Source organism: Nematostella vectensis, chromosome 10, assembly GCF_932526225.1.
Source record: "Nematostella vectensis chromosome 10, jaNemVect1.1, whole genome shotgun sequence".
Lineage (NCBI taxonomy): Eukaryota > Metazoa > Cnidaria > Anthozoa > Actiniaria > Edwardsiidae > Nematostella > Nematostella vectensis.
In genome coordinates, this window is record NC_064043.1 from 1,152,322 (window position 1) to 1,224,410 (window position 72,089).

At 35.5% G+C, this 72,089-nt stretch overlaps 1 protein-coding gene and 1 long non-coding RNA gene across 2 annotated transcripts; both read left to right on the plus strand.

Moving 5' to 3' along the window:
* Positions 1-28,194: 28,194 nt before the first annotated feature.
* On the plus strand, positions 28,195-30,271 carry LOC125573283. Its single transcript, XR_007314047.1, has 2 exons — positions 28,195-28,849; positions 29,422-30,271. It is a non-coding gene; the product is annotated as an uncharacterized LOC125573283 (long non-coding RNA).
* A 24,906-nt stretch (positions 30,272-55,177) lies between these two features.
* LOC116619982 (E3 ubiquitin-protein ligase BRE1) lies at positions 55,178-59,756 on the plus strand. The gene is made up of 2 exons (XM_048733756.1): positions 55,178-56,556; positions 56,807-59,756. Exons 1-2 carry the CDS (start codon positions 55,279-55,281, stop codon positions 56,852-56,854), a joined length of 1,326 nt encoding a protein of 441 aa, XP_048589713.1. The 5' UTR covers positions 55,178-55,278; the 3' UTR covers positions 56,855-59,756.
* The last annotated feature ends 12,333 nt before the right edge of the window (positions 59,757-72,089 follow it).

A 72,089-nucleotide genomic window follows, 5' to 3' on the forward strand; every position in this document is an offset into this window, starting at 1 on the left:
AAAAGCTTCAGGGTTACATTCGGGAATTTGTTTTACGAGTGTAACCTCCAAAAGGTTACAATCGATAATTTTTTTTCCGAATGTAAATTCCAAAAAGTAACATTAGGAAAACTAAAACAGTATACTCGGAAAAATAGGTATATCAATCTATCGAGCGCTATGCTCTATGTTAGAATCTACTTAATCAAGTTATCCAAGGAATCTAGTTAGTTCTTGTGTGCATAAAATATGTACAGGATCCTGAACAAAGCATCACATCAAAGATGCTGAGAGTACATAAAAATGTCCCTATACCTTCTTTTTATGTCATGACACACCAAAAACAGTATAATTAAGTATCGATATTTAAAAAAAAAAATAAAGAAAAAAAAATAGGCTATCAGCGGGAATCGAACCCGGGTCGCTGCGTTAGTAGTCAAGTGCCTGCAACGAAAGACTAACGTGGCATTGCTGAAGGGAATTGTAATGAAAATTACGTTTAATACTATTGGTATCGTAAACTATCCCAAGAAAAGTCACCATCGGACAGGAGGTTACATTCGGGAAAAGCTTCAGGGTTACATTCGGGAATTTGTTTTACGATTGTAACCTCCAAAAGGTTACAATCGATAGTTTTTTTTTTTTTCGAATGTAAATTCCAAAAAGTAACATTAGGAAAAATAAAACAGTATACTCGGAAAAAAAGGTATATCAATCTATCGAGCGCTATGCTCTATGTTAGAATCTACTTTATCAAGTTATCCAAGGAATCTAGTTTGGTTCTTGTGTGCATAAAATTGTACAGGATCCTGAACAAAGCATGAGCACATCAAAGATGCTGAGAGTACATAAAAATGTCCCTATACCTTCTTTTTATGTCATGACAAACCAAGAACAGTATAATTAAGTATCGATATTTAAAAAAAAAAAATAAAAAAAAAAATAGGCTATAAGCGGGAATCGAACCCGGGTAGCTGCGTTAGGAGTCAAGTGCCCGCAACGAAAGACTAACGTGGCATTGCTGAAGGGAATTGTAATGAAAATTACTTTTAATACTATTGGTATCGTAAACTATCCAAAGCAAAGTCACCATCGGACTGGAGGTTACATTCGGGAAAAGCTTCAGGGTTACATTCGGGAATTTGTTTTACGAGTGTAACCTCCAAAAGGTTACAATCGATAATTTTTTTCCGAATGTAAATTCCAAAAAGTAACATTAGGAAAAATAAAACAGTATACTCGGAAAAAAAGGTATATCAATCTATCGAGCGCTATGCTCTATGTTAGAATCTACTTAATCAAGTTATCCAAGGAATCTAGTTAGTTCTTGTGTGCGTAAAATATGTACAGGATCCTGAACAAAGCATGAGCACATCAAAGATGCTGAGAGTACATAAAAATGTCCCTATACCTTCTTTTTATGTCATGACACACCAAGAACAGTATAATTAAGTATCGATATTTAAAAAAAAAAATAAAGAAAAAAAAACATAGGCTATCAGCGTGAATCGAACCCGGGTCGCTGCGTTAGTAGTCAAGTGCCCGCAACGAAAGACTAACGTGGCATTGCTGAAGGGAATTGTAATGAAAATTACTTTTAATACTATTGGTATCGTAAACTATCCCAAGCAAAGTCACCATCGGACTGGAGGTTACATTCGGGAAAAGCTTCAGGGTTACATTCGGGAATTCGTTTTACGATTGTAACCTCCAAAAGGTTACAATCGATAATTTTTTTTCCGAATGTAAATTCCAAAATGTAACATTAGGAAAAATAAAACAGTATACTCGGAAAAATAGGTATATCAATCTATCGAGCGCTATGCTCTATGTTAGAATCTACTTAATCAAGTTTTCCAAGGAATCTAGTTAGTTCTTGTGTGCATAAAACTGTACAGGATCCTGAACAAAGCATGAGCACATCAAAGATGCTGAGAGTACATAAAAATGTCCCTATACCTTCTTTTTATGTCATGACAAACCAAGAACAGTATTATTAAGTATCGATATTTAAAAAAAAAAATAAAGAAAAAAAAATAGGCTATCAGCGGGAATCGAACCCGGGTCGCTGCGTTAGTAGTCAAGTGCCTGCAACAAAAGACTAACGTGGCATTGCTGAAGGGAATTGTAATGAAAATTACGTTCAATACTATTGGTATCGTAAACTATCCCAAGAAAAGTCACCATCGGACAGGAGGTTACATTCGGGAAAAGCTTCAGGGTTACATTCGGGAATGTGTTTTACGATTGTAACCTCCAAAAGGTTACAATCGATAGTTTTTTTTCCGAATGTAAATTCCAAAAAGTAACATTAGGAAAAATAAAACAGTATACTCGGAAAAAAAAGGTATATCAATCTATCGAGCGCTATGCTCTATGTTAGAATCTACTTAATCAAGTTATCCAAGGAATCTAGTTAGTTCTTGTGTGCATAAAATATGTACAGGATCCTGAACAAGGCATGAGCACATCAAAGATGCTGAGAGTACATAAAAATGTCCCTATACCTTCTTTTTATGTCATGACACACCAAGAACAGTATAATTAAGTATCGATATTAAAAAAAAATAAAGAAAAAAAACATAGTCTATCCGCGGGAATAGAACCCGGGTCGCTGCGTTAGTAGTCAAGTGCCCGCAACGAAAGACTAACGTGGCATTGCTGAAGGGAATTGTAATGAAAATTACTTTTAATACTATTGGTATCGTAAACTATCCCAAGCAAAGTCACCATCGGACTGGAGGTTAAATTTGGGAAAAGCTTCAGGGTTACATTCGGGAATTCGTTTTACGATTGTAACCTCCAAAAGGTTACAATCGATAATTTTTTTTCCGAATGTAAATTCCAAAATGTAACATTAGGAAAAATAAAACAGTATACTCGGAAAAATAGGTATATCAATCTATCGAGCGCTATGCTCTATGTTAGAATCTACTTAATCAAGTTTTCCAAGGAATCTAGTTAGTTCTTGTGTGCATAAAACCGTACAGGATCCTGAACAAAGCATGAGCACATCAAAGATGCTGAGAGTACATAAAAATGTCCCTATACCTTCTTTTTATGTCATGACAAACCAAGAACAGTATTATTAAGTATCGATATTTAAAAAAAAAAATAAAGAAAAAAAAATAGGCTATCAGCGGGAATCGAACCCGGGTCGCTGCGTTAGTAGTCAAGTGCCTGCAACAAAAGACTAACGTGGCATTGCTGAAGGGAATTGTAATGAAAATTACGTTCAATACTATTGGTATCGTAAACTATCCCAAGAAAAGTCACCATCGGACAGGAGGTTACATTCGGGAAAAGCTTCAGGGTTACATTCGGGAATGTGTTTTACGATTGTAACCTCCAAAAGGTTACAATCGATAGTTTTTTTTCCGAATGTAAATTCCAAAAAGTAACATTAGGAAAAATAAAACAGTATACTCGGAAAAAAAAGGTATATCAATCTATCGAGCGCTATGCTCTATGTTAGAATCTACTTAATCAAGTTATCCAAGGAATCTAGTTAGTTCTTGTGTGCATAAAATATGTACAGGATCCTGAACAAGGCATGAGCACATCAAAGATGCTGAGAGTACATAAAAATGTCCCTATACCTTCTTTTTATGTCATGACACACCAAGAACAGTATAATTAAGTATCGATTTTAAAAAAAAATAAAGAAAAAAAACATAGTCTATCAGCGGGAATAGAACCCGGGTCGCTGCGTTAGTAGTCAAGTGCCCGCAACGAAAGACTAACGTGGCATTGCTGAAGGGAATTGTAATGAAAATTACTTTTAATACTATTGGTATCGTAAACTATCCCAAGCAAAGTCACCATCGGACTGGAGGTTAAATTCGGGAAAAGCTTCAGGGTTACATTCGGGAATTTGTTTTACGAGTGTAACCTCCAAAAGGTTACAATCGATAATTTTTTTTCCGAATGTAAATTCCAAAAAGTAACATTAGGAAAAATAAAACAGTATACTCGGAAAAATAGGTATATCAATCTATCGAGCGCTATGCTCTATGTTAGAATCTACTTAATCAAGTTATCCAAGGAATCTAGTTAGTTCTTGTGTGCATAAAATTGTACAGGATCCTGAACAAAGCATGAGCACATCAAAGATGCTGAGAGTACATAAAAATGTCCCTATACCTTCTTTTTATGTCATGACAAACCAAGAACAGTATAATTAAGTATCGATATTTAAAAAAAAAAAATAAAAAAAAAAATAGGCTATCAGCGGGAATCGAACCCGGGTCGCTGCGTTAGTAGTCAAGTGCCCGCAACGAAAGACTAACGTGGCATTGCTGAAGGGAATTGTAATGAAAATTACTTTTAATACTATTGGTATCGTAAACTATCCCAAGCAAAGTCACCATCGGACTGGAGGTTACATTCGGGAAAAGCTTCAGGGTTACATTCGGGAATTTGTTTTACGAGTGTAACCTCCAAAAGGTTACAATCGATAATTTTTTTTCCGAATGTAAATTCCAAAAAGTAACATTAGGAAAAATAAAACAGTATACTCGGAAAAATAGGTATATCAATCTATCGAGCGCTATGCTCTATGTTAGAATCTACTTAATCAAGTTATCCAAGGAATCTAGTTAGTTCTTGTGTGCATAAAATTGTACAGGATCCTGAACAAAGCATGAGCACATCAAAGATGCTGAGAGTACATAAAAATGTCCCTATACCTTCTTTTTATGTCATGACAAACCAAGAACAGTATAATTAAGTATCGATATTTAAAAAAAAAAAAAAAAAAAAAATAGGCTATCAGCGGGAATCGAACCCGGGTCGCTGCGTTAGTAGTCAAGTGCCCGCAACGAAAGACTAACGTGGCATTGCTGAAGGGTATTGTAATGCAAATTACGTTTAATACTATTGGTATCGTAAACTATCCCAAGAAAAGTCACCATCGGACTGGAGGTTACATTCGGGAAAAGCTTCAGGGTTACATTCGGGAATTTGTTTTACGAGTGTAACCTCCAAAAGGTTACAATCGATAATTTTTTTTTCCGAATGTAAATTCCAAAAAGTAACATTAGGAAAACTAAAACAGTATACTCGGAAAAATAGGTATATCAATCTATCGAGCGCTATGCTCTATGTTAGAATCTACTTAATCAAGTTATCCAAGGAATCTAGTTAGTTCTTGTGTGCATAAAATATGTACAGGATCCTGAACAAAGCATCACATCAAAGATGCTGAGAGTACATAAAAATGTCCCTATACCTTCTTTTTATGTCATGACACACCAAGAACAGTATAATTAAGTATCGATATTTAAAAAAAAAATAAAGAAAAAAAATAGGCTATCAGCGGGAATCGAACCCGGGTCGCTGCGTTAGTAGTCAAGTGCCTGCAACAAAAGACTAACGTGGCATTGCTGAAGGGAATTGTGATGAAAATTACGTTTAATACTATTGGTATCGTAAACTATCCCAAGCAAAGTCACCATCGGACTGGAGGTTACATTCGGGAAAAGCTTCAGGGTTACATTCGGGAATTTGTTTTACGAGTGTAACCTCCAAAAGGTTACAATCGATAGTTTTTTTTCCGAATGTAAATTCCAAAAAGTAACATTAGGAAAAATAAAACAGTATACTCGGAAAAAAAAGGTATATCAATCTATCGAGCGCTATGCTCTATGTTAGAATCTACTTAATCAAGTTATCCAAGGAATCTAGTTAGTTCTTGTGCGCATAAAATATGTACAGGATCCTGAACAAGGCATGAGCACATCAAAGATGCTGAGAGTACATAAAAATGTCCCTATACCTTCTTTTTATGTCATGACACACCAAGAACAGTATAATTAAGTATCGATATTAAAAAAAAATAAAGAAAAAAAACATAGTCTATCAGCGGGAATAGAACCCGGGTCGCTGCGTTAGTAGTCAAGTGCCCGCAACGAAAGACTAACGTGGCATTGCTGAAGGGAATTGTAATGAAAATTACTTTTAATACTATTGGTATCGTAAACTATCCCAAGCAAAGTCACCATCGGACTGGAGGTTAAATTCGGGAAAAGCTTCAGGGTTACATTCGGGAATTTGTTTTACGAGTGTAACCTCCAAAAGGTTACAATCGATAATTTTTTTTCCGAATGTAAATTCCAAAAAGTAACATTAGGAAAAATAAAACAGTATACTCGGAAAAATAGGTATATCAATCTATCGAGCGCTATGCTCTATGTTAGAATCTACTTAATCAAGTTATCCAAGGAATATAGTTAGTTCTTGTGTGCATAAAATTGTACAGGATCCTGAACAAAGCATGAGCACATCAAAGATGCTGAGAGTACATAAAAATGTCCCTATACCTTCTTTTTATGTCATGACAAACCAAGAACAGTATAATTAAGTATCGATATTTAAAAAAAAAAAATAAAAAAAAAAAATAGGCTATCAGCGGGAATCGAACCCGGGTCGCTGCGTTAGTAGTCAAGTGCCCGCAACGAAAGACTAACGTGGCATTGCTGAAGGGAATTGTAATGAAAATTACTTTTAATACTATTGGTATCGTAAACTATCCCAAGCAAAGTCACCATCGGACTGGAGGTTACATTCGGGAAAAGCTTCAGGGTTACATTCGGGAATTTGTTTTACGAGTGTAACCTCCAAAAGGTTACAATCGATAATTTTTTTTTCCGAATGTAAATTCCAAAAAGTAACATTAGGAAAAATAAAACAGTATACTCGGAAAAATAGGTATATCAATCTATCGAGCGCTATGCTCTATGTTAGAATCTACTTAATCAAGTTATCCAAGGAATCTAGTTAGTTCTTGTGTGCATAAAATTGTACAGGATCCTGAACAAAGCATGAGCACATCAAAGATGCTGAGAGTACATAAAAATGTCCCTATACCTTCTTTTTATGTCATGACAAACCAAGAACAGTATAATTAAGTATCGATATTTAAAAAAAAAAAAAAAAAAAAATAAGCTATCAGCGGGAATCGAACCCGGGTCGCTGCGTTAGTAGTCAAGTGCCCGCAACGAAAGACTAACGTGGCATTGCTGAAGGGAATTGTAATGAAAATTACGTTTAATACTATTGGTATCGTAAACTATCCCAAGAAAAGTCACCATCGGACTGGAGGTTACATTCGGGAAAAGCTTCAGGGTTACATTCGGGAATTTGTTTTACGAGTGTAACCTCCAAAAGGTTACAATCGATAATTTTTTTTTCCGAATGTAAATTCCAAAAAGTAACATTAGGAAAACTAAAACAGTATACTCGGAAAAATAGGTATATCAATCTATCGAGCGCTATGCTCTATGTTAGAATCTACTTAATCAAGTTATCCAAGGAATCTAGTTAGTTCTTGTGTGCATAAAATATGTACAGGATCCTGAACAAAGCATCACATCAAAGATGCTGAGAGTACATAAAAATGTCCCTATACCTTCTTTTTATGTCATGACACACCAAGAACAGTATAATTAAGTATCGATATTTAAAAAAAAAATAAAGAAAAAAAATAGGCTATCAGCGGGAATCGAACCCGGGTCGCTGCGTTAGTAGTCAAGTGCCTGCAACAAAAGACTAACGTGGCATTGCTGAAGGGAATTGTAATGCAAATTACGTTTAATACTATTGGTATCGTAAACTATCCCAAGCAAAGTCACCATCGGACTGGAGGTTACATTCGGGAAAAGCTTCAGGGTTACATTCGGGAATTTGTTTTACGAGTGTAACCTCCAAAAGGTTACAATCGATAGTTTTTTTTCCGAATGTAAATTCCAAAAAGTAACATTAGGAAAAATAAAACAGTATACTCGGAAAAAAAAGGTATATCAATCTATCGAGCGCTATGCTCTATGTTAAAATCTACTTAATCAAGTTATCCAAGGAATCTAGTTAGTTCTTGTGTGCATAAAATATGTACAGGATCCTGAACAAGGCATGAGCACATCAAAGATGCTGAGAGTACATAAAAATGTCCCTATACCTTCTTTTTATGTCATGACACACCAAGAACAGTATAATTAAGTATCGATATTAAAAAAAAATAAAGAAAAAAAACATAGTCTATCAGCGGGAATAGAACCCGGGTCGCTGCGTTAGTAGTCAAGTGCCCGCAACGAAAGACTAACGTGGCATTGCTGAAGGGAATTGTAATGAAAATTACGTTTAATACTATTGGTATCGTAAACTATCCCAAGCAAAGTCACCATCGGACTGGAGGTTACATTCGGGAAAAGCTTCAGGGTTACATTCGGGAATTTGTTTTACGAGTGTAACCTCCAAAAGGTTACAATCGATAGTTTTTTTTTCCGAATGTAAATTCCAAAAAGTAACATTAGGAAAAATAAAACAGTATACTCGGAAAAAAAAGGTATATCAATCTATCGAGCGCTATGCTCTATGTTAGAATCTACTTAATCAAGTTATCCAAGAAATCTAGTTAGTTCTTGTGTGCATAAAATATGTACAGGATCCTGAACAAGGCATGAGCACATCAAAGATGCTGAGAGTACATAAAAATGTCCCTATACCTTCTTTTTATGTCATGACACACCAAGAACAGTATAATTAAGTATCGATATTAAAAAAAAATAAAGAAAAAAAACATAGTCTATCAGCGGGAATAGAACCCGGGTCGCTGCGTTAGTAGTCAAGTGCCCGCAACGAAAGACTAACGTGGCATTGCTGAAGGGAATTGTAATGAAAATTACTTTTAATACTATTGGTATCGTAAACTATCCCAAGCAAAGTCACCATCGGACTGGAGGTTAAATTCGGGAAAAGCTTCAGGGTTACATTCGGGAATTTGTTTTACGAGTGTAACCTCCAAAAGGTTACAATCGATAATTTTTTTTCCGAATGTAAATTCCAAAAAGTAACATTAGGAAAAATAAAACAGTATACTCGGAAAAATAGGTATATCAATCTATCGAGCGCTATGCTCTATGTTAGAATCTACTTAATCAAGTTATCCAAGGAATCTAGTTAGTTCTTGTGTGCATAAAATTGTACAGGATCCTGAACAAAGCATGAGCACATCAAAGATGCTGAGAGTACATAAAAATGTCCCTATACCTTCTTTTTATGTCATGACAAACCAAGAACAGTATAATTAAGTATCGATATTTAAAAAAAAAAAATAAAAAAAAAAAATAGGCTATCAGCGGGAATCGAACCCGGGTCGCTGCGTTAGTAGTCAAGTGCCCGCAACGAAAGACTAACGTGGCATTGCTGAAGGGAATTGTAATGAAAATTACTTTTAATACTATTGGTATCGTAAACTATCCCAAGCAAAGTCACCATCGGACTGGAGGTTACATTCGGGAAAAGCTTCAGGGTTACATTCGGGAATTTGTTTTACGAGTGTAACCTCCAAAAGGTTACAATCGATAATTTTTTTTTCCGAATGTAAATTCCAAAAAGTAACATTAGGAAAAATAAAACAGTATACTCGGAAAAATAGGTATATCAATCTATCGAGCGCTATGCTCTATGTTAGAATCTACTTAATCAAGTTATCCAAGGAATCTAGTTAGTTCTTGTGTGCATAAAATTGTACAGGATCCTGAACAAAGCATGAGCACATCAAAGATGCTGAGAGTACATAAAAATGTCCCTATACCTTCTTTTTATGTCATGACAAACCAAGAACAGTATAATTAAGTATCGATATTTAAAAAAAAAAAAAAAAAAAAATAGGCTATCAGCGGGAATCGAACCCGGGTCGCTGCGTTAGTAGTCAAGTGCCCGCAACGAAAGACTAACGTGGCATTGCTGAAGGGAATTGTGATGAAAATTACGTTTAATACTATTGGTATCGTAAACTATCTCAAGCAAAGTCACCATCGGACTGGAGGTTACATTCGGGAAAAGCTTCAGGGTTACATTCGGGAATTTGTTTTACGAGTGTAACCTCCAAAAGGTTACAATCGATAGTTTTTTTTCCGAATGTAAATTCCAAAAAGTAACATTAGGAAAAATAAAACAGTATACTCGGAAAAAAAAGGTATATCAATCTATCGAGCGCTATGCTCTATGTTAGAATCTACTTAATCAAGTTATCCAAGGAATCTAGTTAGTTCTTGTGTGCATAAAATATGTACAGGATCCTGAACAAGGCATGAGCACATCAAAGATGCTGAGAGTACATAAAAATGTCCCTATACCTTCTTTTTATGTCATGACACACCAAGAACAGTATAATTAAGTATCGATATTAAAAAAAAATAAAGAAAAAAAACATAGTCTATCAGCGGGAATAGAACCCGGGTCACTGCGTTAGTAGTCAAGTGCCCGCAACGAAAGACTAACGTGGCATTGCTGAAGGGAATTGTAATGAAAATTACTTTTAATACTATTGGTATCGTAAACTATCCCAAGCAAAGTCACCATCGGACTGGAGGTTAAATTCGGGAAAAGCTTCAGGGTTACATTCGGGAATTTGTTTTACGAGTGTAACCTCCAAAAGGTTACAATCGATAATTTTTTTTCCGAATGTAAATTCCAAAAAGTAACATTAGGGAAAATAAAACAGTATACTCGGAAAAATAGGTATATCAATCTATCGAGCGCTATGCTCTATGTTAGAATCTACTTAATCAAGTTATCCAAGGAATCTAGTTAGTTCTTGTGTGCATAAAATTGTACAGGATCCTGAACAAAGCATGAGCACATCAAAGATGCTGAGAGTACATAAAAATGTCCCTATACCTTCTTTTTATGTCATGACAAACCAAGAACAGTATAATTAAGTATCGATATTTAAAAAAAAAAATAAAAAATAAAAATAGGCTATCAGCGGGAATCGAACCCGGGTCGCTGCGTTAGTAGTCAAGTGCCCGCAACGAAAGACTAACGTGGCATTGCTGAAGGGAATTGTAATGAAAATTACTTTTAATACTATTGGTATCGTAAACTATCCCAAGCAAAGTCACCATCGGACTGGAGGTTACATTCGGGAAAAGCTTCAGGGTTACATTCGGGAATTTGTTTTACGAGTGTAACCTCCAAAAGGTTACAATCGATAATTTTTTTTTCCGAATGTAAATTCCAAAAAGTAACATTAGGAAAAATAAAACAGTATACTCGGAAAAATAGGTATATCAATCTATCGAGCGCTATGCTCTATGTTAGAATCTACTTAATCAAGTTATCCAAGGAATCTAGTTAGTTCTTGTGTGCATAAAATTGTACAGGATCCTGAACAAAGCATGAGCACATCAAAGATGCTGAGAGTACATAAAAATGTCCCTATACCTTCTTTTTATGTCATGACAAACCAAGAACAGTATAATTAAGTATCGATATTTAAAAAAAAAAAAAAAAAAAAATAGGCTATCAGCGGGAATCGAACCCGGGTCGCTGCGTTAGTAGTCAAGTGCCCGCAACGAAAGACTAACGTGGCATTGCTGAAGGGAATTGTAATGAAAATTACGTTTAATACTATTGGTATCGTAAACTATCCCAAGAAAAGTAACCATCGGACTGGAGGTTACATTCGGGAAAAGCTTCAGGGTTACATTCGGGAATTTGTTTTACGAGTGTAACCTCCAAAAGGTTACAATCGATAATTTTTTTTTCCGAATGTAAATTCCAAAAAGTAACATTAGGAAAACTAAAACAGTATACTCGGAAAAATAGGTATATCAATCTATCGAGCGCTATGCTCTATGTTAGAATCTACTTAATCAAGTTATCCAAGGAATCTAGTTAGTTCTTGTGTGCCTAAAATATGTACAGGATCCTGAACAAAGCATCACATCAAAGATGCTGAGAGTACATAAAAATGTCCCTATACCTTCTTTTTATGTCATGACACACCAAGAACAGTATAATTAAGTATCGATATTTAAAAAAAAAATAAAGAAAAAAAATAGGCTATCAGCGGGAATCGAACCCGGGTCGCTGCGTTAGTAGTCAAGTGCCTGCAACAAAAGACTAACGTGGCATTGCTGAAGGGAATTGTAATGCAAATTACGTTTAATACTATTGGTATCGTAAACTATCCCAAGCAAAGTCACCATCGGACTGGAGGTTACATTCGGGAAAAGCTTCAGGGTTACATTCGGGAATTTGTTTTACGAGTGTAACCTCCAAAAGGTTACAATCGATAGTTTTTTTTCCGAATGTAAATTCCAAAAAGTAACATTAGGAAAAATAAAACAGTATACTCGGAAAAAAAAGGTATATCAATCTATCGAGCGCTATGCTCTATGTTAGAATCTACTTAATCAAGTTATCCAAGGAATCTAGTTAGTTCTTGTGTGCATAAAATATGTACAGGATCCTGAACAAGGCATGAGCACATCAAAGATGCTGAGAGTACATAAAAATGTCCCTATACCTTCTTTTTATGTCATGACACACCAAGAACAGTATAATTAAGTATCGATATTAAAAAAAAATAAAGAAAAAAAACATAGTCTATCAGCGGGAATAGAACCCGGGTCGCTGCGTTAGTAGTCAAGTGCCCGCAACGAAAGACTAACGTGGCATTGCTGAAGGGAATTGTAATGAAAATTACGTTTAATACTATTGGTATCGTAAACTATCCCAAGCAAAGTCACCATCGGACTGGAGGTTACATTCGGGAAAAGCTTCAGGGTTACATTCGGGAATTTGTTTTACGAGTGTAACCTCCAAAAGGTTACAATCGATAGTTTTTTTTCCGAATGTAAATTCCAAAAAGTAACATTAGGAAAAATAAAACAGTATACTCGGAAAAAAAAGGTATATCAATCTATCGAGCGCTATGCTCTATGTTAGAATCTACTTAATCAAGTTATCCAAGAAATCTAGTTAGTTATTGTGTGCATAAAATATGTACAGGATCCTGAACAAGGCATGAGCACATCAAAGATGCTGAGAGTACATAAAAATGTCCCTATACCTTCTTTTTATGTCATGACACACCAAGAACAGTATAATTAAGTATCGATATTAAAAAAAAATAAAGAAAAAAAACATAGTCTATCAGCGGGAATAGAACCCGGGTCGCTGCGTTAGTAGTCAAGTGCCCGCAACGAAAGACTAACGTGGCATTGCTGAAGGGAATTGTAATGAAAATTACTTTTAATACTATTGGTATCGTAAACTATCCCAAGCAAAGTCACCATCGGACTGGAGGTTAAATTCGGGAAAAGCTTCAGGGTTACATTCGGGAATTTGTTTTACGAGTGTAACCTCCAAAAGGTTACAATCGATAATTTTTTTTCCGAATGTAAATTCCAAAAAGTAACATTAGGAAAAATAAAACAGTATACTCGGAAAAATAGGTATATCAATCTATCGAGCGCTATGCTCTATGTTAGAATCTACTTAATCAAGTTATCCAAGGAATCTAGTTAGTTCTTGTGTGCATAAAATTGTACAGGATCCTGAACAAAGCATGAGCACATCAAAGATGCTGAGAGTACATAAAAATGTCCCTATACCTTCTTTTTATGTCATGACAAACCAAGAACAGTATAATTAAGTATCGATATTTAAAAAAAAAAAAAAAAAAAATAGGCTATCAGCGGGAATCGAACCCGGGTCGCTGCGTTAGTAGTCAAGTGCCCGCAACGAAAGACTAACGTGGCATTGCTGAAGGGAATTGTAATGAAAATTACGTTTAATACTATTGGTATCGTAAACTATCCCAAGAAAAGTCACCATCGGACTGGAGGTTACATTTGGGAAAAGCTTCAGGGTTACATTCGGGAATTTGTTTTACGAGTGTAACCTCCAAAAGGTTACAATCGATAATTTTTTTTTCCGAATGTAAATTCCAAAAAGTAACATTAGGAAAACTAAAACAGTATACTCGGAAAAATAGGTATATCAATCTATCGAGCGCTATGCTCTATGTTAGAATCTACTTAATCAAGTTATCCAAGGAATCTAGTTAGTTCTTGTGTGCATAAAATATGTACAGGATCCTGAACAAAGCATCACATCAAAGATGCTGAGAGTACATAAAAATGTCCCTATACCTTCTTTTTATGTCATGACACACCAAGAACAGTATAATTAAGTATCAATATTTAAAAAAAAAATAAAGAAAAAAAATAGGCTATCAGCGGGAATCGAACCCGGGTCGCTGCGTTAGTAGTCAAGTGCCTGCAACAAAAGACTAACGTGGCATTGCTGAAGGGAATTGTAATGAAAATTACGTTTAATACTATTGGTATCGTAAACTATCCCAAGAAAAGTCACCATCGGACAGGAGGTTACATTCGGGAAAAGCTTCAGGGTTACATTCGGGAATGTGTTTTACGATTGTAACCTCCAAAAGGTTACAATCGATAGTTTTTTTTTTCCGAATGTAAATTCCAAAAAGTAACATTAGGAAAAATAAAACAGTATACTCGGAAAAAAAAGGTATATCAATCTATCGAGCGCTATGCTCTATGTTAGAATCTACTTAATCAAGTTATCCAAGGAATCTAGTTAGTTCTTGTGTGCATAAAATATGTACAGGATCCTGAACAAGGCATGAGCACAATAAAGATGCTGAGAGTACATAAAAATGTCCCTATACCTTCTTTTTATGTCATGACACACCAAGAACAGTATAATTAAGTATCGATATTAAAAAAAAATAAAGAAAAAAAACATAGTCTATCAGCGGGAATAGAACCCGGGTCGCTGCGTTAGTAGTCAAGTGCCCGCAACGAAAGACTAACGTGGCATTGCTGAAGGGAATTGTAATGAAAATTACTTTTAATACTATTGGTATCGTAAACTATCCCAAGCAAAGTCACCATCGGACTGGAGGTTAAATTCGGGAAAAGCTTCAGGGTTACATTCGGGAATTTGTTTTACGAGTGTAACCTCCAAAAGGTTACAATCGATAATTTTTTTTCCGAATGTAAATTCCAAAAAGTAACATTAGGAAAAATAAAACAGTATACTCGGAAAAATAGGTATATCAATCTATCGAGCGCTATGCTCTATGTTAGAATCTACTTAATCAAGTTATCCAAGGAATCTAGTTAGTTCTTGTGTGCATAAAATTGTACAGGATCCTGAACAAAGCATGAGCACATCAAAGATGCTGAGAGTACATAAAAATGTCCCTATACCTTCTTTTTATGTCATGACAAACCAAGAACAGTATAATTAAGTATCGATATTTAAAAAAAAAAATAAAAAAAAAAATAGGCTATCAGCGGGAATCGAACCCGGGTCGCTGCGTTAGTAGTCAAGTGCCCGCAACGAAAGACTAACGTGGCATTGCTGAAGGGAATTGTAATGAAAATTACGTTTAATACTATTGGTATCGTAAACTATCCCAAGAAAAGTCACCATCGGACTGGAGGTTACATTCGGGAAAAGCTTCAGGGTTACATTCGGGAATTTGTTTTACGAGTGTAACCTCCAAAAGGTTACAATCGATAATTTTTTTTTCCGAATGTAAATTCCAAAAAGTAACATTAGGAAAACTAAAACAGTATACTCGGAAAAATAGGTATATCAATCTATCGAGCGCTATGCTCTATGTTAGAATCTACTTAATCAAGTTATCCAAGGAATCTAGTTAGTTCTTGTGTGCATAAAATATGTACAGGATCCTGAACAAAGCATCACATCAAAGATGCTGAGAGTACATAAAAATGTCCCTATACCTTCTTTTTATGTCATGACACACCAAAAACAGTATAATTAAGTATCGATATTTAAAAAAAAAATAAAGAAAAAAAAATAGGCTATCAGCGGGAATCGAACCCGGGTCGCTGCGTTAGTAGTCAAGTGCCTGCAACGAAAGACTAACGTGGCATTGCTGAAGGGAATTGTAATGAAAATTACGTTTAATACTATTGGTATCGTAAACTATCCCAAGAAAAGTCACCATCGGACAGGAGGTTACATTCGGGAAAAGCTTCAGGGTTACATTCGGGAATGTGTTTTACGATTGTAACCTCCAAAAGGTTACAATCGATAGTTTTTTTTTTTTTCGAATGTAAATTCCAAAAAGTAACATTAGGAAAAATAAAACAGTATACTCGGAAAAAAAGGTATATCAATCTATCGAGCGCTATGCTCTATGTTAGAATCTACTTAATCAAGTTATCCAAGGAATCTAGTTTGGTTCTTGTGTGCATAAAATTGTACAGGATCCTGAACAAAGCATGAGCACATCAAAGATGCTGAGAGTACATAAAAATGTCCCTATACCTTCTTTTTATGTCATGACAAACCAAGAACAGTATAATTAAGTATCGATATTTAAAAAAAAAAATAAAAAAAAAAATAGGCTTTCAGCGGGAATCGAACCCGGGTAGCTGCGTTAGTAGTCAAGTGCCCGCAACGAAAGACTAACGTGGCATTGCTGAAGGGAATTGTAATGAAAATTACGTCTAATACTATTGGTATCGTAAACTATCCCAAGAAAAGTCACCATCGGACTGGAGGTTACATTCGGGAAAAGCTTCAGGGTTACATTCGGGAATTTGTTTTACGAGTGTAACCTCCAAAAGGTTACAATCGATAATTTTTTTCCGAATGTAAATTCCAAAAAGTAACATTAGGAAAAATAAAACAGTATACTCGGAAAAAAAGGTATATCAATCTATCGAGCGCTATGCTCTATGTTAGAATCTACTTAATCAAGTTATCCAAGGAATCTAGTTAGTTCTTGTGTGCATAAAATATGTACAGGATCCTGAACAAAGCATGAGCACATCAAAGATGCTGAGAGTACATAAAAATGTCCCTATACCTTCTTTTTATGTCATGACACACCAAGAACAGTATAATTAAGTATCGATATTTAAAAAAAAAAATAAAGAAAAAAAAACATAGGCTATCAGCGGGAATCGAACCCGGGTCGCTGCGTTAGTAGTCAAGTGCCCGCAACGAAAGACTAACGTGGCATTGCTGAAGGGAATTGTAATGAAAATTACTTTTAATACTATTGGTATCGTAAACTATCCCAAGCAAAGTCACCATCGGACTGGAGGTTACATTCGGGAAAAGCTTCAGGGTTACATTCGGGAATTCGTTTTACGATTGTAACCTCCAAAAGGTTACAATCGATAATTTTTTTTCCGAATGTAAATTCCAAAATGTAACATTAGGAAAAATAAAACAGTATACTCGGAAAAATAGGTATATCAATCTATCGAGCGCTATGCTCTATGTTAGAATCTACTTAATCAAGTTTTCCAAGGAATCTAGTTAGTTCTTGTGTGCATAAAACTGTACAGGATCCTGAACAAAGCATGAGCACATCAAAGATGCTGAGAGTACATAAAAATGTCCCTATACCTTCTTTTTATGTCATGACAAACCAAGAACAGTATAATTAAGTATCGATATTTAAAAAAAAAAATAAAGAAAAAAAAACATAGGCTATCAGCGGGAATCGAACCCGGGTCGCTGCGTTAGTAGTCAAGTGCCCGCAACGAAAGACTAACGTGGCATTGCTGAAGGGAATTGTAATGAAAATTACTTTTAATACTATTGGTATCGTAAACTATCCCAAGCAAAGTCACCATCGGACTGGAGGTTACATTCGGGAAAAGCTTCAGGGTTACATTCGGGAATTCGTTTTACGATTGTAACCTCCAAAAGGTTACAATCGATAATTTTTTTTCCGAATGTAAATTCCAAAATGTAACATTAGGAAAAATAAAACAGTATACTCGGAAAAATAGGTATATCAATCTATCGAGCGCTATGCTCTATGTTAGAATCTACTTAATCAAGTTTTCCAAGGAATCTAGTTAGTTCTTGTGTGCATAAAACTGTACAGGATCCTGAACAAAGCATGAGCACATCAAAGATGCTGAGAGTACATAAAAATGTCCCTATACCTTCTTTTTATGTCATGACAAACCAAGAACAGTATTATTAAGTATCGATATTTAAAAAAAAAAATAAAGAAAAAAAAATAGGCTATCAGCGGGAATCGAACCCGGGTCGCTGCGTTAGTAGTCAAGTGCCCGCAACGAAAGACTAACGTGGCATTGCTGAAGGGAGTTGTAATGAAAATTACGTTTAATACTATTGGTATCGTAAACTATCCCAAGAAAAGTCACCATCGGACTGGAGGTTACATTCGGGAAAAGCTTCAGGGTTACATTCGGGGAATTTGTTTTACGAGTGTAACCTCCAAAAGGTTACAATCGATAATTTTTTTTCCGAATGTAAATTCCAAAAAGTAACATTAGGAAAAATAAAACAGTATACTCGGAAAAATAGGTATATCAATCTATCGAGCGCTATGCTCTATGTTAGAATCTACTTAATCAAGTTATCCAAGGAATCTAGTTAGTTCTTGTGTGCATAAAATTGTACAGGATCCTGAACAAAGCATGAGCACATCAAAGATGCTGAGAGTACATAAAAATGTCCCTATACCTTCTTTTTATGTCATGACAAACCAAGAACAGTATAATTAAGTATCGATATTTAAAAAAAAAAAAAAAAAAAAATAGGCTATCAGCGGGAATCGAACCCGGGTCGCTGCGTTAGTAGTCAAGTGCCCGCAACGAAAGACTAACGTTTCATTGCTGAAGGGAATTGTAATGAAAATTACGTTTAATACTATTGGTATCGTAAACTATCCCAAGAAAAGTCACCATCGGACTGGAGGTTACATTCGGGAAAAGCTTCAGGGTTACATTCGGGAATTTGTTTTACGAGTGTAACCTCCAAAAGGTTACAATCGATAATTTTTTTTTCCGAATGTAAATTCCAAAAAGTAACATTAGGAAAACTAAAACAGTATACTCGGAAAAATAGGTATATCAATCTATCGAGCGCTATGCTCTATGTTAGAATCTACTTAATCAAGTTATCCAAGGAATCTAGTTAGTTCTTGTGTGCATAAAATATGTACAGGATCCTGAAAAAAGCATCACATCAAAGATGCTGAGAGTACATAAAAATGTCCCTATACCTTCTTTTTATGTCATGACACACCAAGAACAGTATAATTAAGTATCGATATTTAAAAAAAAAATAAAGAAAAAAAAATAGGCTATCAGCGGGAATCGAACCCGGGTCGCTGCGTTAGTAGTCAAGTGCCTGCAACGAAAGACTAACGTGGCATTGCTGAAGGGAATTGTAATGAAAATTACGTTTAATACTATTGGTATCGTAAACTATCCCAAGAAAAGTCACCATCGGACAGGAGGTTACATTCGGGAAAAGCTTCAGGGTTACATTCGGGAATGTGTTTTACGATTGTAACCTCCAAAAGGTTACAATCGATAGTTTTTTTTTTTTTCGAATGTAAATTCCAAAAAGTAACATTAGGAAAAATAAAACAGTATACTCGGAAAAAAAAGGTATATCAATCTATCGAGCGCTATGCTCTATGTTAGAATCTACTTAATCAAGTTATCCAAGGAATCTAGTTAGTTCTTGTGTGCATAAAATTGTACAGGATCCTGAACAAAGCATGAGCACATCAAAGATGCTGAGAGTACATAAAAATGTCCCTATACCTTCTTTTTATGTCATGACAAACCAAGAACAGTATAATTAAGTATCGATATTTAAAAAAAAAATAAAAAAAAAAATAGGCTATCAGCGGGAATCGAACCCGGGTAGCTGCGTTAGGAGTCAAGTGCCCGCAACGAAAGACTAACGTGGCATTGCTGAAGGGAATTGTAATGAAAATTACTTTTAATACTATTGGTATCGTAAACTATCCAAAGCAAAGTCACCATCGGACTGGAGGTTACATTCGGGAAAAGCTTCAGGGTTACATTCGGGAATTTGTTTTACGAGTGTAACCTCCAAAAGGTTACAATCGATAATTTTTTTCCGAATGTAAATTCCAAAAAGTAACATTAGGAAAAATAAAACAGTATACTCGGAAAAAAAGGTATATCAATCTATCGAGCGCTATGCTCTATGTTAGAATCTACTTAATCAAGTTATCCAAGGAATCTAGTTAGTTCTTGTGTGCATAAAATATGTACAGGATCCTGAACAAAGCATGAGCACATCAAAGATGCTGAGAGTACTTAAAAATGTCCCTATACCTTCTTTTTATGTCATGACACACCAAGAACAGTATAATTAAGTATCGATATTTAAAAAAAAAATAAAGAAAAAAAAAACATAGGCTATCAGCGGGTATCGAACCCGGGTCGCTGCGTTAGTAGTCAAGTGCCCGCAACGAAAGACTAACGTGGCATTGCTGAAGAGAATTGTAATGAAAATTACTTTTAATACTATTGGTATCGTAAACTATCCCAAGCAAAGTCACCATCGGACTGGAGGTTACATTCGGGAAAAGCTTCAGGGTTACATTCGGGAATTCGTTTTACGATTGTAACCTCCAAAAGGTTACAATCGATAATTTTTTTTCCGAATGTAAATTCCAAAATGTAACATTAGGAAAAATAAAACAGTATACTCGGAAAAATAGGTATATCAATCTATCGAGCGCTATGCTCTATGTTAGAATCTACTTAATCAAGTTTTCCAAGGAATCTAGTTAGTTCTTGTGTGCATAAAACTGTACAGGATCCTGAACAAAGCATGAGCACATCAAAGATGCTGAGAGTACATAAAAATATCCCTATACCTTCTTTTTATGTCATGACAAACCAAGAACAGTATTATTAAGTATCGATATTTAAAAAAAAAAATAAAAAAAAAAAATAGGCTATCAGCGGGATTCGAACCCGGGTCGCTGCGTTAGTAGTCAAGTGCCCGCAACGAAAGACTAACGTGGCATTGCTGAAGGGAGTTGTAATGAAAATTACGTTTAATATTATTGGTATCGTAAACTATCCCAAGAAAAGTCCCCATCGGACTGGAGGTTACATTCGGGAAAAGCTTCAGGGTTACATTCGGGGAATTTGTTTTACGAGTGTAACCTCCAAAAGGTTACAATCGATAATTTTTTTTCCGAATGTAAATTCCAAAAAGTAACATTAGGAAAAATAAAACAGTATACTCGGAAAAATAGGTATATCAATCTATCGAGCGCTATGCTCTATGTTAGAATCTACTTAATCAAGTTATCCAAGGAATCTAGTTAGTTCTTGTGTGCATAAAATATGTACAGGACCCTGAACAAGGCATGAGCACATCAAAGATGCTGAGAGTACATAAAAATGTCCCTATACCTTCTTTTTATGTCATGACACACCAAGAACAGTATAATTAAGTATCGATATTTAAAAAAAAAAATAAAGAAAAAAAAATAGGCTATCAGCGGGAATCGAACCCGGGTAGCTGCGTTAGTAGTCAAGTGCCCGCAACGAAAGACTAACGTGGCATTGCTGAAGGGAATTGTAATGAAAATTACTTTTAATACTATTGGTATCGTAAACTATCCCAAGCAAAGTCACCATCGGACTGGAGGTTAAATTCGGGAAAAGCTTCAGGGTTACATTCGGGAATTTGGTTTACGAGTGTAACCTCCAAAAGGTTACAATCGATAATTTTTTTCCGAATGTAAATTCCAAAAAGTAACATTAGGAAAAATAAAACAGTATACTCGGAAAAAAAGGTATATCAATCTATCGAGCGCTATGCTCTATGTTAGAATCTACTTAATCAAGTTATCCAAGGAATCTAGTTAGTTCTTGTGTGCATAAAATATGTACAGGATCCTGAACAAAGCATGAGCACATCAAAGATGCTGAGAGTACTTAAAAATGTCCCTATACCTTCTTTTTATGTCATGACACACCAAGAACAGTATAATTAAGTATCGATATTTAAAAAAAAAAAAAAAAAAAAAAAATAGGCTATCAGCGGGATTCGAACCCGGGTCGCTGCGTTAGTAGTCAAGTGCCCGCAACGAAAGACTAACGTGGCATTGCTGAAGGGAGTTGTAATGAAAATTACGTTTAATACTATTGGTATCGTAAACTATCCCAAGAAAAGTCACCATCGGACTGGAGGTTACATTCGGGAAAAGCTTCAGGGTTACATTCGGGGAATTTGTTTTACGAGTGTAACCTCCAAAAGGTTACAATCGATAATTTTTTTTCCGAATGTAAATTCCAAAAAGTAACATTAGGAAAAATAAAACAGTATACTCGGAAAAATAGGTATATCAATCTATCGAGCGCTATGCTCTATGTTAGAATCTACTTAATCAAGTTATCCAAGGAATCTAGTTAGTTCTTGTGTGCATAAAATATGTACAGGACCCTGAACAAGGCATGAGCACATCAAAGATGCTGAGAGTACATAAAAATGTCCCTATACCTTCTTTTTATGTCATGACACACCAAGAACAGTATAATTAAGTATCGATATTTAAAAAAAAATAAAGAAAAAAAAATAGGCTATCAGCGGGAATCGAACCCGGGTAGCTGCGTTAGTAGTCAAGTGCCCGCAACGAAAGACTAACGTGGCATTGCTGAAGGGAATTGTAATGAAAATTACTTTTAATACTATTGGTATCGTAAACTATCCCAAGCAAAGTCACCATCGGACTGGAGGTTAAATTCGGGAAAAGCTTCAGGGTTACATTCGGGAATTTGTTTTACGAGTGTAACCTCCAAAAGGTTACAATCGATAATTTTTTTTCCGAATGTAAATTCCAAAAAGTAACATTAGGAAAAATAGAACAGTATAGTCGGAAAAAAAGGTATATCAATCTATCGAGCGCTATGCTCTATGTTAGAATCTACTTAATCAAGTTATCCAAGGAATCTAGTTAGTTCTTGTGTGCATAAAATTGTACAGGATCCTGAACAAAGCATGAGCACATCAAAGATGCTGAGAGTACATAAAAATGTCCCTATACCTTCTTTTTATGTCATGACAAACCAAGAACAGTATAATTAAGTATCGATATTTAAAAAAAAAATAAAGAAAAAAAAACATAGGCTATCAGCGGGAATCGAACCCGGGTCGCTGCGTTAGTAGTCAAGTGCCCGCAACGAAAGACTAACGTGGCATTGCTGAAGGGAATTGTAATGAAAATTACTTTTAATACTATTGGTATCGTAAACTATCCCAAACAAAGTCACCATCGGACTGGAGGTTACATTCGGGAAAAGCTTCAGGGTTACATTCGGGAATTCGTTTTACGATTGTAACCTCCAAAAGGTTACAATCGATAATTTTTTTTCCGAATGTAAATTCCAAAATGTAACATTAGGAAAAATAAAACAGTATACTCGGAAAAATAGGTATATCAATCTATCGAGCGCTATGCTCTATGTTAGAATCTACTTAATCAAGTTTTCCAAGGAATCTAGTTAGTTCTTGTGTGCATAAAACTGTACAGGATCCTGAACAAAGCATGAGCACATCAAAGATGCTGAGAGTACAAAAAAATGTCCCTATACCTTCTTTTTATGTCATGACAAACCAAGAACAGTATTATTAAGTATCGATATTTAAAAAAAAAAAAAAAAAAAAAAATAGGCTATCAGCGGGATTCGAACCCGGGTCGCTGCGTTAGTAGTCAAGTGCCCGCAACGAAAGACTAACGTGGCATTGCTGAAGGGAGTTGTAATGAAAATTACGTTTAATATTATTGGTATCGTAAACTATCCCAAGAAAAGTCACCATCGGACTGGAGGTTACATTCGGGAAAAGCTTCAGGGTTACATTCGGGGAATTTGTTTTACGAGTGTAACCTCCAAAAGGTTACAATCGATAATTTTTTTTTCCGAATGTAAATTCCAAAAAGTAACATTAGGAAAACTAAAACAGTATACTCGGAAAAATAGGTATATCAATCTATCGAGCGCTATGCTCTATGTTAGAATCTACTTAATCAAGTTATCCAAGGAATCTAGTTAGTTCTTGTGTGCATAAAATATGTACAGGATCCTGAACAAAGCATCACATCAAAGATGCTGAGAGTACATAAAAATGTCCCTATACCTTCTTTTTATGTCATGACAAACCAAGAACAGTATAATACAGTAACGATATTTAAAAAAAAAATAAAGAAAAAAAATAGGCTATCAGCGGGAATCGAACCCGGGTCGCTGCGTTAGTAGTCAAGTGCCTGCAACAAAAGACTAACGTGGCATTGCTGAAGGGAATTGTAATGAAAATTACGTTTAATACTATTGGTATCGTAAACTATCCCAAGAAAAGTCACCATCAGACAGGAGGTTACATTCGGGAAAAGCTTCAGGGTTACATTCGGGAATGTGTTTTACGATTGTAACCTCCAAAAGGTTACAATCGATAGTTTTTTTTTTCCGAATGTAAATTCCAAAAAGTAACATTAGGAAAAATAAAACAGTATACTCGGAAAAAAAAGGTATATCAATCTATCGAGCGCTATGCTCTATGTTAGAATCTACTTAATCAAGTTATCCAAGGAATCTAGTTAGTTCTTGTGTGCATAAAATATGTACAGGATCCTGAACAAAGCATGAGCACATCAAAGATGCTGAGAGTACATAAAAATGTCCCTATACCTTCTTTTTATGTCATGACACACCAAGAACAGTATAATAATGTATCGATATTAAAAAAAAATAAAGAAAAAAAACATAGTCTATCAGCGGGAATAGAACCCGGGTCGCTGCGTTAGTAGTCAAGTGCCCGCAACGAAAGACTAACGTGGCATTGCTGAAGGGAATTGTAATGAAAATTACTTTTAATACTATTGGTATCGTAAACTATCCCAAGCAAAGTCACCATCGGACTGGAGGTTAAATTCGGGAAAAGCTTCAGGGTTACATTCGGGAATTTGTTTTACGAGTGTAACCTCCAAAAGGTTACAATCGATAATTTTTTTTCCGAATGTAAATTCCAAAAAGTAACATTAGGAAAAATAAAACAGTATACTCGGAAAAATAGGTATATCAATCTATCGAGCGCTATGCTCTATGTTAGAATCTACTTAATCAAGTTATCCAAGGAATCTAGTTAGTTCTTGTGTGCATAAAATTGTACAGGATACTGAACAAAGCATGAGCACATCAAAGATGCTGAGAGTACATAAAAATGTCCCTATACCTTCTTTTTATGTCATGACAAACCAAGAACAGTATAATTAAGTATCGATATTTAAAAAAATAAATAAAAAAATAAATAGGCTATCAGCGGGAATCGAACCCGGGTCGCTGCGTTAGTAGTCAAGTGCCCGCAACGAAAGACTAACGTGGCATTGCTGAAGGGAATTGTAATGAAAATTACGTTTAATACTATTGGTATCGTAAACTATCCCAAGAAAAGTCACCATCGGACTGGAGGTTACATTCGGGAAAAGCTTCAGGGTTACATTCGGGAATTTGTTTTACGAGTGTAACCTCCAAAAGGTTACAATCGATAATTTTTTTTTCCGAATGTAAATTCCAAAAAGTAACATTAGGAAAACTAAAACAGTATACTCGGAAAAATAGGTATATCAATCTATCGAGCGCTATGCTCTATGTTAGAATCTACTTAATCAAGTTATCCAAGGAATCTAGTTAGTTCTTGTGTGCATAAAATATGTACAGGATCCTGAACAAAGCATGAGCACATCAAAGATGCTGAGAGTACATAAAAATGTCCCTATACCTTCTTTTTATGTCATGACACACCAAGAACAGTATAATTAAGTATCGATATTTAAAAAAAAAATAAAGAAAAAAAAATAGGCTATCAGCGGGAATCGAACCTGGGTCGCTGCGTTAGTAGTCAAGTGCCTGCAACGAAAGACTAACGTGGCATTGCTGAAGGGAATTGTAATGAAAATTACGTTTAATACTATTGGTATCGTAAACTATCCCAAGAAAAGTCACCATCGGATAGGAGGTTACATTCGGGAAAAGCTTCAGGGTTACATTCGGGAATGTGTTTTACGATTGTAACCTCCAAAAGGTTACAATCGATAGTTTTTTTTTTTTTCGAATGTAAATTCCAAAAAGTAACATTAGGAAAAATAAAACAGTATACTCGGAAAAAAAAGGTATATCAATCTATCGAGCGCTATGCTCTATGTTAGAATCTACTTAATCAAGTTATCCAAGGAATCTAGTTAGTTCTTGTGTGCATAAAATTGTACAGGATCCTGAACAAAGCATGAGCACATCAAAGATGCTGAGAGTACATAAAAATGTCCCTATACCTTCTTTTTATGTCATGACAAACCAAGAACAGTATAATTAAGTATCGATATTTAAAAAAAAAATAAAAAAAAAAATAGGCTATCAGCGGGAATCGAACCCGGGTAGCTGCGTTAGGAGTCAAGTGCCCGCAACGAAAGACTAACGTGGCATTGCTGAAGGGAATTGTAATGAAAATTACTTTTAATACTATTGGTATCGTAAACTATCCAAAGCAAAGTCACCATCGGACTGGAGGTTACATTCGGGAAAAGCTTCAGGGTTACATTCGGGAATTTGTTTCACGAGTGTAACCTCCAAAAGGTTACAATCGATAATTTGTTTCCGAATGTAAATTCCAAAAAGTAACATTAGGAAAAATAGAACAGTATACTCGGAAAAAAAGGTATATCAATCTATCGAGCGCTATGCTCTATGTTAGAATCTACTTAATCAAGTTATCCAAGGAATCTAGTTAGTTCTTGTGTGCATAAAATATGTACAGGATCCTGAACAAAGCATGAGCACATCAAAGATGCTGAGAGTACATAAAAATGACCATATACCTTCTTTTCATGTCATGACACACCAAGAACAGTATAATTTAAGATCGATATTTTAAAAAAAAAATAAAGAAAAAAAAATAGGATATCAGCGGGAATCGAACCCGGGTCGCTGCGTTAGGAGTCAAGTGCCCGCAACGAAAGACTAACGTGGCATTGCTGAAGGGAATTGTAATGAAAATTACTTTTAATACTATTGGTATCGTAAACTATCCCAAGCAAAGTCACCATCGGACTGGAGGTTACATTCGGGAAAAGCTTCAGGGTTACATTCGGGAATTTGTTTTACGAGTGTAACCTCCAAAAGGTTACAATCGATAATTTTTTTCCGAATGTAAATTCCAAAAAGTAACATTAGGAAAAATAAAACAGTATACTCGGAAAAAAAGGTATATCAATCTATCGAGCGCTATGCTCTATGTTAGAATCTACTTAATCAAGTTATCCAAGGAATCTAGTTAGTTCTTGTGTGCATAAAATATGTACAGGATCCTGAACAAAGCATGAGCACATCAAAGATGCTGAGAGTACATAAAAATGTCCCTATACCTTCTTTTTATGTCATGACACACCAAGAACAGTATAATTAAGTATCGATATTTAAAAAAAAAAAAAAGAAAGAAAGAAAAAAAAAAGGCTATCAGCGGGAATCGAACCCGGGTCGCTGCGTTAGTAGTCAAGTGCCCGCAACGAAAGACTAACGTGGCATTGCTGAAGGGGATTGTAATGAAAATTACTTTTAATACTATTGGTATCATAAACTATCCCAAGCAAAGTCACCATTGGACTGGAGGTTACATTCGGGAAAAGCTTCAGGGTTACATTCGGGAATTTGTTTTACGAGTGTAACCTCCAAAAGGTTACAATCGATAATTTTTTTCCGAATGTAAATTCCAAAAAGTAACATTAGGAAAAATAGAACAGTATACTCGGAAAAAAAGGTATATCAATCTATCGAGCGCTATGCTCTATGTTAGAATCTACTTAATCAAGTTATCCAAGGAATCTAGTTAGTTCTTGTGTGCATAAAATATGTACAGGATCCTGAACAAGTCATGAGCACATCAAAGATGCTGAGAGTACATAAAAATGTCCCTATACCTTCTTTTTATGTCATGACACACCAAGAACAGTATAACTAAGTATCGATATTTAAAAAAAAAAATAAAGAAAAAAAAATAGGCTCTCAGCGGGAATCGAACCCGGGTCGCTGCGTTAGTAGTCAAGTGCCCGCAACGAAAGACTAACGTGGCATTGCTGAAGGGAATTGTAATGAAAATTACTTTTAATACTATTGGTATCGTAAACTATCCCAAGCAAAGTCAATATCGGACTGGAGGTTAAATTCGGGAAAAGCTTCAGGGTTACATTCGGGAATTTGTTTTACGAGTGTAACCTCCAAAAGGTTACAATCGATAATTTTTTTTCCGAATGTAAATTCCAAAATGTAACATTAGGAAAAATAAAACAGTATACTCGGAAAAATAGGTATATCAATCTATCGAGCGCTATGCTCTATGTTAGAATCTACTTAATCAAATTATCCAAGGAATCTAGTTAGTTCTTGTGTGCATAAAATTGTACAGGATCCTGAACAAAGCATGAGCACATCAAAGATGCTGAGAGTACACAAAAATGTCCCTATACCTTCTTTTTATGTCATGACAAACCAAGAACAGTATAATTAAGTATCGATATTTTAAAAAAAAATACACGCCGGGCACAAAACACTCCAAAAGCGGCAGGGTTTTCCGTGTCAAATCGCCATCTTGGACGGGGCACGTTTTCAGAGGACTGGTGCCGAATTTACGAATCTGCTCGGGCCCTATGTTCTAAAGCTCGTAGGATTTTCGCTAGCTTCGGAAAATAAGATCGGATGGCGGTAAGGCACAGACGGAAGAACAAGGTTTGATTTGGTATCAAACACGGCCAGAATTTCGCGTGTTTCCTGCGCCTATTCTTCAAAGGGATACGGTCTTTCCGCGACTTTTCCCAAAATGTCTTGAATGCAGTTATTTTGAGTCCCGATTTTATTTTTACGTCGAAAGAATTTATTGAAAATCAGCAGGGTAGTCCGATTCTTGAATCCCTGAATGTCTTCGCTATGATTTTTGTTTTGTATATTTCTCCTCTGTTCTCGCGCGATTATTTTTGAAACCTCACTCTAATTTTCAAGTTTAATTGTAAATATGCCAAAGAGGTTTAGTCTCGGAGAGTAAATGCGAGAGGCTAAATTAAAGTGACAGAATGTGATGGACTCTTCGTGAGAACTGCAGGACCTGGAGGATGAGTTTTCTTCCTTTTAGCAAAGCATCGCTGAGAAGAAACTTGAAAGCGAAGCGAGAAAAGCTGAGAAGGCTTAGCAGAAAGGTATTTATAAAGAACCAAATAGAATGTGTTTACATATAATGCTCATTTTGTAGAAATGCAGTGCTTATAGAAAAGGAATCGAAAGGAAAGGACATATTTGTTTTAGCCAGACTTGCGCATTATTTTACGCTATCGTGTTATTTGAGAGGGGTGATTTATTGAGTTATAAATTATAGTCAAATTGTTGGTTCTTTTAGATCGAAAGATCGTTTCGTCAAAGAAATAACACATGGAATAGAACTAAAAAAACCCGGCGCGCGCGTTGCTATGGTAGCTTATAAACAATAATTATTCTTTGTTGTGAAAGTATTTTCAGTTTCAACAGCGCTTCAGTTTATTGTATTCTTGGATAAACTTGTTCTTAACGAAACTCAAGTGAAACCAAATATGATAATCATTTAAGTTACATCAGAAAACTTAGTCAAATCAAAATAGTTAAGTAAGACTTAGTACTTAATTGGATTCTAAATTCTGAGTTCTTCCAAACAGATGACTTGTAGTTTCATGTTGGTCTAATTATTATCTTTGTTTGTTTGTTTCATATTTGATGGCTACATGGATATTCTCTTCAGATAAGTGATATCCTCAATAGAAAATAGATAGCAGTAATTAGGTTATTATATTATCAGGCTATATTTAAATGTAATCAATAACCTTACTCTGCATAGCAGTTAAAAATAGGTAGGTAGATTCAGACAGTCGTATGGAAGGTAACAGTCAGGAAGGAGGCAGTCAGAAGGGGTTTTTAAATGGAAATGCAGTGTCTATGAGGAGGAAGAATCCGACATGCTTCACTGAGGGAGGGAACATGCTACCTGCTATAGTGATGCTATAGTGGTGTGCAAGCTTTAAAATATCTTAGGGGTAAGAATTACTGTTGACTACACCCAAAGTGCTGTCACTTAGGGTTACGCTACTAACGTTTACATGTTTCCATTATTTCTCTGTTGTTTTTTATCTTGCCTTGACATACATCCAGAACATGTTTGATGTACACACACTTTGTGTACAAGATATAAATGTTGCATCCAAACATTTCTTGGTGGCTGATTGCCATGGCTCTAAGAGTCAAATAATAAAGGTATGTAATCCTGTAAAAAATAGCATGTTTGATGTACTCTGAGGTGGATTGTCTCCTTAAAAAGGTTTGTTAAAAGATGTAAGAGGCTAATTTGATAGAAAAAAAAGAATCTATTTGTAAGCATCCAATGGTTAAATGCTTTTTTTATGAATGATAGACTTTGATAGGTGATGAAATATTTTTTTAAAATAAAATGTTTGATTTTCTATTATCTTTATTGAACTTTTTTTGTAAATTATCTTATGGCAGCCTAAGACAGAGTTGGTATACTTTCTACTTATCCCATTATCTTTACAAATGCTAAATGCAGATCTCTTATGTTATACAATTACAAATTACAGCAAATAAAAAAAAATACATATTTGTATGTTAATTTTGGAATACATTTGATCAATATATTATTTCAAATCATCAGCAACTCTTTTTTTATGAATAAGAACATTGTTATTGTGATGCAGTGAGGTTTATGATAAACTTGAACACAGTATTTCAATGATGCAAAATCTGGGTTTAGAAAAGTTGTTTGGAAGTAAAGCTGTTTACTCACAAGAGTGCATGTTGGCAGAGCATTTACTGTATTGTGTTCTTACATAAAAAGTGTGATTGATCTGCTTTCAGCATAAAATAAAGTGGCTACCTAATGCAGGTTCATAAGAAATGTAAGGAAACTGGAATTGTATATCCCTTAGTAAATATGTTATGTATATACTAGAATCAGGGAAGAAATAAACAACATTCGTCTATGGTACTAAAATTAAAATACTTTAACACATTGACCCCTGAACCGGCCTGTACCGGCTTTGGGAAGTACCCACAACCCAAAAAATTCATAAATTCAAAATAAACACAACAAGATGAAGATACTCAGGCATCAGTCTAAGGGATAAATGGTCTTGCAGATATGCATCCAACCAAGGTGCTGGCATCTACTCTTAAGCCAAATAATAGCACAGGTTCTTTGACAAATCTCAAATCGAACAAGGAGAGAAAAGCAGAATCACCCCTCTCAATAAAACGCTCAAAATACCACACAAGGGAGAGAGATCAGCAAACACAGCTCAAGACACAAATAGATACCTTTATTCTGATCCTCCAGGTACATTTCCTTGGCCTCAAAACACAATGCCCATTCCTTGAAGGATTGTACAACCACGAAAATATGTTTACGTATTGCAAAGCATTCTGGGAGATACAGGGGAAAATTCACGAGGGGAGGGCCAGTCAACACTCCTCTCCCCAAAGTCAGATGGTTTTTATAAGTCTTTTCACCCCGAAGCCAAACGAATCAATTCCAGGTCATACAGACCCAGAATAGCAGTGTAAACAATTTTGCAATCAATTTGGTTTCAGAAAAGACACCATTTAGGAGAGCTGTGGTGATTCATTAGAAAATTATTTTCTCATCCGGGCAAAGCCAAACAAGAAAAAATCATCATGAATCCACCTTTGCTTGCAAATATCCATAAGCAAGGCACTCAATTATGCCCCAAAAGACTTCATGATGTCCTGAGACACTCTCCTAATATGCTCATAGCTGTATTTTTGATGAAAAATACAAGCAACCATCAACTTGTGCTGGCTTCAGCACATCGACGAGGGATTAAAAGTGGGGACCGCAAAGCACTGCTGGAAAGCTTGGATACCGCTGACTAGGTGCAGCTGTGTTTGACTTTGACGGGCTGTATAAAACTCAGAATAGGGGGGGAGGTATCTGTTTTCAGTCTGTTTTTGGTAAATTCAGCTCCAAAAAAGCCAGGAGTCAATGGGTTAATATATTGGTAAATTATTCTTTATTGAGGTTTTCAAAATCCTATGCAACAAAATGTTGCAAATTTTTGTATATACTGTACAAAGTGATCTATACTATCTGAAAATAATAGTTATGTAATATTTGAATTCTGAGGCATAATACTGTAATGCTGATATATTTATATATATTTTGATATATCCATAACTATTAATTCTTGCCAATATTTATTCTGTCACACAACAGTTTTTTGACATTCATTGCTTAAAGCAATTAAGGATTTAGCAAAAAAGTAAAAATTTATTTGAAAAATATTTATATAATCTTACTTCAATTTTAGAAGTGCTCGTGCCTTTTATGGTAATAGAGACCATTTAATAAATACTTTATTCATAAGATAATAAATAATATAAGATTATCATATCAATTTATAAATATATATATATATATATATATATATATATATATATATATTACAATATTTATTGAATTGTTACATATTTTGTAACCTCTATTTCTGAAATAAATCTTGCAATTTCATACTCCTGCCAGATATTTTCTATTAATATAGATATACTTAAAGTAGGAGTCCCTCACTAGAGTTGTCCCTTGAATAGAGGTGTCTCTTGTTGGTAGAGGTGTCACTAGAATAGAATGTCCATAAAATAGAGGTGCCCTTTGAATAGAAGTGTCCCTTGAATAGAGATGTCCATTGAATAAAGTTGTCCATAAAACAAAAGTGTTCTTTGAATATCATAGAGGTTCTATCTTGAGTTAAGGAGAGATAATGCCGTTGAATAGAAGTATTCTTTGAATAGAGGTGTCAATTTCATAAAGGTGTCCCTTGAATAGAGGGTCCCTTGTATAGACAGTGATCCTGAATATAATGAGGATCATGACAACCATACGACAACAGAGACTGCAGAAAAGCACTGAATTCAATATCTATTTTTCGTCAGGAATCTCATCTTACTAAAAATAATGCATTGTCTGCCTGGATAGAGGTGCCCTTCGAATAGAGGTGTAACTTGAATAGAGATGTTCATTGAATAAAGTTGTCCATAAAACTAAAGTATTCCTTGAGTTAAGGAGAGATATGCCATTGAATAGATGTATTCTTTGAATAGAGGTGTCAATTGTATAGAGGTTTACTTTGAATAGAGGTGTCTCTTGAATAGAGGTGTCCCTTGAATAGAGGTGTTCCTTGTATAGAGGTGTTCCTTGAATAGAGGTGTCCCTTGAATAGAGGTTTCCTTTGAATAGAGGTGTCCCTTGAATAGAGGTGTCCCTTGAATAGAGGTGTCCCTTGAATAGAGGTTTCCTTTGAATAGAGGTTTCCCTTGAATAGAGGTGTCCCTTGAATAGAGGTGTCATTTGAATAGAGGTGTTCCTTGTATAGAGGTGTCTCTTGAATAGAGGTGTCCCTTGTATAGAGGTGTCCCTTGAATAGAGGTGTCCTTTTAATAGAGGTGTCCCTTGAATAGAGGTGTCATTTGAATAGAGGTGTTCCTTTAATAGAAGTGTTCATTGGAAAGAGGTTAGAAAACAGTAAAAACGAGAATGTCAGTTTTTGTGTTGTGGAATTCCACAAGTGTTCCATTATCCATAATAAAAAGAAAGAACAACCTGCGATCGGCGTGTATTGTACGCTAGTCTCAGCTCCTTGTTTTCGGAGACAAAAAGGGACACCATATGCCCGGTCTTCATTCCTTTAAGCTGGCGTTTGAAAAATTCCAATCACCTCTCTGATGTGAAGCCGGACAAAGTAACGCAAAACACCTTAAATAAACGGATCGAAAAAAAAGTGCAGAACTTCTTCCTTCTTGTCCTTGGAAATAAAAAAAAAATGGACAAGCAAAACCGACGAGAGTTTTTGCCAGTCTTCGTTGTCGTAGGGTTGTCATAATCCTCGTTATATTCAGGATCACTGTCATCAAGGACAAGAGCGAGCACTTCTTCACGACTGTAGCGAGCCGCCATTTTGAAAACCCCGCCAGACTCACGCGTGCATCCACTGATCAAAAGTACAGGCGAACATTGCCGATTTTAGGACACTTTGTGCCCGGCGTGTAAAGAAAAAAAAAAAAGGCTATCAGCGGGAATCGAACCCGGGTCTCTGCGTTAGTAGTCAAGTGCCCGCAACGAAAGACTAACGTGGCATTGCTGAAGGGAATTGAAATGAAAATTACGTTTAATACTATTGGTATCGTAAACTATCCCAAGAAAAGTCACCATAGGACAGGAGGTTACATTCGGGAAAAGCTTCAGGGTTACATTCGGGAATTTGTTTTACGAGTGTAACCTCCAAAAAGTTACAATCGATAATTTTTTTTCCGAATGTAAATTCCAAAAAGTAACATTAGGAAAAATAAAACAGTATACTCGGAAAAAAAGGTATATCAATCTATCGAGCGCTATGCTCTATGTTAGAATCTACTTAATCAAGTTATCCAAGGAATCTAGTTAGTTCTTGTGTGCATAAAATATGTACAGGATCCTGAACAAAGCATGAGCACATCAAAGATGCTGAGAGTACATAAAAATGTCCCTATACCTTCTTTTTATGTCATGACACACCAAGAACAGTATAATTAAGTATCGATATTAAAAAAAAAATAAAGAAAAAAAAAATAGTCTATCAGCGGGAATCGAACCCGGGTCGCTGCGTTAGTAGTCAAGTGCCCGCAACGAAAGAATAACGTGGCATTGCTGAAGGGAATTGTAATGAAAATAACTTTTAATACTATTGGTATCGTAAACTATCCCAAGCAAAGTCACCATCGGACTTGAGGTTACATTCGGGAAAAGCTTCAGGGTTACATTCGGGAATTTGTTTTACGAGTGTAACCTCCAAAAGGTTACAATCGATAATTTTTTTTCGAATGTAAATTCCAAAAAGTAACATTAGGAAAAATAGAACAGCATACTCGGAAAAAAGGTATATCAATCTATCGAGCGCTATGCTCTATGTTAGAATCTACTTAATCAAGTTATCCAAGGAATCTAGTTAGTTCTTGTGTGCATAAAATATGTACAGGATCCTGAACAAAGCATGAGCACATCAAAGATACTGAGAGTACATAAAAATGACCCTATACCTTCTTTTTATGTCATGACACACCAAGACCAGTATAGTTAAGTATCGATATTTAAAAAAAAAATAAAGAAAAAAAAATTGGCTATCAGAGGGAATCGAACCCGGGTCGCTGCGTTAGTAGTCAAGTGCCCGCAACGAAAGACTAACGTGGCATTGCTGAAGGGAATTGTAACGAAAATTACTTTAATACTATTGGTATCGTAAACTATCCCTAGCAAAGTCACCATCGGACTGGAGGTTACATTCGGGAAAAGCTTCAGGGTTACATTCGGGAATTTGTTTTACGAGTGTAACCTCCAAAAGGTTACAATCGATAATTTTTTTTTCCGAATGTAAATTCCAAAAAGTAACATTAGGAAAAATAAAACAGTATACTCGGAAAAAAAGGAATATCAATCTATCGAGCGCTATGCTCTATGTTAGAATCTACTTAATCAAGTTATCCAAGGAATCTAGTTAGTTCTTGGGTGCATAAAATATGTACAGGATCCTGAACAAAGCATGAGCACATCAAAGATGCTGAGAGTACATAAAAATGTCCCTATACCTTCTCTTTATGTCATGACACACCAAGAACAGTATAATTAAGTATCGATATTAAAAAAAAAAATAAAGAAAAAAAATAGGCTATCAGCGGTAATCGAACCCGGGTCGCTGCGTTAGTAGTCAAGTGCCCGCAACGAAAGACTAACGTGGCATTGCTGAAGGGAATTGTAATGAAAATTACTTTTAATAATATTGGTATCGTAAACTATCCCAAGCAAAGTCACCATCGGACTGGAGGTTACATTCAGGAAAAGCTTCAGGGTTACATTCGGGAATTTGTTTTACGAGTGTAACCTCCAAAAGGTTACAATCGATAATTTTTTTTACGAATGTAAATTCCAAAAAGTAACATTAGGAAAAATAAAACAGTATACTCGGAAAAATAGGTATATCAATCTATCGAGCGCTATGCTCTATGTTAGAATCTACTTAATCAAGTTATCCAAGGAATCTAGTTAGTTCTTGTGTGCATAAAATATGTACAGGATCCTGAACAAGGCATGAGCACATCAAATATGCTGAGAGTACATAAAAATGTCCCTATACCTTCTTTTTATGTCATGACACACCAAGAACAGTATAATTAAGTATCGATATTTAAAAAAAAAAAAAAGAAAGAAAAAAAATAGGCTATCAGCGGGAATCGAACCCGGGTCGCTGCGTTAGTAGTCAAGTGCCCGCAACGAAAGACTAACGTGGCATTGCTAAAGGGAATTGTAATGAAAATAACTTTTAATACTATTGGTATCGTAAACTATCCCAAGCAAAGTCACCATCGGACTGGAGGTTACATTCGGGAAAAGCTTCAGGGTTACATTCGGGAATTTGTTTTACGAGTGTAACCTCCAAAAGGTTACAATCGATAATTTTTTTTCGAATGTAAATTCCAAAAAGTAACATTAGGAAAAATAGAACAGCATACTCGGAAAAAAGGTATATCAATCTATCGAGCGCTATGCTCTATGTTAGAATCTACTTAATCAAGTTATCCAAGGAATCTAGTTAGTTCTTGTGTGCATAAAATATGTACAGGATCCTGAACAAAGCATGAGCACATCAAAGATACTGAGAGTACATAAAAATGACCCTATACCTTCTTTTTATGTCATGACACACCAAGACCAGTATAGTTAAGTATCGATATTTAAAAAAAAAATAAAGAAAAAAAAATTGGCTATCAGAGGGAATCGAACCCGGGTCGCTGCGTTAGTAGTCAAGTGCCCGCAACGAAAGACTAACGTGGCATTGCTGAAGGGAATTGTAACGAAAATTACTTTAATACTATTGGTATCGTAAACTATCCCTAGCAAAGTCACCATCGGACTGGAGGTTACATTCGGGAAAAGCTTCAGGGTTACATTCGGGAATTTGTTTTACGAGTGTAACCTCCAAAAGGTTACAATCGATAATTTTTTTTTCCGAATGTAAATTCCAAAAAGTAACATTAGGAAAAATAAAACAGTATACTCGGAAAAAAAGGAATATCAATCTATCGAGCGCTATGCTCTATGTTAGAATCTACTTAATCAAGTTATCCAAGGAATCTGGTTAGTTCTTGGGTGCATAAAATATGTACAGGATCCTGAACAAAGCATGAGCACATCAAAGATGCTGAGAGTACATAAAAATGTCCCTATACCTTCTCTTTATGTCATGACACACCAAGAACAGTATAATTAAGTATCGATATTAAAAAAAAAAATAAAGAAAAAAAATAGGCTCTCAGCGGGAATCGAACCCGGGTCGCTGCGTTAGTAGTCAAGTGCCCGCAACGAAAGACTAACGTGGCATTGCTGAAGGGAATTGTAATGAAAATTACTTTTAATAATATTGGTATCGTAAACTATCCCAAGCAAAGTCACCATCGGACTGGAGGTTACATTCAGGAAAAGCTTCAGGGTTACATTCGGGAATTTGTTTTACGAGTGTAACCTCCAAAAGGTTACAATCGATAATTTTTTTTACGAATGTAAATTCCAAAAAGTAACATTAGGAAAAATAAAACAGTATACTCGGAAAAATAGGTATATCAATCTATCGAGCGCTATGCTCTATGTTAGAATCTACTTAATCAAGTTATCCAAGGAATCTAGTTAGTTCTTGTGTGCATAAAATATGTACAGGATCCTGAACAAGGCATGAGCACATCAAATATGCTGAGAGTACATAAAAATGTCCCTATACCTTCTTTTTATGTCATGACACACCAAGAACAGTATAATTAAGTATCGATATTAAAAAAAAAAAAAAAGAAAGAAAAAAAATAGGCTATCAGCGGGAATCGAACCCGGGTCGCTGCGTTAGTAGTCAAGTGCCCGCAACGAAAGACTAACGTGGCATTGCTAAAGGGATTTGTAATGAAAATTACTTTTAATACTATTGGTATCGTAAACTATCCCAAGCAAAGTCATCATCGGACTGGAGGTTAAATTCGGGAAAAGCTTCAGGGTTACATTCGGGAATTTGTTTTACGAGTGTAACCTCCAAAAGGTTACAATCGATAATTTTTTTCCGAATGTAAATTCCAAAAAGTAACATTAGGAAAAATAAAACAGTATACTCGGAAAAATAGGTATATCAATCTATCGAGCGCTATGCTCTATGTTAGAATCTACTCAATCAAGTTATCCAAGGAATCTAGTTAGTTCTTGTGTGCATAAAATTGTACAGGATCCTGAACAAAGCATGAGCACATCAAAGATGCTGAGAGTACATAAAAATGTCCCTATACCTTCTTTTTATGTCATGACAAACCAAGAACAGTATAATTAAGTATCGATATTTAAAAAAAAAATAAAGAAAAAAAAATAGGCTATCAGCGGGAATCGAACCCGGGTAGCTGCGTTAGTAGTCAAGTGCCCGCAACGAAAGACTAACGTGGCATTGCTGAAGGGAATTGTAATGAAAATTACGTTTAATACTATTGGTATCGTAAACTATCCCAAGAAAAGTCACCATCGGACTGGAGGTTAAATTCGGGAAAAGCTTCAGGGTTACATTCGGGAATTTGTTTTACGAGTGTAACCTCCAAAAGGTTACAATCGATAATATTTTTCCGAATGTAAATTCCAAAAAGTAACATTAGGAAAAATAAAACAGTATACTCGGAAAAATAGGTATATCAATCTATCGAGCGCTATGCTCTATGTTAGAATCTACTTAATCAAGTTATCCAAGGAATCTAGTTAGTTCTTGTGTGCATAAAATATGTACAGGATCCTGAACAAGGCATGAGCAAATCAAAGATGCTGAGAGTACATAAAAATGTCCATATACCTTCTTTTTATGTCATGACACACCAAGAACAGTATAATTAAGTATCGATATTTAAAAAAAAAATAAAGAAAAAAAAATAGGCTATCAGCGGGAATCTAACCCGGGTCGCTGCGTTAGTAGTCAAGTGCCCGCAACGAAAGACTAACGTGGCATTGCTGAAGGGAATTGTAATGAAAATTACTTTTAATACTATTGGTATCGTAAACTATCCCAAGCAAAGTCACCATCGGACTGGAGGTTACATTCGGGAAAAGCTTCAGGGTTACATTCGGGAATTTGTTTTACGAGTGTAACCTCCAAAAGGTTACAATCGATAATTTTTTTTTCCGAATGTAAATTCCAAAAAGTAACATTAGGAAAAATAAAACAGTATACTCGGAAAAAAAGGAATATCAATCTATCGAGCGCTATGCTCTATGTTAGAATCTACTTAATCAAGTTATCCAAGGAATCTGGTTAGTTCTTGGGTGCATAAAATATGTACAGGATCCTGAACAAAGCATGAGCACATCAAAGATGCTGAGAGTACATAAAAATGTCCCTATACCTTCTCTTTATGTCATGACACACCAAGAACAGTATAATTAAGTATCGATATTAAAAAAAAAAATAAAGAAAAAAAATAGGCTCTCAGCGGGAATCGAACCCGGGTCGCTGCGTTAGTAGTCAAGTGCCCGCAACGAAAGACTAACGTGGCATTGCTGAAGGGAATTGTAATGAAAATTACTTTTAATAATATTGGTATCGTAAACTATCCCAAGCAAAGTCACCATCGGACTGGAGGTTACATTCAGGAAAAGCTTCAGGGTTACATTCGGGAATTTGTTTTACGAGTGTAACCTCCAAAAGGTTACAATCGATAATTTTTTTTACGAATGTAAATTCCAAAAAGTAACATTAGGAAAAATAAAACAGTATACTCGGAAAAATAGGTATATCAATCTATCGAGCGCTATGCTCTATGTTAGAATCTACTTAATCAAGTTATCCAAGGAATCTAGTTAGTTCTTGTGTGCATAAAATATGTACAGGATCCTGAACAAGGCATGAGCACATCAAATATGCTGAGAGTACATAAAAATGTCCCTATACCTTCTTTTTATGTCATGACACACCAAGAACAGTATAATTAAGTATCGATATTAAAAAAAAAAAAAAAGAAAGAAAAAAAATAGGCTATCAGCGGGAATCGAACCCGGGTCGCTGCGTTAGTAGTCAAGTGCCCGCAACGAAAGACTAACGTGGCATTGCTAAAGGGATTTGTAATGAAAATTACTTTTAATACTATTGGTATCGTAAACTATCCCAAGCAAAGTCATCATCGGACTGGAGGTTAAATTCGGGAAAAGCTTCAGGGTTACATTCGGGAATTTGTTTTACGAGTGTAACCTCCAAAAGGTTACAATCGATAATTTTTTTCCGAATGTAAATTCCAAAAAGTAACATTAGGAAAAATAAAACAGTATACTCGGAAAAATAGGTATATCAATCTATCGAGCGCTATGCTCTATGTTAGAATCTACTCAATCAAGTTATCCAAGGAATCTAGTTAGTTCTTGTGTGCATAAAATTGTACAGGATCCTGAACAAAGCATGAGCACATCAAAGATGCTGAGAGTACATAAAAATGTCCCTATACCTTCTTTTTATGTCATGACAAACCAAGAACAGTATAATTAAGTATCGATATTTAAAAAAAAAATAAAGAAAAAAAAATAGGCTATCAGCGGGAATCGAACCCGGGTAGCTGCGTTAGTAGTCAAGTGCCCGCAACGAAAGACTAACGTGGCATTGCTGAAGGGAATTGTAATGAAAATTACGTTTAATACTATTGGTATCGTAAACTATCCCAAGAAAAGTCACCATCGGACTGGAGGTTAAATTCGGGAAAAGCTTCAGGGTTACATTCGGGAATTTGTTTTACGAGTGTAACCTCCAAAAGGTTACAATCGATAATATTTTTCCGAATGTAAATTCCAAAAAGTAACATTAGGAAAAATAAAACAGTATACTCGGAAAAATAGGTATATCAATCTATCGAGCGCTATGCTCTATGTTAGAATCTACTTAATCAAGTTATCCAAGGAATCTAGTTAGTTCTTGTGTGCATAAAATATGTACAGGATCCTGAACAAGGCATGAGCAAATCAAAGATGCTGAGAGTACATAAAAATGTCCATATACCTTCTTTTTATGTCATGACACACCAAGAACAGTATAATTAAGTATCGATATTTAAAAAAAAAATAAAGAAAAAAAAATAGGCTATCAGCGGGAATCTAACCCGGGTCGCTGCGTTAGTAGTCAAGTGCCCGCAACGAAAGACTAACGTGGCATTGCTGAAGGGAATTGTAATGAAAATTACTTTTAATACTATTGGTATCGTAAACTATCCCAAGCAAAGTCACCATCGGACTGGAGGTTAAATTCGGGAAAAGCTTCAGGGTTACATTCGGGAATTTGTTTTACGAGTGTAACCTCCAAAAGGTTACAATCGATAATTTTTTTTCCGAATGTAAATTCCAAAATGTAACATTAGGAAAAATAAAACAGTATACTCGGAAAAATAGGTATATCAATCTATCGAGCGCTATGCTCTATGTTAGAATCTACTTAATCAAGTTATCCAAGGAATCTAGTTAGTTCTTGTGTGCATAAAATTGTACAGGATCCTGAACAAAGCATGAGCACATCAAAGATGCTGAGAGTACACAAAAATGTCCCTATACCTTCTTTTTATGTCATGACAAACCAAGAACAGTATAATTAAGTATCGATATTTAAAAAAAAATAAAGAAAAAAAAAATAGGCTATCAGCGGGAATCGAACCCGGGTGGCTGCGTTAGTAGTCAAGTGCCCGCAACGAAAGACTAACGTGGCATTGCTGAAGGGAATTGTAATGAAAATTACGTTTAATACTATTGGTATCGTAAACTATCCCAAGCAAAGTCACCATCGGACTGGAGGTTACATTCGGGAAAAGCTTCAGGGTTACATTCGGGAATTTGTTTTACGAGTGTAACCTCCAAAAGGTTACAATCGATAATTTTTTTTCGAATGTAAATTCCAAAAAGTAACATTAGGAAAAATAGAACAGCATACTTGGAAAAAAGGTATATCAATCTATCGAGCGCTATGCTCTATGTTAGAATCTACTTAATCAAGTTATCCAAGGAATCTAGTTAGTTCTTGTGTGCATAAAATATGTACAGGATCCTGAACAAAGCATGAGCACATCAAAGATACTGAGAGTACATAAAAATGACCCTATACCTTCTTTTTATGTCATGACACACCAAGACCAGTATAGTTAAGTATCGATATTTAAAAAAAAAAAATAAAGAAAAAAAAATTGGCTATCAGAGGGAATCGAACCCGGGTCGCTGCGTTAGTAGTCAAGTGCCCGCAACGAAAGACTAACGTGGCATTGCTGAAGGGAATTGTAATGAAAATTACTTTAATACTATTGGTATCGTAAACTATCCCTAGCAAAGTCACCATCGGACTGGAGGTTACATTCGGGAAAAGCTTCAGGGTTACATTCGGGAATTTGTTTTACGAGTGTAACCTCCAAAAGGTTACAATCGATAATTTTTTTTTTCCGAATGTAAATTCCAAAAAGTAACATTAGGAAAAATAAAACAGTATACTCGGAAAAAAGGTATATCAATCTATCGAGCGCTATGCTCTATGTTAGAATCTACTTAATCAAGTTATCCAAGGAATCTAGTTAGTTCTTGTGTGCAAAAAATATGTACAGGATCCTGAACAAAGCATGAGCACATCAAAGATGCTGAGAGTACATAAAAATGACCATATACCTTCTTTTTATGTCATGACACACCAAGAACAGTATAATTAAGTATCGATATTTAAAAAAAAAAATAAAGAAAAAAAAAATAGGCTATCAGCGGGAATCGAACCCGGGTAGCTGCGTAAGTAGTCAAGTGCCTGCAACGAAAGACTAACGTGGCATTGCTGAAGGGAATTGTAATGAAAATTACGTTTAATACTATTGGTATCGTAAACTATCCCAAGAAAAGTCACCATAGGACAGGAGGTTACATTCGGGAAAAGCTTCAGGGTTACATTCGGGAATTTGTTTTACGAGTGTAACCTCCAAAAGGTTAAAATCGATAATTTTTTTTCCGAATGTAAATTCCAAAAAGTAACATTAGGAAAAATAAAACAGTATACTCGGAAAAAAAGGTATATCAATCTTTCGAGCGCTATGCTCTATGTTAGAATCTACTTAATCAAGTTATCCAATGAATCTAGTTAGTTCTTGTGTGCTTAAAATATGTACAGGATCCTGAACAAAGCATGAGCACATCAAAGATGCTGAGAGTACATAAAAATGTCCCTATACCTTCTTTTTATGTCATGACACACCAAGAACAGTATAATTAAGTATCGATATTAAAAAAAAAATAAAGAAAAAAAAATAGTCTATCAGCGGGAATCGAACCCGGGTCGCTGCGTTAGTAGTCAAGTGCCCGCAACGAAAGAATAACGTGGCATTGCTAAAGGGAATTGTAATGAAAATAACTTTTAATACTATTGGTATCGTAAACAATCCCAAGCAAAGTCACCATCGGACTGGAGGTTACATTCGGGAAAAGCTTCAGGGTTACATTCGGGAATTTGTTTTACGAGTGTAACCTCCAAAAGGTTACAATCGATAATTTTTTTTTTCGAATGTAAATTCCAAAAAGTAACATTAGGAAAAATAAAACAGTATACTCGGAAAAAAAGGTATATCAATCTATCGAGCGCTATGCTCTATGTTAGAATCTACTTAATCAAGTTATCCAAGGAATCTAGTTAGTTCTTGTGTGCATAAAATATGTACAGGATCCTGAACAAAGCATGAGCACATCAAAGATGCTGAGAGTACATAAAAATGTCCCTATACCTTCTTTTTATGTCATGACACACCAAGAACAGTATAATTAAGTATCGATATTTAAAAAAAAAGAAAAATAAAGAAAAAAAAAAGGCTATCAGCGGGAATCGAACCCGGGTCGCTGCGTTAGTAGTCAAGTGCCCGCAACGAAAGACTAACGTGGCATTGCTGAAGGGGATTGTAATGAAAATTACTTTTAATACTATTGGTATCATAAACTATCCCAAGCAAAGTCACCATTGGACTGGAGGTTACATTCGGGAAAAGCTTCAGGGTTACATTCGGGAATTTGTTTTACGAGTGTAACCTCCAAAAGGTTACAATCGATAATTTTTTTCCGAATGTAACTTCCAAAAAGTAACATTAGGAAAAATAGAACAGTATACTCGGAAAAAAAGGTATATCAATCTATCGAGCGCTATGCTCTATGTTAGAATCTACTTAATCAAGTTATCCAAGGAATCTAGTTAGTTCTTGTGTGCATAAAATATGTACAGGATCCTGAACAAGTCATGAGCACATCAAAGATGCTGAGAGTACATAAAAATGTCCCTATACCTTCTTTTTATGTCATGACACACCAAGAACAGTATAATTAAGTATCGATATTTAAAAAAAAAAATAAAGAAAAAAAAATAGGCTATCAGAGGGAATCGAACCCGGGTCGCTGCGTTAGTAGTCAAGTGCCCGCAACGAAAGACTAACGTGGCATTGCTGAAGGGAATTGTAATGAAAATTACTTTTAATACTATTGGTATCGTAAACTATCCCAAGCAAAGTCACTATCGGACTGGAGGTTAAATTCGGGAAAAGCTTCAGGGTTACATTCGGGAATTTGTTTTACGAGTGTAACCTCCAAAAGGTTACAATCGATAATTTTTTTTCCGAATGTAAATTCCAAAATGTAACATTAGGAAAAATAAAACACTATACTCGGAAAAATAGGTATATCAATCTATCGAGCGCTATGCTCTATGTTAGAATCTACTTAATCAAATTATCCAAGGAATCTAGTTAGTTCTTGTGTGCATAAAATTGTACAGGATCCTGAACAAAGCATGAGCACATCAAAGATGCTGAGAGTACACAAAAATGTCCCTATACCTTCTTTTTATGTCATGACAAACCAAGAACAGTATAATTAAGTATCGATATTTTAAAAAAAAATAAAGAAAAAAAAAATAGGCTATCAGCGGGAATCGAACCCGGGTCGCTGCGTTAGTAGTCAAGTGCCCGCAACGAAAGACTAACGTGGCATTGCTGAAGGGAATTGTAATGAAAATTACTTTTAATACTATTGGTATCGTAAACTATCCCAAGCAAAGTCACTATCGGACTGGAGGTTAAATTCGGGAAAAGCTTCAGGGTTACATTCGGGAATTTGTTTTACGAGTGTAACCTCCAAAAGGTTACAATCGATAATTTTTTTTCCGAATGTAAATTCCAAAATGTAACATTAGGAAAAATAAAACACTATACTCGGAAAAATAGGTATATCAATCTATCGAGCGCTATGCTCTATGTTAGAATCTACTTAATCAAATTATCCAAGGAATCTAGTTAGTTCTTGTGTGCATAAAATTGTACAGGATCCTGAACAAAGCATGAGCACATCAAAGATGCTGAGAGTACACAAAAATGTCCCTATACCTTCTTTTTATGTCATGACAAACCAAGAACAGTATAATTAAGTATCGATATTTTAAAAAAAAATAAAGAAAAAAAAAATAGGCTATCAGCGGGAATCGAACCCGGGTCTCTGCGTTAGTAGTCAAGTGCCCGCAACGAAAGACTAACGTGGCATTGCTGAAGGGAATTGTAATGAAAATTACGTTTAATACTATTGGTATCGTAAACTATCCCAAGCAAAGTCACTATCGGACTGGAGGTTAAATTCGGGAAAAGCTTCAGGGTTACATTCGGGAATTTGTTTTACGAGTGTAACCTCCAAAAGGTTACAATCGATAATTTTTTTTCCGAATGTAAATTCCAAAATGTAACATTAGGAAAAATAAAACACTATACTCGGAAAAATAGGTATATCAATCTATCGAGCGCTATGCTCTATGTTAGAATCTACTTAATCAAATTATCCAAGGAATCTAGTTAGTTCTTGTGTGCATAAAATTGTACAGGATCCTGAACAAAGCATGAGCACATCAAAGATGCTGAGAGTACACAAAAATGTCCCTATACCTTCTTTTTATGTCATGACAAACCAAGAACAGTATAATTAAGTATCGATATTTTAAAAAAAAATAAAGAAAAAAAAAATAGGCTATCAGCGGGAATCGAACCCGGGTCTCTGCGTTAGTAGTCAAGTGCCCGCAACGAAAGACTAACGTGGCATTGCTGAAGGGAATTGTAATGAAAATTACGTTTAATACTATTGGTATCGTAAACTATCCCAAGAAAAGTCACCATCGGACTGGAGGTTACATTCTGGAATTTGTTTTACGAGTGTAACCTCCAAAAGGTTACAATCGATAATTTTTTTTTCCGAATGTAAATTCCAAAAAGTAACATTAGGAAAACTAAAACAGTATACTCGGAAAAATAGGTATATCAATCTATCGAGCGCTATGCTCTATGTTAGAATCTACTTAATCAAGTTATCCAAGGAATCTAGTTAGTTCTTGTGTGCATAGAATATGTACAGGATCCTGAACAAAGCATGAGCACATCAAAGATGCTGAGAGTACATAAAAATGTCCCTATACCTTCTTTTTATGTCATGACACACCAAGAACAGTATAATTAAGTATCGATATTTAAAAAAAAAATAAAGAAAAAAAAATAGGCTATCAGCGGGAATCGAACCCGGGTCGCTGCGTTAGTAGTCAAGTGCCTGCAACGAAAGACTAACGTGGCATTGCTGAAGGGAATTGTAATGAAAATTACGTTTAATACTATTGGTATCGTAAACTATCCCAAGAAAAGTCACCATAGGACAGGAGGTTACATTCGGGAAAAGCTTCAGGGTTACATTCGGGAATTTGTTTTACGAGTGTAACCTCCAAAAGGTTACAATCGATAATTTTTTTTCCGAATGTAAATTCCAAAAAGTAACATTAGGAAAAATAAAACAGTATACTCGGAAAAAAAGGTATATCAATCTATCGAGCGCTATGCTCTATGTTAGAATCTACTTAATCAAGTTATCCAAGGAATCTAGTTAGTTCTTGTGTGCATAAAATATGTACAGGATCCTGAACAAAGCATGAGCACATCAAAGATGCTGAGAGTACATAAAAATGTCCCTATACCTTCTTTTTATGTCATGACACACCAAGAACAGTATAATTAAGTATCGATATTAAAAAAAAAATAAAGAAAAAAAAAATAGTCTATCAGCGGGAATCGAACCCGGGTCGCTGCGTTAGTAGTCAAGTGCCCGCAACGAAAGAATAACGTGGCATTGCTGAAGGGAATTGTAATGAAAATAACTTTTAATACTATTGGTATCGTAAACTATCCCAAGCAAAGTCACCATCGGACTTGAGGTTACATTCGGGAAAAGCTTCAGGGTTACATTCGGGAATTTGTTTTACGAGTGTAACCTCCAAAAGGTTACAATCGATAATTTTTTTTCGAATGTAAATTCCAAAAAGTAACATTAGGAAAAATAGAACAGCATACTCGGAAAAAAGGTATATCAATCTATCGAGCGCTATGCTCTATGTTAGAATCTACTTAATCAAGTTATCCAAGGAATCTAGTTAGTTCTTGTGTGCATAAAATATGTACAGGATCCTGAACAAAGCATGAGCACATCAAAGATACTGAGAGTACATAAAAATGACCCTATACCTTCTTTTTATGTCATGACACACCAAGACCAGTATAGTTAAGTATCGATATTTAAAAAAAAAAAATAAAGAAAAAAAAATTGGCTATCAGAGGGAATCGAACCCGGGTCGCTGCGTTAGTAGTCAAGTGCCCGCAACGAAAGACTAACGTGGCATTGCTGAAGGGAATTGTAACGAAAATTACTTTAATACTATTGGTATCGTAAACTATCCCAAGCAAAGTCACCATCGGACTGGAGGTTACATTCGGGAAAGGCTTCAGGGTTACATTCGGGAATTTGTTTTACGAGTGTAACCTCCAAAAGGTTACAATCGATAAGTTTTTTTTTCCGAATGTAAATTCCAAAAAGTAACATTAGGAAAAATAAAACAGTATACTCGGAAAAAAAGGAATATCAATCTATCAAACGCTATGCTCTATGTTAGAATCTACTTAATCAAGTTATCCAAGGAATCTAGTTAGTTCTTGGGTGCATAAAATATGTACAGGATCCTGAACAAAGCATGAGCACATCAAAGATGCTGAGAGTACATAAAAATGACCATATACCTTCTTTTTATGTCATGACACACCAAGAACAGTATAATTAAGTATCGATATTTTAAAAAAAAAAAATAAAGAAAAAAAAATAGGCTATCAGCGGGAATCGAACCCGGGTCGCTGCGTTAGTAGTCAAGTGCCTGCAACGAAAGACTAACGTGGCATTGCTGAAGGGAATTGTAATGAAAATTACGTTTAATACTATTGGTATCGTAAACTATCCCAAGAAAAGTCACCATAGGACAGGAGGTTACATTCGGGAAAAGCTTCAGGGTTACATTCGGGAATTTGTTTTACGAGTGTAACCTCCAAAAGGTTAAAATCGATAATTTTTTTTCCGAATGTAAATTCCAAAAAGTAACATTAGGAAAAATAAAACAGTATACTTGGAAAAAAAGGTATATCAATCTATCGAGCGCTATGCTCTATGTTAGAATCTACTTAATCAAGTTATCCAAGGAATCTAGTTAGTTCTTGTGTGCATAAAATATGTACAGGATCCTGAACAAAGCATGAGCACATCAAAGATGCTGAGAGTACATAAAAATGTCCCTATACCTTCTTTTTATGTCATGACACACAAAGAACAGTATAATTAAGTATCGATATTAAAAAAAAATAAAGAAAAAAAAAATAGTCTATCAGCGTTAATCGAACCCGGGTCGCTGCGTTAGTAGTCAAGTGCCCGCAACGAAAGAATAACGTGGCATTGCTAAAGGGAATTGTAATGAAAATAACTTTTAATACTATTGGTATCGTAAACAATCCCAAGCAAAGTCACCATCGGACTGGAGGTTACATTCGGGAAAAGCTTCAGGGTTACATTCGGGAATTTGTTTTACGAGTGTAACCTCCAAAAGGTTACAATCGATATTTTTTTTTTCGAATGTAAATTCCAAAAAGTAACAATAGGACAAATAAAACAGTATACTCGGAAAAAAAGGTATATCAATCTATCGAGCGCTATGCTCTATGTTAGAATCTACTTAATCAAGTTATCCAAGGAATCTAGTTAGTTCTTGTGTGCATAAAATATGTACAGGATCCTGAACAAAGCATGAGCACATCAAAGATGCTGAGAGTACATAAAAATGTCCCTATACCTTCTTTTTATGTCATGACACACCAAGAACAGTATAATTAAGTATCGATATTTAAAAAAAAAAAAATAAAGAAAAAAAAAGGCTATCAGCGGGAATCGAACCCGGGTCGCTGCGTTAGTAGTCAAGTGCCCGCAACGAAAGACTAACGTGGCATTGCTGAAGGGGATTGTAATGAAAATTACTTTTAATACTATTGGTATCATAAACTATCCCAAGCAAAGTCACCATTGGACTGGAGGTTACATTCGGGAAAAGCTTCAGGGTTACATTCGGGAATTTGTTTTACGAGTGTAACCTCCAAAAGGTTACAATCGATAATTTTTTTCCGAATGTAAATTCCAAAAAGTAACATTAGGAAAAATAGAACAGTATACTCGGAAAAAAAGGTATATCAATCTATCGAGCGCTATGCTCTATGTTAGAATCTACTTAATCAAGTTATCCAAGGAATCTAGTTAGTTCTTGTGTGCATAAAATATGTACAGGATCCTGAACAAAGCATGAGCACATCAAAGATGCTGAGAGTACATAAAAATGTCCCTATACCTTCTTTTTATGTCATGACACACCTAGAACAGTATAATTAAGTATCGATATTTAAAAAAAAAATAAAGAAAAAAAAATAGGCTCTCAGCGGGAATCGAACCCGGGTCGCTGCGTTAGTAGTCAAGTGCCCACAACGAAAGACTAACGTGGTATTGCTGAAGGGAATTGTAATGAAAATTACTTTTAATACTATTGGTATCGTAAACTATCCCAAGCAAAGTCACCATCGGACTGGAGGTTACATTTGGGAAAAGCTTCAGGGTTACATTCGGGAATTTGTTTTACGAGTGTAACCTCCAAAAGGTTACAATCGATAATTTTTTTTCCGAATGTAAATTCCAAAAAGTAACATTAGGAAAAATAGAACAGTATACTCGGAAAAAAAGGTATATCAATCTATCGAGCGCTATGCTCTATGTTAGAATCTACTTAATCAAGTTATCCAAGGAATCTAGTTAGTTCTTGTATGCATAAAATATGTACAGGATCCTGAACAAAGCATGAGCACATCAAAGATGCTGAGAGTACATAAAAATGTCCCTATACCTTCTTTTTATGTCATGACACACCAAGAACAGTATAATTAAGTATCGATATTTAAAAAAAAAATAAAGAAAAAAAAGGCTATCAGCGGGAATCGAACCCGGGTCGCTGAGTTAGTAGTCAAGTGCCCGCAACGAAAGACTAACGTGGCATTGCTGAAGGGAATTGTAATGAAAATTACTTTTAATACTATTGGTATCGTAAACTATCCCAAGCAAAGTCACCATCGGACTGGAGGTTACATTCGGGAAAAGCTTCAGGGTTACATTCGGGAATTTGTTTTACGAGTGTAACCTCCAAAAGGTTACAATCGATAATTTTTTTTCCGAATGTAAATTCCAAAAAGTAACATTACTAAAAATAGAACAGTATACTCGGAAAAAAGGTATATCAATCTATCGAGCGCTATGCTCTATGTTAGAATCTACTTAATCAAGTTATCCAAGGAATCTAGTTAGTTCTTGTGTGCATAAAATATGTACAGGATCCTGAACAAAGCATGAGCACATCAAAGATACTGAGAGTACATAAAAATGACCCTATACCTTCTTTTTATGTCATGACACACCAAGAACAGTATAATTAAGTATCGATATTTAAAAATAAAAAAATAAAGAAAAAAAAATAGGCTCTCAGCGGGAATCGAACCCGGGTCGCTGCGTTAGTAGTCAAGTGCCCACAACGAAAGACTAACGTGGTATTGCTGAATGTAATTGTAATGAAAATTACTTTTAATACTATTGGTATCGTAAACTATCCCAAGCAAAGTCACCATCGGACTGGAGGTTACATTTGGGAAAAGCTTCAGGGTTACATTCGGGAATTTGTTTTACGAGTGTAACCTCCAAAAGGTTACAATCGATAATTTTTTTTCCGAATGTAAATTCCAAAAAGTAACATTAGGAAAAATAGAACAGTATACTCGGAAAAAAAGGTATATCAATCTATCGAGCGCTATGCTCTATGTTAGAATCTACTTAATCAAGTTATCCAAGGAATCTAGTTAGTTCTTGTATGCATAAAATATGTACAGGATCCTGAACAAAGCATGAGCACATCAAAGATGCTGAGAGTACATAAAAATGTCCCTATACCTTCTTTTTATGTCATGACACACCAAGAACAGTATAATTAAGTATCGATATTTAAAAAAAAAATAAAGAAAAAAAAGGCTATCAGCGGGAATCGAACCCGGGTCGCTGAGTTAGTAGTCAAGTGCCCGCAACGAAAGACTAACGTGGCATTGCTGAAGGGAATTGTAATGAAAATTACTTTTAATACTATTGGTATCGTAAACTATCCCAAGCAAAGTCACCATCGGACTGGAGGTTACATTCGGGAAAAGCTTCAGGGTTACATTCGGGAATTTGTTTTACGAGTGTAACCTCCAAAAGGTTACAATCGATAATTTTTTTTCCGAATGTAAATTCCAAAAAGTAACATTACTAAAAATAGAACAGTATACTCGGAAAAAAGGTATATCAATCTATCGAGCGCTATGCTCTATGTTAGAATCTACTTAATCAAGTTATCCAAGGAATCTAGTTAGTTCTTGTGTGCATAAAATATGTACAGGATCCTGAACAAAGCATGAGCACATCAAAGATACTGAGAGTACATAAAAATGACCCTATACCTTCTTTTTATGTCATGACACACCAAGAACAGTATAATTAAGTATCGATATTTAAAAATAAAAAAATAAAGAAAAAAAAATAGGCTATCAGCGGAAATCGAACCCGGGTCGCTGCGTTAGTAGTCAAGTGCCCGCAACGAAAGACTAACGTGGCATTGCTGAAGGGAATTGTAATGAAAATTACGTTTAATACTATTGGTATCGTAAACTATCCCAAGAATAGTCACCATTGGACTGGAGGTTACATTCGGGAAAAGTTTCAGGGTTACATTCGGGAATTTGTTTTACGAGTGTAACGTCCAAAAGGTTAAAATCGATAATTTTTTTTCCGAATGTAAATTCCAAAAAGTAACATTAGGAAAAATAGAACAGTATACTCGGAAAAAAAGGTATATCAATCTATCGAGCGCTATGCTCTATGTTAGAATCTACTTAATCAAGTTATCCAAGGAATCTAGTTAGTTCTTGTGTGCATAAAATATGTACAGGATCCTGAACAAAGCATGAGCACATCAAAGATGCTGAGAGTACATAAAAATGACCATATACCTTCTTTTCATGTCATGACACACCAAGAACAGTATAATTTAAGATCGATATTTTAAAAAAAAAATAAAGAAAAAAAAATAGGCTATCAGCGGGAATCGAACCCGGGTCGCTGCGTTAGGAGTCAAGTGCCCGCAACGAAAGACTAACGTGGCATTGCTGAAGGGAATTGTAATGAAAATTACTTTTAATACTATTGGTATCGTAAACTATCCCAAGCAAAGTCACCATCGGACTGGAGGTTACATTCGGGAAAAGCTTCAGGGTTACATTCGGGAATTTGTTTTACGAGTGTAACCTCCAAAAGGTTACAATCGATAATTTTTTTCCGAATGTAAATTCCAAAAAGTAACATTAGGAAAAATAAAACAGTATACTCGGAAAAAAAGGTATATCAATCTATCGAGCGCTATGCTCTATGTTAGAATCTACTTAATCAAGTTATCCAAGGAATCTAGTTAGTTCTTGTGTGCATAAAATATGTACAGGATCCTGAACAAAGCATGAGCACATCAAAGATGCTGAGAGTACATAAAAATGTCCCTATACCTTCTTTTTATGTCATGACACACCAAGAACAGTATAATTAAGTATCGATATTTAAAAAAAAAATAAAGAAAAAAAATAGGATCTCAGCGGGAATCGAACCCGCGTCGCTGCGTTAGTAGTCAAGTGTCCGCAACGAAAGACTAACGTGGCATTGCTGAAGGGAATTGTAATAAAAATTACTTTTAATACTATTGGTATCGTAAACTATCCCAAGCAAAGTCACCATCGGACTGGAGGTTACATTCGGGAAAAGCTTCAGGGTTACATTCGGGAATTTGTTTTACGAGTGTAACCTCCAAAAGGTTACAATCGATATTTTTTTTCCGAATGTAAATTCCAAAAAGTAACATTAGGAAAAATAAAACAGTATACTCGGAAAAAAAATGTATATCAATCTATCGAGTGCTATGCTCTATGTTAGAATCTACTTAATCAAGTTATCCAAGGAATCTAGTTAGTTCTTGTGTGCATAAAATATGTACAGGTTCCTGAACAAAGCATGAGCACATCAAAGATGCTGAGAGTACATAAAAATGTCCCTATACCTTCTTTTTATGTCATGACACACCAAGAACAGTATAATTAAGTATCGATATTTTTAAAAAAAAATAAAGAAAAAAAAATAGGCTATCAGCGGGAATCGAACCCGGCTCGCTGCGTTAGTAGTCAAGTGCCCGCAACGAAAGACTAACGTGGCATTGCTAAAGGGAATTGTAATGAAATTTACTTTTAATACTATTGGTATCGTAAACTATCCCAAGCAAAGTCACCATCGGACTGGAGGTTACATTCGGGAAAAGCTTCAGGGTTACATTCGGGAATTTGTTTTACGAGTGTAACCTCCAAAAGGTTACAATCGATAATTTTTTTTCCGAATGTAAATTCCCAAAAGTAACATTAGGAAAAATAAAACAGTATACTCGGAAAAAAAGGTATATCAATCTATCGAGCGCTATGCTCTATGTTAGAATCTACTTAATCAAGTTATCCAAGGAATCTAGTTAGTTCTTGTGTCCATAAAATATGTACAGGATCCTGAACAAAGCATGAGCACATCAAAGATGCTGAGAGTACATAAAAATGTCCCTATACCTTCTTTTTATGTCATGACACACCAAGAACAGTATAATAAAGTATCGATATTTAAAAAAAAAAAATAAAGAAAAAAAAAATAGGCTATCAGCGGGAATCGAACAAGGGTAGCTGCGTTAGTAGTCAAGTGCCCGCAACGAAAGACTAACGTGGCATTGCTGAATGGAATTGTAATGAAAATTACTTTTAATACTATTGGTATCGTAAACTATCCCAAGCAAAGTCACCATCGGACTGGAGGTTACATTCGGGAAAAGCTTCAGGGTTACATTCGGGAATTTGTTTTACGAGTGTAACCTCCAAAAGGTTACAATCGATAATTTTTTTTCCGAATGTAAATTCCAAAAAGTAACATTAGGAAAAATAGAACAGTATACTCGGAAAAAAAGGTATATCAATCTATCGAGCGCTATGCTCTATGTTAGAATCTACTTAATCAAGTTATCCAAGGAATCTAGTTAGTTCTTGTGTGCATAAAATATGTACAGGATCCTGAACAAAGCATGAGCACATCAAAGATGCTGAGAGTACATAAAAATGACCATATACCTTCTTTTCATGTCATGACACACCAAGAACAGTATAATTTAGTATCGATATTTTTAAAAAAAAATAAAGAAAAAGAAATAGGCTATCAGCGGGAATCGAACCCGGGTCGCTGCGTTAGGAGTCAAGTGCCCGCAACGAAAGACTAACGTGGCATTGCTGAAGGGAATTGTAATGAAAATTACTTTTAATACTATTGATATCGTAAACTATCCCAAGCAAAGTCACCATCGGACTGGAGGTTACATTCGGGAAAAGCTTCAGGGTTACATTCGGGAATTTGTTTTACGAGTGTAACCTCCAAAAGGTTACAATCGATAATTTTTTTCCGAATGTAAATTCCAAAAAGTAACATTAGGAAAAATAAAACAGTATACTCGGAAAAAAAGGTATATCAATCTATCGAGCGCTATGCTCTATGTTAGAATCTACTTAATCAAGTTATCCAAGGAATCTAGTTAGTTCTTGTGTGCATAAAATATGTACAGGATCCTGAACAAAGCATGAGCACATCAAAGATGCTGAGAGTACATAAAAATGTCCCTATACCTTCTTTTTATGTCATGACACACCAAGAACAGTATAATTAAGTATCGATATTTAAAAAAAAAATAAAGAAAAAAAAAAAGGATCTCAGCGGGAATCGAACCCGCGTCGCTGCGTTAGTAGTCAAGTGCCCGCAACGAAAGACTAACGTGGCATTGCTGAAGGGAATTGTAATGAAAATTACTTTTAATACTATTGGTATTCCCGTGTGGCTGTCATGGCGGAAGGACGCTCTAGAGATCGCTCCTCTGAAAACGTAATTTCATCTTCTCCAAGTCCATCCAGGACTCGCTCATGGTCAGTATCAGATCTCAGTAGCATGGATTTATCGAGACCAGTGGATTTGTTTGCTTTGTCTTCGCTGAATTTTACCAAAAAATGTGATCAAGTCGCCGAGCTCAAGGGCCTAAAGGATGAGTCAACTATCATCACGAAAGCGCTCGACGGGAAAACATTAGAATCACTCAATATATCAGATCTTAAAACCGAACTGGGAAAGAGAAAGCTTCCGAAATCTGGTTTAAAATCGGTGCTTGTAGAAAGACTTAGGACTCACATCTTAGATTACGAAATCTCCCGCCAAATTTCAAATTACCAACCGCCACAAATAGATCTTGATAGCACTGTTGAAAGTAAAGCCGACGCCGGCAATAAACAAGAAACTGAACCGGAAGAATTAACATCGACCAACTATGTTTTCCTAAAGAAGTTTAACGATCTTGAGCGTGATGTATTGGAACTTAAAGATCTATACAAATCATTTCAGTCCGCTCAAAGGCTTAAAGAGGAAAATGGTTATCTGAGAGAAGAGCTTCGGCTAATAAAGAGTGACATGGATAAGATCAGGGAAGAGAGAGATTCACTAAAATTGGTTGTGTCAATGTTAAGTAAAGATTTGTACAAAAATCATCCTGACAACAAACCCTCGTCACAAGATCAAGTACTTGATTTGAATTGTGATACATTGCCCAGCCAATCAAAAGATGGAGCTTTGGAAACCGAGACAAAAGAGAGCAACCCAGCCGCGGAAAACAAACGCTCCAATCAGAAAAATGCCAACGCAAAACGAAGTCATAAGAAATCTAACAAATCTACGGCCGTAAATGGAGCTAAGCAATCTGGATCAGTACAACAAGAGCACAGAAAGCCCTCTGAGGTAGTCATCGCTGGTGATTCGATGATTAAGTACATTAATGGGTGGAATTTATCCAATGCATCGCAGCGAGTGAATGTCAAGTCCTTTTCTGGAGCCCGGGTTAGTGACATGGCTGACTATATTAAGCCATTGATTCGCAAAAAAACTGAGAGTATTGTACTTCACATCGGAACAAACGATCTCCGAGACTCGGAGCCCCACAATGTCGCTGACGGAGTTGTAGATCTCGCACATCAAATCGAATCTGCTGATATTTCTGTAGCTGTGTCGGGGTTAATAACAAGATCGGATTCTGAGGAGCTTACCGGCCGGGTGAAGGAAACGAATCGTTTACTTCGTTCCTTTTGTAACCAGAACGGTTGGGAATTTGTCCCTAATACCAACATTACATCGGCTCATCTAAATACAAAAGGACTTCACTTGATCAAGTCAGGCACCCAGGTACTCCAGAAAAATTTTAATTCAATGTTAAATAAGTGATTGGGTGAAAGTGTGAGCGCTAATTCGCCGGCTTATTCACTTCTCGACCAGCCTAAATTATTTTCTAAAAATATTTCATCTAACAATGATTATATTCCATCTGGCCCAACAGCTAGAGGCTTCAAAATGGCTTTTTTAAATATTGTCAGTATTCCAAAATATATAGATGAAATTCGGACGTCTAAATTAATGAATTCATTCGATATTTTAGGTTTTAGTGAGACCAGGCTCGATGACACTTATACAGACGATGAATTAAAAATTCATGGATATGATATCTTCAGGAAAGACAGAAATCGCGATGGTGGCGGTGTGTGTGTATATATCCGCAGCTCCATCAATTGTGTTAATAGAAAAGAAATTGTTCCTGAAGATGTCGAAGCTGTCTGTTTGGAAATTCGTAAACCAAACAGTCGGCCTTTCATTGGTAGTGTTGTCTATCGTCCTGAGTCTCCGATCGAATATTTTAATTGCTTCGAAGAGTTAATAAAGGCAGTAGACGATGAAGACAAAGAGCACGTGATTCTTGGGGATTTAAATTGTTGTTTACTTAAGAAGAAAGTCTTTGATAATAAAACAAAAAAGTTAAAATCAATTTATGAAGCATATCAACTATCCCAGTTGATAAACGAGCCTACGCGTATAACAATTGATTCTAAAAGCCTAATTGATCACTTTGTCACATCGTCTCCTGACAAAATAAACTCATCAGGCGTAATTCACATTGGTCCGAGTGATCATAGTTTGATCTATGGAATAAGAAAGATAAACCCTTATAGGTGTGCGCGAGATAAAGCAAAAACCATTGAAATACGTAATTTTAAACATTTCGATCAACAAAAGTTTGTAAAGGACCTCCTTACTCAGTCGTGGGAACAGATTGTTTTGTGTCATGACACTAATGAGATGTGGGCACATTGGAAAGACCTGTTTCTAAACGTGTTAGCCAGGCATGCCCCTGTACAATCTAAAAGAAAAAAAGCATTTAATGTCCCATGGCTGACCAGAGAGATCAAAGATTTAATTAATAACAGAGATAAGTTAAAGCGTAAAGCAATGGTGAGTAAATTACGTAATGACTGGGATGATTTTAAGGCATCCCGAAATAAAGTAAACATTGCCTTGCGCCAAGCCAAATCCAACTATTATCGTAATAAGATTGCAAATCAAAAGAATAATCCCAAAGAGGCTTGGAAAACGATAAATAGTCTACTTGGTCGCACCAAAGAAAATACAACTGTAAATGAACTTAAATTTGACGACCAAAGCCTTTTTTCACAAGAACATATTGCCGAAGCATTTAATGATTATTTTTCTAATGTTGGTCCAAAATTGGCAAGTTCAATGGCAAACCCTAGTAAATCATTTGAGCATTTTATTAAGCCATGTAGTGCTCAAATGTCACGTTTTAAGTTAGTATCCAATACAAAAGTACTAAAGCTTTTGGGTTGCCTTTCTAATGCCAAAGCGACTGGTATTGACAAAATCTCTGGAAAAATACTCAAGTGTGCAGCCCATGCCATTTCTCCATCTCTCACTTACATTTTTAACAACTCTATAATTTCCAACTGTTTTCCAGATGAGTGGAAAATGGCTAGGGTTTTGCCCCTCTTTAAAAAAGGCTCTAAGACTATTCCCGACAACTATAGACCAATAAGTATATTACCAGTGATTAGCAAACTAATGGAAAAAATAATGTATGAACAGTTATACGATCATTTTACAGCAAACCAAATTTTATCCGAACAACAATTTGGCTTTCGAAGACTACACTCTACTGTTTCTGCTCTCCTTGATAGCACTAATAGCTGGTATATTAACATGGACAGACAAAAGTTTAATTTAGTTGTATTTTTGGATCTAAAAAAGGCATTTGATACCGTTAATCATGACATTTTGCTTCGAAAACTAGAATTGAATGGTATCACTGGAAATGCCCTTTTATTAATTCAATCTTATTTGTCCAACCGTAAACAGAAATGCCAGCTAAACAGTACAGTGTCCTCTGAAAGTAAGATCACATGTGGCATTCCTCAGGGTTCAATTCTTGGCCCACTTTTCTTCCTCTTATATATTAATGATCTACCAGAGTGTCTATTGCACACTACTCCTAGATTATTTGCTGACGCTACAAACTTGACAGCGTCTGGTAGTACTGTAGGGGAAGTTGAGTTGGCCATGAATTCGGACCTTGAGCAAGTGAAAGAATGGCTCTTGGCTAATAAATTAAGTCTCAATGTAGCAAAAACAGAATTCTTATTAATAGGATCCCACCACAAGCTAAGAACCCTTCCTTGCAAACCTTCTATTTCTATTGATAACAAGGAACTAAAACAAGTTCAGCAAAGTAGGGTTCTTGGTGTGGAAATTGACGAACACCTAAATTGGGATCAGCACATTGATTCTCTTGCTAAAAAAGTCAGTTCTGGTATAGGAGCCATGAAACGAATTTCTGAATTTGCTAATCAAAATACATTAGTCTCTATTTATAATGCAATCATCCAACCACACCTTAACTACTGTAGCGAGGTGTTGGATACTCTTGGGCAATGTAACACAATCCGTCTTCAAAAATTGCAAAATAGGGCGGCAAGGGTGATCACAAACAGGTCAAATGACACCCCTGCCACAGAGGCTCTAGCTGAATTGGGCTGGCAAAATTTAGAGACCCAGCGAGCAAAGACAAAAGCCAAACAAATGTTTAAAGTTTTGCATGATATGGCTCCAAACTGTCTCACGGACCTTTTCAGCTTAAAGAAAAATATTACAAATTACAATCTCAGAGGCTCCTCCACCTCGCTACAGCTGCCACTCCCAAAAACTGAATTTATGAAAAAAAGTTTCAGCTATGATGGAGCTAAATTATGGAATTCCCTCCCAGAGGCTAGTCGAGATTGTACAAGTTTATCATCATTTGTCAGAGAATTAGAGGCTCACACTTTTATCTAAACAAATAATTAGTTTAGCGTATTTATAGTATTATATACCCACATAGATCAAGTTTTTTTTCTTTCGTTATTTATTTAAATACTTTTACTTATAGTTATATTTCTAATTATTATAGATATATATATATTTTTTTTTTCACACGCCCCTTGTGGAAATCAGCTGTTGTTGACGGGGCAAGCGTGTCTTAAATAAAGTCTATCTATCTATCTATCGTAAACTATCCCAAGCAAAGTCACCATCGGACTGGAGGTTACATTCGGGAAAAGCTTCAGGGTTACATTCGGGAATTTGTTTTACGAGTGTAACCTCCAAAAGGTTACAATCGATAATTTTTTTTCCGAATGTAAATTCCAAAAAGTAACATTAGGAAAAATAGAACAGTATACTCGGAAAAAAAGGTATATCAATCTATCGAGCGCTATGCTCTATGTTAGAATCTACTTAATCAAGTTATCCAAGGAATCTAGTTAGTTCTTGTGTGCATAAAATATGTACAGGATCCTGAACAAAGCATGAGCACATCAAAGATGCTGAGAGTACATAAAAATGACCATATACCTTCTTTTTATGTCATGACACACCAAGAACAGTATAATTAAGTATCGATATTTTTAAAAAAAAAATAAAGAAATAAAAAAGGCTATCAGCGGGAATCGAACCCGGGTAGCTGCGTTAGGAGTCAAGTGCCCGCAACGAAAGACTAACGTGGCATTGCTGAAGGGAATTGTAATAAAAATTACTTTTAATACTATTGGTATCGTAAACTATCCCAAGCAAAGTCACCATCGGACTGGAGGTTACATTCGGGAAAAGCTTCAGGGTTACATTCGGGAATTTGTTTTACGAGTGTAACCTCCAAAAGGTTACAATCGATATTTTTTTTCCGAATGTAAATTCCAAAAAGTAACATTAGGAAAAATAAAACAGTATACTCGGAAAAAAATGTATATCAATCTATCGAGCGCTATGCTCTATGTTAGAATCTACTTAATCAAGTTATCCAAGGAATCTAGTTAGTTCTTGTGTGCATAAAATATGTACAGGATCCTGAACAAAGCATGAGCACATCAAAGATGCTGAGAGTACATAAAAATGTCCCTATACCTTCTTTTTATGTAATGACACACCAAGAACAGTATAATTAAGTATCGATATTTAAAAAAAAAATAAAGAAAAAAAAATAGGCTATCAGCGGGAATCGAACCCGGGTCGCTGCGTTAGTAGTCAAGTGCCCGAAACGAAAGACTAACGTGGCATTGCTGAAGGGAATTGTAATGAAAATTACTTTTAATACTATTGGTATCGTAAACTATCCCAAGCAAAGTCACCATCGGACTGGAGGTTACATTCGGGAAAAGCTTCAGGGTTACATTCGGGAATTTGTTTTACGAGTGTAACCTCCAAAAGGTTACAATCGATAATTTTTTTTCCGAATGTAAATTCCCAAAAGTAACATTAGGAAAAATAAAACAGTATACTCGGAAAAAAAGGTATATCAATCTATCGAGCGCTATGCTCGATAGAAGAATCTACTTAATCAAGTTATCCAAGGAATCTAGTTAGTTCTTGTGTGCATAAAATATGTACAGGATCCTGAACAAAGCATGAGCACATCAAAGATGCTGAGAGTACATAAAAATGTCCCTATACCTTCTTTTTATGTCATGACACACCAAGAACAGTATAATTAAGTATCGATATTTAAAAAAAAAAATAAAGAAAAAAAAAATAGGCTATCAGCGGGAATCGAACAAGGGTAGCTGCGTTAGTAGTCAAGTGCCCGCAACGAAAGACTAACGTGGCATTGCTGAATGGAATTGTAATGAAAATTACTTTTAATACTATTGGTATCGTAAACTATCCCAAGCAAAGTCACCATCGGACTGGAGGTTACATTCGGGAAAAGCTTCAGGGTTACATTCGGGAATTTGTTTTACGAGTGTAACCTCCAAAAGGTTACAATCGATAATTTTTTTTCCGAATGTAAATTCCAAAAAGTAACATTAGGAAAAATAGAACAGTATACTCGGAAAAAAAGGTATATCAATCTATCGAGCGCTATGCTCTATGTTAGAATCTACTTAATCAAGTTATTCAAGGAATCTAGTTAGTTCTTGTGTGCATAAAATATGTACAGGATCCTGAACAAAGCATGAGCACATCAAAGATGCTGAGAGTACATAAAAATGACCATATACCTTCTTTTCATGTCATGACACACCAAGAACAGTATAATTTAGTATCGATATTTTTAAAAAAAAAATAAAGAAAAAAAAATAAGCTATCAGCGGAAATCGAACCCGGGTCGCTGCGTTAGGAGTCAAGTGCCCGCAACGAAAGACTAACGTGGCATTGCTGAAGGGAATTGTAATGAAAATTACTTTTAATACTATTGGTATCGTAAACTATCCCAAGCAAAGGCACCATCGGACTGGAGGTTACATTCGGGAAAAGCTTCAGGGTTACATTCGGGAATTTGTTTTACGAGTGTAACCTCCAAAAGGTTACAATCGATAATTTTTTTTCCGAATGTAAATTCCAAAAAGTAACATTAGGAAAAATAGAACAGTATACTCGGAAAAAAAGGTATATCAATCTATCGAGCGCTATGCTCTATGTTAGAATCTACTTAATCAAGTTATCCAAGGAATCTAGTTAGTTCTTGTGTGCATAAAATATGTACAGGATCCTGAACAAAGCATGAGCACATCAAAGATGCTGAGAGTACATAAAAATGACCATATACCTTCTTTTTATGTCATGACACACCAAGAACAGTATAATTAAGTATCGAAATTTTTTTAAAAAAATAAAGAAATAAAAAAGGCTATCAGCGGGAATCGAACCCGGGTCGCTGCGTTAGGAGTCAAGTGCCCGCAACGAAAGACTAACGTGGCATTGCTGAAGGAAATTGTAATAAAATTACTTTTAATACTATTGGTATCGTAAACTATCCCAAGCAAAGTCACCATCGGACTGGAGGTTACATTCGGGAAAAGCTTCAGGGTTACATTCGGGAATTTGTTTTACGAGTGTAACCTCCAAAAGGTTTCAATCGATATTTTTTTTCCGAATGTAAATTCCAAAAAGTAACATTAGGAAAAATAAAACAGTATACTCGGAAAAAAAGGTATATCAATCTATCCAGCGCTATGCTCTATGTTAGAATCTACCTTATCAAGTTATCCAAGGAATCTAGTTAGTTCTTGTGTGCATAAAACATGTACAGGATCCTGAACAAAGCATGAGCACATCAAAGATGCTGAGAGTACATAAAAATGTCCCTATACCTTCTTTTTATGTCATGACACACCAAGAACAGTATAATTAAGTATCGATATTTAAAAAAAAAAATAAAGAAAAAAAAATAGGCTCTCACCGGGAATCGAACCCGGGTCGCTGCGTTAGTAGTCAAGTGCCCGCAACGAAAGACTAACGTGGCATTGCTGAAGGGAATTGTAATGAAAATTACTTTTAATACTATTGGTATCGTAAACTATCCCAAGCAAAGTCACCATCGGACTGGAGGTTACATTCGGGAAAAGCTTCAGGGTTACATTCGGGAATTTGTTTTACGAGTGTAACCTCCAAAAGGTTACAATCGTTAATTTTTTTTTCGAATGTAAATTCCAAAAAGTAACATTAGGAAAAATAAAACAGTATACTCGGAAAAAAATGTATAACAATCTATCGAGCGCTATGCTCTATGTTAGAATCTACTTAATCAAGTTATCCAAGGAATCTAGTTAGTTCTTGTGTGCATAAAATATGTACAGGATCCTGAACAAAGCATGAGCACATCAAAAATGCTGAGAGTACATAAAAATGTCCCTATACCTTCTTTTTATGTCATGACACACCAAGAACAGTATAATTAAGTATCGATATTTAAAAAAAAAATAAAGAAAAAAAAATAGGCTATCAGCGGGAATCGAACCCGGGTCGCTGCGTTAGTAGTCAAGTGCCCGCAACGAAAGACTAACGTGGCATTGCTGAAGGGAATTGTAATGAAAATTACTTTTAATACTATTGGTATCGTAAACTATCCCAAGCAAAGTCACCATCGGACTGGAGGTTACATTCGGGAAAAGCTTCAGGATTACATTCGGGAATTTGTTTTACGAGTGTAACCTCCAAAAGGTTACAATCGATAATTTTTTTTCCGAATGTAAATTCCCAAAAGTAACATTAGGAAAAATAAAACAGTATACTCGGAAAAAAAGGTATATCAATCTATCGAGCGCTATGCTCTATGTTAGAATCTACTTAATCAAGTTATCCAAGGAATCTAGTTAGTTCTTGGGTGCATAAAATATGTACAGGATCCTGAACAAAGCATGAGCACATCAAAGATGCTGAGAGTACATAAAAATGTCCCTATACCTTCTTTTTATGTCATCACACACCAAGAACAGTATAATTAAGTATCGATATTAAAAGAAAAATAAAGAAAAAAAAATAGTCTATCAGCGGGAAACGAACCCGGGTAGCTGCGTTAGTAGTCAAGTGCCCGCAACGAAAGACTAACGTGGCATTGCTGAAGGGAATTGTAATGAAAATTACTTTAAATACTATTGGTATCATAAACTATCCCAAGCAAAGTCACCATTGGACTGGAGGTTACATTTGGGAAAAGTTTCAGGGTTACATTCGGGAATTTGTTTTACGAGTGTAACCTCCAAAAGGTTACAATCGATAATTTTTTTCCGAATGTAAATTCCAAAAAGTAACATTAGGAAAAATAAAACAGTATACTCGGAAAAAAAGGTATATCAATCTATCGAGCGATATGCTCTATGTTAGAATCTACTTAATCAAGTTATCCAAGGAATCTAGTTAGTTCTTGTGTGCATAAAATATGTACAGGATCCTAAACAAAGCATGAGCACATCAAAGATGCTGAGATTACATAAAAATGTCCCTATACCTTCTTTTTATGTCATGACACACCAAGAACAGTATAATTAAGTATCGATATTTAAAAAAAAAATAAAGAAAAAAAAATAGGCCCTCAGCGGGAATCGAACCCGGGTAGCTGCGTTAGTAGTCAAGTGCCCGCAACGAAAGACTAACGTGGCATTGCTGAATGGAATTGTAATGAAAATTACTTTTAATACTATTGGTATCGTAAACTATCCCAAGCAAAGGCACCATCGGACTGGAGGTTACATTCGGGAAAAGCTTCAGGGTTACATTCGGGAATTTGTTTTACGAGTGTAACCTCCAAAAGGTTACAATCGATAATTTTTTTTCCGAATGTAAATTCCAAAAAGTAACATTAGGAAAAATAGAACAGTATACTCGGAAAAAAGGTATATCAATCTATCGAGCGCTATGCTCTATGTTAGAATCTACTTAATCAAGTTATCCAAGGAATCTAGTTAGTTCTTGTGTGCATAAAACTGTACAGGATCCTGAACAAAGCATGAGCACATCAAAGATGCTGAGAGTACATAAAAATGTCCCTATACCTTCTTTTTATGTCATGACACACCAAGAACAGTATAATTAAGTATCGATATTTAAAAAAAAAAATAAAGAAAAAAAAATTGGCTATCAGCGGGAATCGAACCCCGGGTCGCTGCGTTAGTAGTCAAGTGCCCGCAACGAAAAACTAACGTGGCATTGCTGAAGGGAATTGTAATGAAAATTACTTTTAATACTATTGGTATCGTAAACTATCCCAAGAAAAGTCACCATCGGACTGGAGGTTACATTCGGGAAAAGCTTCAGGGTTACATTCGGGAATTTGTTTTACGAGTGTACCCTCCAAAAGGTTACAATCGATAATTTTTTTTCCGAATGTAAATTCCAAAAAGTAACATTAGGAAAAATAAAACAGTATACTCATAAAAAAAGGTATATCAATCTATCGAGCGCTATGCTCTATGTTAGAATCTACTTAATCAAGTTATCCAAGGAATCTAGTTAGTTCTTGGGTGCATAAAATATGTACAGGATCCTGAACAAAGCATGAGCACATCAAAGATGCTGAGAGTACATAAAAATGTCCCTATACCTTCTTTTTATGTCATGACACACCAAGAACAGTATAATTAAGTATCGATATTAAAAGAAAAATAAAGAAAAAAAAATAGTCTTTCAGCGGGAATCGAACCCGGGTAGCTGCGTTAGTAGTCAAGTGCCCGCAACGAAAGACTAACGTGGCATTGCTGAAGGGAATTGTAATGAAAATTACTTTTAATACTATTGGTATCATAAACTATCCCAAGCAAAGTCACCATTGGACTGGAGGTTACATTCGGGAAAAGTTTCAGGGTTACATTCGGGAATTTGTTTTACGAGTGTAACCTCCAAAAGGTTACAATCGATAATTTTTTTCCGAATGTAAATTCCAAAAAGTAACATTAGGAAAAATAAAACAGTATACTCGGAAAAAAAGGTATATCAATCTATCGAGCGCTATGCTCTATGTTAGAATCTACTTAATCAAGTTATCCAAGGAATCTAGTTAGTTCTTGTGTGCATAAAATATGTACAGGATCCTGAACAAAGCATGAGCACATCAAAGATGCTGAGAGTACATAAAAATGTCCCTATACCTTCTTTTTATGTCATGACACACCAAGAACAGTATAATTAAGTATCGATATTTAAAAAAAAAATAAAGAAAAAAAAATAGGCTCTCAGCGGGAATCGAACCCGGGTGGCTGCCTTAGTAGTCAAGTGCCCGCAACGAAAGACTAACGTGGCATTGCTGAAGGGAATTGTAATGAAAATTACTTTTAATACTATTGGTATCGTAAACTATCCCAAGCAAAGGCACCATCGGACTGGAGGTTACATTCGGGAAAAGCTTCAGGGTTACATTCGGGAATTTGTTTTACGAGTGTAACCTCCAAAAGGTTACAATCGATAATTTTTTTTCCGAATGTAAATTCCAAAAAGTAACATTAGGAAAAATAGAACAGTATAGTCGGAAAAAAAAGGTATATCAATCTATCGAGCGCTATGCTCTATGTTAGAATCTACCTAATCAAGTTATCCAAGGAATCTAGTTAGTTCTTGTGTGCATAAAATATGTACAGGATCCTGAACAAAGCATGTGCACATCAAAGATGCTGAGAGTACATAAAAATGACCATATACCTTCTTTTTATGTCATGACACACCAAGAACAGTATAATTAAGTATCGATATTTTTTAAAAAAAATAAAGAAATAAAAAAGGCTATCAGCGGGAAACGAACCCGGGTCGCTGCGTTAGGAGTCAAGTGCCCGCAACGAAAGACTAACGTGGCATTGCTGAAGGGAATTGTAATAAAAATTACTTTTAATACTATTGGTATCGTAAACTATCCCAAGCAAAGTCACCATCGGACTGGAGGTTACATTCGGGAAAAGCTTTAGGGTTACATTCGGGAATTTGTTTTACGAGTGTAACCTCCAAAAGGTTACAATCGATATTTTTTTTCCGAATGTAAATTCCAAAAAGTAACATTAGGAAAAATAAAACAGTATACTCGGAAAAAAAGGTATATCATTCTATCGAGCGCTATGCTCTATGTTAGAATCTACCTTATCAAGTTATCCAAGGAATCTAGTTAGTTCTTGTGTGCATAAAATATGTACAGGATCCTGAACAAAGCATGAGCACATCAAAGATGCTGAGAGTACATAAAAATGTCCCTATACCTTCTTTTTATGTCATGACACACCAAGAACAGTATAATTAAGTATCGATATTTAAAAAAAAAAATAAAGAAAAAAAAATAGGCTCTCACCGGGAATCGAACCCGGGTCGCTGCGTTAGTAGTCAAGTGCCCGCAACGAAAGACTAACGTGGCATTGCTGAAGGGAATTGTAATGAAAATTACTTTTAATACTATTGGTATCGTAAACTATCCCAAGCAAAGTCAAAATCGGACTGGAGGTTACATTCGGGAAAAGCTTCAGGGTTACATTCGGGAATTTGTTTTACGAGTGTAACCTCCAAAAGGTTACAATCGATAATTTTTTTTTCGAATGTAAATTCCAAAAAGTAACATTAGGAAAAATAAAACAGTATACTCGGAAAAAAATGTATATCAATCTATCGAGCGCTATGCTCTATGTTAGAATCTACTTAATCAAGTTATCCAAGGAATCTAGTTAGTTCTTGTGTGCATAAAATATGTACAGGATCCTGAACAAAGCATGAGCACATCAAAGATGCTGAGAGTACATAAAAATGTCCCTATACCTTCTTTTTATGTCATGACACACCAAGAACAGTATAATTAAGTATCGATATTTAAAAAAAAAAAAAAAAGAAAAAAAAATAGGCTATCAGCGGGAATCGAACCCGGGTCGCTGCGTTAGTAGTCAAGTGCCCGCAACGAAAGACTAACGTGGCATTGCTGAAGGGAATTGTAATGAAAATTACTTTTAATACTATTGGTATCGTAAACTATCCCAAGCAAAGTCACCATCGGACTGGAGGTTACATTCGGGAAAAGCTTCAGGGTTACATTCGGGAATTTATTTTAAGAGTGTAACCTCCAAAAGGTTACAATCGATAATTTTTTTTCCGAATGTAAATTCCAAAAAGTAACATTACTAAAAATAGAACAGTATACTCGGAAAAAAGGTATATCAATCTATCGAGCGCTATGCTCTATGTTAGAATCTACTTAATCAAGTTATCCAAGGAATCTAGTTAGTTCTTGTGTGCATAAAATATGTACAGGATCCTGAACAAAGCATGAGCACATCAAAGATGCTGAGAGTACATAAAAATGTCCCTATACCTTCTTTTTATGTCATGACACACCAAGAACAGTATAATTAAGTATCGATATTTAAAAAAAAATAAAGAAAAAAAATAGGCTATCAGCGGTAATCGAACCCGGGTCGCTGCGTTAGTAGTCAAGTGCCCGCAACGAAAGACTAACGTGGCATTGCTGAAGGGAATTGTAATGAAAATTACTTTTAATACTATTGGTATCGTAAACTATCCCAAGCAAAGTCACCATCGGACTGGTGGTTACATTTGGGAAAAGCTTCAGGGTTACATTCGGGAATTTGTTTTACGAGTGTAACCTCCAAAAGGTTACAATCGATAATTTTTTTTCCGAATGTAAATTCCAAAAAGTAACATTAGGAAAAATAAAACAGTATACTCGGAAAAATAGGTATATCAATCTATCGAGCGCTATGCTCTATGTTAGAATCTACTTAATCAAGTTATCCAAGGAATCTAGTTAGTTCTTGTGTGCATAAAATATGTACAGGATCCTGAACAAAGCATGAGCACATCAAAGATGCTGAGAGTACATAAAAATGTCCCTATACCTTCTTTTTATGTCATGACACACCAAGAACAGTATAATTAAGTATCGATATTTAAAAAAAAAATAAAGAAAAAAAAAAGTCTATCAGCGGGAATCGAACCCGGGTAGCTGCGTTAGTAGTCAAGTGCCCGCAACGAAAGACTAACGTGGCATTGCTGAAGGGAATTGTAATGAAAATTACTTTTAATACTATTGGTATCGTAAACTATCCCAAGCAAAGTCACCATTGGACTGGAGGTTACATTCGGGAAAAGTTTCAGGGTTACATTCGGGAATTTGTTTTACGAGTGTAACCTCCAAAAGGTTAAAATCAATAATTTTTTTTCCGAATGTAAATTCCAAAAAGTAACATTAGGAAAAATAGAACAGTATACTCGGAAAAAAAGGTATATCAATCTATCGAGCGCTATGCTCTATGTTAGAATCTATTTAATCAAGTTATCCAAGGAATCTAGTTAGTTCTTGTGTGCATAAAATATGTACAGGATCCTGAACAAAGCATGAGCACATCAAAGATACTGAGAGTACATAAAAATGACCTTATACCTTCTTTTTATGTCATGACACACCAAGAACAGTATAATTAAGTATCGATATTTAAAAAAAAAAAAATAAAGAAAAAGAAATAGGCTATCAGCGGGAATCGAACCCTTAGTCGCTGCGTTAGTAGTCAAGTGCCCGCAACGAAAGACTAACGTGGCATTGCTGAAGGGAATTGTAATGAAAATTACGTTTAATACTATTGGTATCGTAAACTATCCCAAGAAAAGTCACCATCGGACTGGAGGTTACATTCGGGAAAAGCTTCAGGGTTACATTCGGGAATTTGTTTTACGAGTGTAACCTCCAAAAGGTTACAATCGATAATTTTTTTTCCGAATGTAAATTCCAAAAAGTAACATTAGGAAAAATAAAACAGTATACTCGGAAAAAAAGGTATATCAATCTATGGAGCGCTATGCTCTATGTTAGAATCTACTTAGTCAGGTTATCCAAGGAATCTAGTTAGTTCTTGTGTGCATAAAATATGTACAGGATCCTAAACAAAGCATGAGCACATAAAAGATGCTGAGAGTACATAAAAATGTCCCTATACCTTCTTTTTATGTCATGACACACCAAGAACAGTATAATTAAGTATCGATATTTAACAAACAAATAAAGAAAAAAAATAGGCTATCAGCGGGAATCGAACCCGGGTCGCTGCGTTAGTAGTCAAGTGCCCGCAACGAATGACTAACGTGGCATTGCTGAAGGGAATTGTAATGAAAATTACGTTTAATACTATTGGTATCGTAAACTATCCCAAGAAAAGTCACCATCGGACTGGAGGTTACATTCGGGAAAAGCTTCAGGGTTACATTCGGGAATTTGTTTTACGAGTGTAACCTCCAAAAGGTTACAATCGATAATTTTTTTTCCGAATGTAAATTCCAAAAAGTAACATTAGGAAAAATAAAACAGTATACTCGGAAAAAAAGGTATATCAATCTATCGAGCGATATGCTCTATGTTAGAATCTACTTAATCAAGTTATCCAAGGAATCTAGTTAGTTCTTGTGTGCATAAAATATGTACAGGATCCTGAACAAAGCATGAGCACATCAAAGATGCTGAGATTACATAAAAATGTCCCTATACCTTCTTTTTATGTCATGACACACCAAGAACAGTATAATTAAGTATCGATATTTAAAAAAAAAATAAAGAAAAAAAAATAGGCCCTCAGCGGGAATGGAACCCGGGTAGCTTCGTTAGTAGTCAAGTGCCCGCAACGAAAGACTAACGTGGCATTGCTGAATGGAATTGTAATGAAAATTACTTTTAATACTATTGGTATCGTAAACTATCCCAAGCAAAGTCACCATTGGACTGGAGGTTACATTCGGGAAAAGTTTCAGGGTTACATTCGGGAATTTGTTTTACGAGTGTAACCTCCAAAAGGTTACAATCGATAATTTTTTTCCGAATGTAAATTCCAAAAAGTAACATTAGGAAAAATAAAACAGTATACTCGGAAAAAAAGGTATATCAATCTATCGAGCGCTATGCTCTATGTTAGAATCTACTTAATCAAGTTATCCAAGGAATCTAGTTAGTTCTTGTGTGCATAAAATATGTACAGGATCCTGAACAAAGCATGAGCACATCAAAGATGCTGAGAGTACATAAAAATGTCCCTATACCTTCTTTTTATGTCATGACACACCAAGAACAGTATAATTAAGTATCGATATTAAAAGAAAAATAAAGAAAAAAAAATAGTCTATCAGCGGGAATCGAACCCGGGTAGCTGCGTTAGTAGTCAAGTGCCCGCAACGAAAGACTAACGTGGCATTGCTGAAGGGAATTGTAATGAAAATTACTTTTAATACTATTGGTATCATAAACTATCCCAAGCAAAGTCACCATTGGACTGGAGGTTACATTCGGGAAAAGTTTCAGGGTTACATTCGGGAATTTGTTTTACGAGTGTAACCTCCAAAAGGTTACAATCGATAATTTTTTTCCGAATGTAAATTCCAAAAAGTAACATTAGGAAAAATAAAACAGTATACTCGGAAAAAAAGGTATATCAATCTATCGAGCGCTATGCTCTATGTTAGAATCTACTTAATCAAGTTATCCAAGGAATCTAGTTAGTTCTTGTGTGCATAAAATATGTACAGGATCCTGAACAAAGCATGAGCACATCAAAGATGCTGAGAGTACATAAAAATGTCCCTATACCTTCTTTTTATGTCATGACACACCAAGAACAGTATAATTAAGTATCGATATTTAAAAAAAAATAAAGAAAAAAAAATAGGCTCTCAGCGGGAATCGAACCCGGGTGGCTGCCTTAGTAGTCAAGTGCCCGCAACGAAAGACTAACGTGGCATTACTGAAGGGAATTGTAATGAAAATTACTTTTAATACTATTGGTATCGTAAACTATCCCAAGCAAAGGCACCATCGGACTGGAGGTTACATTCGGGAAAAGCTTCAGGGTTACATTCGGGAATTTGTTTTACGAGTGTAACCTCCAAAAGGTTACAATCGATAATTTTTTTTCCGAATGTAAATTCCAAAAAGTAACATTAGGAAAAATAGAACAGTATAGTCGGAAAAAAAAGGTATATCAATCTATCGAGCGCTATGCTCTATGTTAGAATCTACTTAATCAAGTTATCCAAGGAATCTAGTTAGTTCTTGTGTGCATAAAATATGTACAGGATCCTGAACAAAGCATGAGCACATCAAAGATGCTGAG

Bases quoted from the DNA above. Each gene is read 5' to 3' on its own strand.
- LOC116619982 (XM_048733756.1), top strand. From the start codon at position 55,279: ATGGATTTATCGAGACCAGTGGATTTGTTTGCTTTGTCTTCGCTGAAT. The intron at 56,557-56,806 runs GTACTCCAGAAA...TCGATATTTTAG, and splicing joins TGATCAAGTCAGGCACCCAG to GTTTTAGTGAGACCAGGCTC.